General features: G+C 37.6%; 1 protein-coding gene across 5 annotated transcripts; it reads right to left on the bottom strand.

The window, feature by feature from the left end:
* Positions 1 to 4,349: 4,349 nt before the first annotated feature.
* Positions 4,350 to 40,712, bottom strand: ADRA1A (adrenoceptor alpha 1A). 5 transcript variants are annotated; one of them, XM_026714916.2, is made up of 4 exons: positions 40,529 to 40,712; positions 40,349 to 40,435; positions 34,398 to 36,062; positions 4,350 to 6,859 (listed from the first exon to the last, which is right to left on the bottom strand). In XM_026714916.2, exons 3-4 carry the CDS (start codon positions 35,278 to 35,280, stop codon positions 6,342 to 6,344), a joined length of 1,401 nt encoding a protein of 466 aa, XP_026570701.1. In that variant the 5' UTR covers positions 35,281 to 36,062; positions 40,349 to 40,435; positions 40,529 to 40,712; the 3' UTR covers positions 4,350 to 6,341. The 5 variants fall into 5 exon arrangements, with proteins under 5 accessions (XP_026570701.1, XP_087795009.1, XP_026570700.1 ...); XM_087938883.1 differs by having other exon boundaries at positions 40,349 to 40,386; positions 40,529 to 40,707; XM_026714915.2 differs by having other exon boundaries at positions 40,349 to 40,440; positions 40,529 to 40,685.
* Positions 40,713 to 72,089: the final 31,377 nt, after the last annotated feature.

The following is a 72,089-nucleotide window of genomic DNA, read 5'->3' on the forward strand; positions in this document are numbered from 1 at the left end:
AATGTAGCCATAGCACTTATATACTGCTTCACAGTGCTTTACAGTCCCCTCTAAGTGGTTTACAGAGTCAGCCTATTGCCCCAGGAAGGATGGAAGGCCGAGTCAACCTTGAGCCTGGTGAGCATCGAATTCAGAACTGCATGCAGCCGGAAGTTAGCAGAAGTAGCCTGTAGTACTGCATTCTAACCACTGCACCGCCATGGCTTTTGAATGAAAATCTAATTGTAAATGAAAACCTAATTACAACTGAGTCAAATTAATTAATTCAGTCAATAGAGTGAAGTCCTATGAGTGGTGGCATCAGGAACAGGTCTGGTAAAGCTTGGATAAGAGATTATCAAGGAATCTGTGGGCTGTAGGTAGATTGAGAGGGGGGAAAATACAGTGGTAGAAGGCAACAGCAAAACTCTTCCATAAGACTGCCAAGAAACCTATACAAACATATCCATGTAATCACCATGAGTTGAACTTGAGAGCCTCTGTCTTGTAATGTGATGATGCCTGAGCTATTTTATAATTTTTCTCATCTCACGTTACAGCTGAGCTGCAGATGGAGAGTGCCGGGGGGCGCCCTTAAGTGAAAATATAGGTATCCAACATATGGTTTTTACCTAGTGCTTGTCTACTGAACAGAGTAGCAAGGCTGATTGCTACAAGCTCTTCCATTTATCTGCAATTTCTTGGCTGTGACAAGAGAACTGCAATCTCTACTCCTGGGGCTGCCTCTCCCAGAAAGACATATGAAGCTGCCGCATACTGAACCTCCAAGTTATATATTATCTTTTCATCCAGAACTTCTCTCTGCTACTTAGATATATTTATTTTTTTAATCCAGCATCTCTGTGCTTCAGTTTGAGATTTTTTTTGCCTAGTATGCTACAATAATATTATATAATTTTTTTAGGAACTTATGTTTTAATCATCTGGAACCGGTTTTTGCAAACAACATTAGGAGCTTGTTTTTCTCATCTACAATCTTAGGAACTTTTTAAGATTTTCTGCACCAAACTATGTAGTTAATACAGATTTGCGGCTGTATTGTTCACATGGATTGCATGAATGCATATTACTTTTATGGGTTGTTCAAACAGATTAATATGCTGAGATCCAGTGTGGGACATTGGATTTGTATCCAGTTTTCTTTTCTTCCCAGTAGTCACCTGATTGGTGGAAAAGGTGAGATTTTTGGTGAGATGGGTAGCTATGTGAATCTGATTACTGAATAAATACAGTCAGAATTTTGATTGTTAAACAAGGCAGTTATTAAATAAGTCGCACCCAATTTTATGACCTTTTTTGCTGTGGTTGTTAATTAAATCAGATAGTTGTTAAGCAAATGAGGCATCCCCCATTGACTTGGGCTTCAGAATGCAGCTGGGAAAATTGCAAACAGTGATCATGTGACTCCAAGATGTTTCAATAATTATAAACACATGCCAATTGCCAAGCACCTGAATTTTGATCATGTGACCATGTTCTTTAATGTGAGGATCAGTTTTTTTCAGTGCTGTTGTAACTTTGTAATTTTGAACAATCATTAAACAACTGGTTATAAGTCGAGGAATTCCTGCATACAGAAGCAACTGCTTTGATCTCAGAATGCATCGTTAAAATTCCCAGCTCCACATTGTCCTGGGCGTAGTTTGAAAGGACTTGAAAAGAAACTAATTCGTTCTTTATTTTTGCTTTTAGAAATAATCCATCTTTAGGAGAAGCGAGTTCTGGTGGCAAGTGGCAATTTTGATCTTCCACCCCACCCTCACCCTGATGGTGCTATTCTTGCAGTTTTGTTTAATTTAATTTCAATATTTAATCGTATGGACCTTGGACCATTGGAAATGGATATTCCATATGAGTAGCTGACCTTGAACCTCACTGCCTTTCAGTCCCTAATGAAAAACAGTTTGTGTAAGGTCAAACAAGATCAGCATGATAGTGTTTCTGAACACTAAAAATATTGTAGAGATGCTAAATAAAGCCAGAGGGCTGCAAGAGATTCCATGGTATAAAAATAAATAAGCTGATTTATACATGGGAAAGGCACAGGAAATGGACCCATACCCAGTCTGCCACTGGACTATGCTGGCAGGCAGTAGCTCTGTGGGATTTCTGGTAGAAAAATTTTCAGGTTTGGAATTTGGAGGTGCCAAAGGTGAAATTTTAACCCACTTTTCATGCAAAGTTTCAGGCATGCATTAAGCTCATAGCTGCCTCTCTGTTCACTATAGTTATGCTGTCATGAAAAGGTCTACCTAAATGAACTATTTTCTTCTTTTTGAGGATTCCCAAAGTTTTGACATTTTTTTGATAGTGATTTTCTTTGATTTGGTAATGTATCCTTCCAGATATAGTGAAGCTACAGCTAAAAGTAGTCTTCAACAATCGTCACAAAGAATTGACATCCAGTAACATTTTGAGACTATGGGTTTTTTTTCACCCCTGATTTAATCTGAGGGAATAACATATGTTAGGGCTATGATACCTACATTGCAAAAATCTGGATGACCACTAGACAGCTATACAGAGATACTGAAAAATCACACACTGAAAAATCACACACTGAAAAATCACATTAGACCATCATCAACTAGACTTTTTCTCACATAGATGTGATAGCAAGATATATCTTCTCATTGTCCTCTGGTTATTTCGTCTTCAGATCCCATTGAACTCTATCATAATGACTAATGGTAAAGAATTATTTCAAGATATCTGTTAAGTACGGTAATGTATATTCCATCTTTAAATGATGGTGCATGAAATAAGTTTATACTGCACCAAATCACTGGCCCATCTAACATAGCATTAGCTCAACCAGTCCAAGTTTTCTTTCCAATCTTACATATGAGGCTTAAAGCAAGGAATGTCTCCATGAAAAAATGTACTCTATCATTACATCATGACTCCTCCAAAATAAATAGTTCTTAGCACTGAGATTTCTCACAATTTTTTTTTACTGTGCCCACAACATAGTAGTTTCCATCATGAAAATACCAACCAGGAAAAAAATAATACAATTGTTTAACTTGTATTGCAGCATTTTGAGTAGAGATCCATTTCTATTTCCAATGCACTAAGTATTACATACACAGCCAGAGGGCATTTTAAAAACAAGAATGGTAGACTCTGGTTCCCAATTTAGATTCTGGGCAGAAATCAGCATTTTAAATAATCAGTTAAAATGCTGGGCTTGTTGGCTGGACAGCTGGCAGCCTAGGTTTGAGACCTGAGGGCCACATGACTGGGTGAACTCCTATCCTCAGTTCCTGCCCATCTAGAAGTCCCAAAGCATGCAAATACATAAATAGGTACCATTTTGGTGGGAAGGTAACAATGCTCCATAATGTCACGCTGGCCACACAAATGTCTTTGGACAGCGCTGGCTCAATGTCCTTGAAATTGAAATGATTACCAGCCCCTATAATTGGCAGCAATTAGTGACTCTTTTTTTTTTTACTAAATGTTTGCAAATAGAGGTCAGGTACATAGGTTACAGCCATACCTACAGTCAACATTTTGCTCTGCTGTCTTATAAAGTCTAGAAGCATTTCCACCCCACTTGCTAACAAATTAGCACTGCAGGCAAGCAAGAAAGATGTATAAGTAGATTCTATACTAAATCTTTCCAGCATAGTATAGCATAGTAAATAGTAGCATCAGGTAATGACTTGAGTGGAAAAAAATGAAGCAAAAATAAAAAATAAAATAAAATGGAAAATCTAGGATCCAGAAGAAAGCAGCAGTTTTCTACTTAGAAATCTACTTTCTAAGTATTTTCTGCTTGGTTTGCAGGAGATCAGTATAAACAGAAGAACTGTGCAGAAAAAATAAATAATAAAAAAAATAAATTAAAAAAAGGAATGTAATATTTCATGAGTAAGTATCCCATGTGAACATTACCACTCAGTCAATTCCAGTTTGTCCTGGGAAATTTTTACAATAGCTACTTCCTGAGAGACACTTAAAGACATGAACTTCCTTTTTAGTTGATACTTCTGGTGGACAGGATGTCTCCTTTTTTAAAAAAAATTGTACCATTTTGTCTCCTCTTGAGAGTTGGTGTATAACCTAGAGCAGAACTGGAGCATGAGGCTGTAGCAGAAAGGACAGCAAGCTAATTCCTATTACACTTGTGATTATTTTGGGTAAGTTATTTCGTGAAATCCTTTGACACTACAGCAATAGAAAATTGCTGAGAAATGAGAACATTCTTTGACTTCCCTGGATCTTGGATTAACATTAATCGATAATAAATTGATGTCACCACACACACAAAATAATGATTTAGCAATTCCAAATAATAGGACACAACAGCCTCAGTCTTGCATGTACACAGATAACACACATAGGACAATTCATCTATGCTTTATTTTTCCTTGAATAATCCTGGCAGTCTGAATAATTTCATTAAAAATAGTTTGGCTGGATTTAGATTAATTTGGATTGCATTTTGCAATCCTGTGTCATTTGTTATATTGTCCTAAAGTTCTAAGAATCCAGAAATATCCTAATCAAGGAGAGAACCAACCTAGAACAAGGAGAAACCACCTAACAATTGGAACAATTACTATATCTAGTGGAAATGCTTGCCTTTAGAAGTTGGAAGCTTTTAAGAAGAGACTGGACAGTCAGTTGTCTGGAAGGGTATTGGGTCTCTTGCTTGAGTAGGGGGTTGGACTAGAAGATCTCTCATGTTCTTCAAACTCTGTTATCCTGAACTATATATTATTGTTTTAGACTGCTGGTAAGAATTGCTGTGTTATTTTTTGTTTCTTCCCATCAAAACATGTTGCTCCCAAGTTAGTAATGGTTAAAATAAATCCCCCTTTTTATGTATGTATATGTCTAGGCTCATATAATTCCCTAAGCCATGTCTGGGTTTAAGCAACACCTTAAGTTGAAGCCAAAACATCCCACTGCATGGCTTAATGTAGTATCTGAATGTAGTCTGTTATTAAATTTGCCTAGATCCAATTCACTCTGTTTTAGTTACTAATGGTTCCATTACCTGTTCACTCATCACTTGATTTTCCAGGAGACAATGTGTGAAATATAAATACATGAGCCTGCCAAGAGTTTCCCATAAATTGAGGATTTCTCATGAGTGTTGAGGAATATTATACATAACTCTTTATGAATGAGGATAATTTTCCAATGCTGAAATGAGTAGAAGACAATGAGATTTTATTGTACTGGGGTCCATTCATAAACTGAAAACATTCAGAACTTTGCTTTGCCATAATTTCCTGGTTGGTTTAGAACTATAAACCAAATTCAAATAATCTGGATTAACGAGAAAGAAACATTCCTATACTCATGAAGAAAATATCTCATTGAAAATAAGTAACTGACAGATGAATGTTTTCATCCAATTTGTAGAGGATTGATTTATGGTTTGGTAATCTCAAGAAAAGCAATTTAATTTAGCTAAAGTCAATTGAAAGAAAGCTCTGTGCCCTAGCTATACTACAAATATTAAAAAATTTAATAGCAATCCTCTTTTCCCAAAGTTACTTTATTGAGTCTAAGAAATAGACTAGAAAAAGAAAAATTTGAACACTCAAAATGCATTATAATTCTCAGCATTCTTGATGGGAAGGCATAAATTAAATTGGCATTAAGTCAATACAACTTAGCAGTATAGCTAATCCTATTGGGGAAAGACAGTTACCTTCAAATATTAAAAAGTAAAAATTGGAGTCATGGCTTAGATATAAGCTCCCATTGCATCAATTGAGTCTTTATGGTACTCACAATTTCACAGGACCACAATCATTCCATTAATAAAAAGGTAAGGGTCAAGTTAAGAACCTTCATGTCATATCCCTCCCTCTCAAATTTCTCTATTAGCTTACACTGCAGCCTTGTCAAATTTATCTTCACAATGCAGAGTTATTCCACAATAAAAAAGCTGACAACTAAAAAAAAAAGCACTTGCAATGAAAGCTAGAACATATATTAATGGTTCTCTATTGTAGGATATATTACAAGAATGTTTTTACGCCGCTGATAATTACAAAAAGAAAGGCTAGATAATTTTAATTAAAATAACAGGATATAATGAAACCTTTAAAAGAATAAGAAATGAAATCTGGATAATTCAAAGGCATCCAGCCCCACAGGGCCCCCGTTCTACTTCCCATAGAATCCAATGGGATAGCATGGATGGAAGCCTTCTCATGGTTTCCATCTCTACAGAGGTTGACCTGATCTGAACTTCATTTGCTCTCCTGTTGTGACCCATTGAAGATGCAGAGCTTTTGTGTTCAACCCGCCAGCACAGAAAACCATGAAAACACACTGTAAACCTGTAGAACTCCCATCAAAATGATGGAAGGTTTTTAAACATCTTCTCCATTTTCACTGATGGAGACTGTATGTATTTTAATGGTGGGTATTTGCTGGTCCTTTGGGTTTTCTCCTGATGTGTTTGCACAGCAGCACTCTCTCAGAAAACCTTTACTCTTCACTTTGGCTGTAGAACAGCTGGACCTTTCTTTCGGAGCATTGCTCTTGGTTGACATGCTTTGCATGGCTGAAAAAAGTTTCCATTCACACACGCCATCTGATTTGGAAATCTTATAGAAGTGTTCTCCAGAGCCAACAGGTATACGGACAATATCTTTGGGAGCTTCAGCAACATGGTTGCTTGGGTGATTGAGGGTGAAGCTCAGGGAGTATTTGTTGGAGGAATACCTCTTGTGGAGACACTGGGCTCTTAGGACATTTTGGAATGCTTTTTTAAACTCTTGACTCGAACAAGGGTAAATGATGGGGTTGATGCAGCTGTTTAGATACCCAAGCCAAAAGGCAATTTTAAAAATGGTTTCAGAGGGCTTGCTGTCAGGAAAGAAAGAACCTGAAATGGAAACAAAAGCAAAACAGAATTTTAATGGATTTATAAAAAAGCAACTTCAGAGGATCAAGGGGTAAGAAATCAAAGGAAGGGAATACTTTTTTCAAAGTTTTTAATTATGAATCATCGTAATTGAGATAATCTCTGGGCAAGAAAATGTATGTGGAATCCTTGGTGCTCTCTGCGCTTGGTCGTTTGGTTGCAAACATTTCATTACCTGATTATGTAACCTCATCAGCGTGCAATGTGTCTTATTTAGTTGTGTACTGTACAGTGATGTTGTTATTTAGTTAGGTAATGAAACATCTGCCAGAAAATAACTAAGCTCAGAGACCACCAAGGACTCCATGGTTCAACCATGAGTTACAGATATTCTCTTCTATTGGAACTGAAAAACTATTTCAGAACATAATGTAAGAAAAAGTCCAGTTAAATGTTTTAAGTCCCTATTTATTTTGCTGGGAGAGGTTGAAATGCGAAAATCCATAGAATTCTGAAAGGCTGAAATTCAATCTGAATTTTATTCTGTTTTATTTTTATTTGTTTAGATGAGGTGCCAATTATTCATATAGTGGCCCAGGCATAAAAGCAAAATGCACATAGTCTTATTTAATGAGATTACCTAGGATCAGGGAACTAGGTATAGATAATCATTATGCCTTGGTTGCCCATAATTAAGCTTGATCCAAGTGAAGTAGAAACCATCCTCATTGCAAACTTTGGCTGCAGAGCCTGTCATGCCTCACTCATGCTCATTGTACACTACACGTACCAGTATTACAAAGCAAACATCATTCTACTTTAGTAGTCAAGGCATCCTTTAGAAGTCTTAGGCAACAATACTAAAAAGAGCTACCTGATAATAAGCCCTTGAATATATGGGAATCATTTATGAGCAAACCCACATGATATTGTGTTGTAGATACAACCCTTATTTCGGAGGATTATTTCCCTTTAAAATCCACCCAATATGCAGCCTTCCCTGTGCAATGAATCAACACATCTATCAGCAGAACAGCCAAGAGACTTGGAAGAAAAACATGAGTTCAAAAGAAGCTGAATTGGCTGGAGATAATTTTAGATCAAGTATATGGTACACGTCTTGCTTATCTTCTTCCTACCCGTCACAGGCAGGTTGTGCTTTTTCTGAGCTCCTGCCCAATTGCATGAATCATCTGCAATATCTGATCTGTGAAATGGGGATGGCGGTGATGGAAGATCACTTTGTAGGTGACCCATTGGGCTGCTGGTGCAAGGGAGAATATGAAGCAGTATGGCACTAATCAACCTGGCTAAGTTTGCTTATGTTGAGACACTGGTGTGAGGAGACACATGGCCACTAATTCCCAGGTCTTGTCCTGCAATAAATGATTGGTCCTGTTCTGACCCATCTCCCCAAACGCGACAAACCTTCTGATGTGAACTCAAAAGATTCCTTTATTAGGAATGCTGGCAGCCCTGGCAAAAAGTTTCTCTCTCGACGCAAGACCATCTGGCCGGAAGATGAATAGTTGTCTGCCACTGTTATTCATCTCTGCCCCCTGCCTTTTATCCCCAGAGCTAGGGTGGGGCTTCGCTAGTGGCAGTGGCTCTTCCATCCCAAGGATCAGCCCATAGATTTCCACTGCTCTGTCCTCTCCTCTGCTTTCTGTGCATCCATGCGTCAGGCACTGGACCCAGCTATTCCTCTTCTTCTTCATTAACCTCCAGACCTGAGGGCTGTTGATTCTCCATCTGAGGGCTGATAGATGGCTCAGACTCTGCCTCTGTCTTTCTTTGTGCCAGCTCCATTCCCTCTTCCCCTCAGAGCTCTCAGGTTGCCTTGATGCTAATCCTGACTCTCATGCCTCCTCCTCCTCATGGGTGGGGTTCAAAAATTTCAGCATTGGGTTCTCTGCTGGTTGCTGGGTGGGTGAGGCCATGGTGGGTGTAGCCTAGTTTGCTCCTGCACCATGGCGGGGCTGTTTTTGCATTCCGAGGCTCTGGGAGGGTGAAAACTGCCTCCCTGGGCTTTGGAGGCCCTCCAGAGGCTGGAAATGGACCCGTTTCTGGACTTCTGGAACTTCTGGGAGGACCATTTCCCCCCTTTCCTGAGGCTCTGCACTTACCTCGCATCTAAAACAGCCTGTGTGGAGACTCCTAGGAGGTCGCATCTAAAACAGCCTGTGTGGAGACTCCTAGGAGGGGCGGGGTGGGGTGTGGTGTGGTAGGCGGAGCCAGCTCGGGTGGGATTTTGCAGTTTTCCCAACCAACCATAATGTTAGCTACGGGTCCACCTGAACGCGGACGTACCCGTAGCAGCCCATCAGACTGGAGGAAAAGATATTAAAATGGCCTTCTGGATCATTCACAGATGTGTCCTACATTGTGGACTTAGAATAATATTGATCAAACATTATTATATTACAAGCACAGCAATATACTTGCAGAGCACAGCAGAAGATGCCCTATAGATCTAGCATGGTAATGATTTTGCTCAACGCGGAGCTTTAATGGCTCTTCGTATCGCAAATACACAGGACTGATATTGAAATCAGTAGCTGAATTATTAGAGTTTTTGCTAGTTTAAAGTGAATAAAAAGGGGGAGGGGAAAAACAGAATGACTGGGGTTTAGATAGGTCAGCTGGTCTGAAGTTGTTAAAGGTGGAAAGCAACTTCAGGATTCAGAAACTGAGATAATACCTACTTACAGTGGTTTCTTCAAGAAAAGTGGTTAACGTTATAATAATTAAACTAAATGCAAAGTTAAGAGGCCTTCTGTAATGCAGCTTTTAAAGGGTCCTCCCCCCCATGCAGGTTAATTGACTATTCAATTTGAACATTAATGGTAAAATTCAGCATTCCCAAAGCCTCTTTGCATCAAGTTTAAATCAGCATATAGGAGACTTTAGAGAGCTGCTAATGGAATTTAATAATCCTTCCTAATTTCACTTCCCTTTTTAAAAGATTCTAAGGAACATCTGCAGTTACTCAAACCCATTTTCCTCTTTCCATTCTATGCTTTACAAACCGGACTTCTTAATCAGTTTCTTTCTATGAAACTCATGGAAATTGGTTGCTGGTAGCTTGCCAAAATAAACAGAAAAATGGTGTATTAATTTCATCTAGGTCTTAAAATGCTGGATTTCTTTCCCTTATTAAACAGCCAAGAAGTAATATTTCAAGAACTTGGTAAGAGACAGTGGAATTTAAGGAGTTGCTGTTCAGCAACGTCTGGAAAAACTCAGGTGGCTGAATTAGGGATTTAATGAGTAAAATTATCATTCTTAATAGGGTCCAGAAACAGATGGGAAATCAATGAAGACAGTTTGGAGAACAGATCCCCTGCTGTCTTGGAGTCATCAACTGGATGTTACCTTTTGCATCAGAGTAAGTTTTAAATTTTTTTTCAAATCCCACTACTTATTTATTTTGTTATGTATCTGTCCAAGATTTCTTACCCAGCTTTACGCAAAAGCCTTCAGGCAATCTCTTTAATAACTCTGTTAAAACAAGACTATAACAGAAAAATACTATTGTAAAATAGCAGAATCATAACAGAGGTGGTTCACCGTGACCATTCATGGTTTAATGATATGCTTAAATTGGTCAAAATCCTAGTGACTGCATTTAGGCTTGGCAAGTTTTTCTGAGGCTTAGTATGGTGTGTGAGCCTAAAGTGTTTAGTTAATTCATGATTTTATGTTCATAAAGGCAGAGAAAATGTATTAATTCAGTAACCAAGTTAAGTATATTGCATTAATCCAGCAATTTGTCACAAAGCATGGTTTATGTACGAGGAGGACTAACTCCAAAGCATATTATTGTCAAACGTCAGGGAAATCAAGAGACCCAGGCAATTCAAATGAGTTTAAAGATTTAATGCAAGCTTAAGCTCTCTACAAAAATCTGACTTACTAATGGTCAAGAGAAATGAGTGGGAATAAAGGCATTCAAGGTGGCCAGGACATAGATCTCTTTCAGGTGTGCAAGGACTCAAGACTTATGATCATTTGACCCCTCCCTTGGCTCAGACAGTCATCTCCTACAATTATAGGTTTACATGAAATTATGTACTCAGTGGCATATGTGACAAGTATATGTGTGGGTATATCACAGAAAGAGAAATATATGCAGATATGCAGTATTAGAAACTTGAAATGCAATAGAACCACGGACTGGGCCATGGTATGCCACGTGACCAGGCCACGCAAACAAGCGAAGCCCCATCTGTGGGATGCAGGCAGCATGTGAAACACCCTCCCCATTCTGCGGAAAAACTTCCTCTCTCCACGGAAGTTGTCCCTGATACCCAAAAAGTTGGTGGCTGCCACAATAGAAAATAGTTTTATATTTAACCAGCATGTTGCATGAAGGTCAACACCAAGATATTAGATGTTTATTAGCCATGCAATCTGGAAATTTTTACCCTGAATCGTAGGAGCAAAACTTGGGTTTTCACCTGAGCAAAGTATGGTCTTCTATGTGCCAGATCTATCCCCCCGTCAAAAAAACCCTTTTAAAATGCTGTTATATTATCTTAGTTTCTGCCTGGATTTTTGCATTGAGTGCTCAAGGGCAGCTTCTAACTCCAGCACTGAAAGAAGAGGAAGGCATTCTCTTGTGGAAGTAATTATAATGTGGAAAGCAAAATGGCACAGAGCCAAGGCAGTCTTTCAGATTCTCTAGCAGGGATGGGTGGGTGGGGAAGATAGCTAGAGGTAAAGTAACTTTGATCAGGAAAAAAATGGTTTTGGCTTGTTCTTAATGCAAGATTAGCAAGCTGCAATCCCTTCCCTTAATAACAGTGCCATGCTACTTTCCTGTACGTAAAGACTAAGCTGACAGGTGTATCAAACGTTTTGATTACATCTTTGAAAAACAAGGAGAGGACTTTGGATGATTCGCATCTTATAAAACAAGATTAATTCTCCAAAGTGGCATCATTTATGCGCTATGGACTAAAACTCTCACCATCCTTGAATGTTTTCAGCAAGGCAGAGACAAGTACTGTAGAAGAGAATGCTTTATTTGGCCAGGTGTGATTAGACACACAAGGAATTTGTCTCCGATGCACTATGCATACAAAATGACAAAGTAATAGTAATCATAACAGTGATACCGGTAACAGTAGTAGAAAAGATGAGAAGGATAACAGTAATTAATTAAGGTAGGTCTGTAGGGGGCGTGCATAAGCCCACCAAAACGTGCCTACCATCCCTGTCCTATTGTTTCTTCCTTTTTTCTTATTCGTATCCATTTCATGTATTTATCACCATGTTTATACTTATACCTGTTATCTAATAATTGTTTGACAAAATAAGTAAATAAATAAATAAAATAATACAGGCATACTACATGGGTAAATAAACTCTATGTCTTATGTCTAAGTATATTAATATAAATAAATATATTAAGTATATGTCAGTAGTGACATAATATTATCACATAAATGCCATGACTTGCATACCTGTGTCATATCTGCACGTGCAGGATTATGGTGATTATGAAGTCAGCACACATGTGTTATTTTATTTATTAGATTTATATGCCACTCATCTCATCTTGAGGCAACATTTGATATCATTAAAGTTTGTTCCAGAAGCCATTTTCACCACCATCAATAAGAGATAGTGATTATTGTAACCTGGAGGTTACAAACATTAGAGAAAATGCTTATTTCAGATGATCAGCTGTTTAAGTATTGTAATTGGATTATATTTGAGAAATTTCATCCAATCAATATTGTCCTTTTTAACGATCTGTTTAGTTGCTACACCAGTTACACTTTGGACAATTCTTCTGTTTCTCTCTTGGCTTTTTCCTGATGCATTTTTATTAATTGGCCAGATGGTTTCTCTTATTCCAAACTATAAACTAAGATTATAATATTTTAGTCAGAAGTCCTGTGTGAATTATCATCATGCCAAAGATGTCTGATTGAAACCAATTCAGAACATTAACTCAATTTCATTTGGACATTCCAATTGAATAGCTTTATCTTTCCAAAATATTTTGGGAACAGATATTTCTGTACACGTAGACTCTCATCCAAATTGTCTAATTCAATGTAAAAATATTTGATTCAACATTTTGAATCAACTTCATTTTGAGATTGAATCTCAGGATTGTGCATATACATAATTCTAGTGTATCCTTCAACAGGTATTACTTAATATTATATTCATTGAATTAAACTAAACTAGGTTATGCGTATGTGCCAGTGTTAAGTTATTTGTGTTTTTTTTTCAGCATTGTGTACACTGATTGCTAGATAGATTTTGCAAATAAGTCTAAGCCTGCCATTTAGACAGAATATTGAGTGTGTGGAAATGTAAGGGTTAGATGTTATTTAACTGAAATAGCACAAGGTAGTCCTGTTTTCAAAAACTCATATTGTTCAATACGAAAAGAACTTCTGAACATCAGATTAATATGCCAAATCCATGCATAAAATCAAACCCTTTCAAAAAGTTGTTGCATTGTTACCAAGAATATTCAGTTGAGATTGTTGTTCTGCTTCTCTTTTTAAAATTGACACTTTATACATAAAATGGGAGAAACAGGCATATCAAAAAATGGACCACAAACCCCTAATGTTGTCTTCCTTTTAGAAAAATGGTTAGATGTCACATGGAGCATCCTTAGAAAATAAAACAAAAACCATGGGTGGGTATATGCTATTTGATTAGCATTACCCCCTAAAAAAAGCAAGATAAAATTGGAGAGTTGAGGAATTTTGGAAAAATAGGATACAGAAAGTGGTTGGGAGGAAACTCAATGAATTGTCTTCTTAAAAATGGGTCTATTGTGACTAGTAATGCTTACCACAGTAACTATTTTGTGAATCAGTGAATCATTTTATCCTAGGGGATATTTTTTGTCATGCCTCTAATATATTCACACCCCTGCTTTCGATAGTTAGATCAATGTCTTTTTCTCACAGAATACCTGTCAGAACTAAACCTTCCATCTCCCCCACCATCCTACCAGAACCAATGAACCTTCTTAGAGGAGAAGTGAAATGCCTTCAAGGAAAACCAAAGAAAGTCCAGTTGCCTTTTGAAAAAGCATCTTTGAGACAATTATGACCTGGATGACTGAGAATCTCCATAGACATCAATGTTCTTATTTCTAGCAGAAACCTACAAAATAAAATTTAACTTTTCACTAAACAGATGGAGGGAAGGCTCCGAACTATAGATGGTTCCACAAAAACAGATGAACAATTCCTTACACACGGAAAGCAAGAAGGTAGCCTCACTCAACAACAAATGCTGTCCTTATGGATTACTTAAAAAGAATAATGAAAACCAATAGATAATCAAAGACAGAAATAGGTACTACTTTTCTATGTGCAGAAGTATTTTGGACTTTCCCAGGGAGAACATTTTAGGATGTTCATTGCTTCTGCCCCACAATCTGCAGTTTAGGAATGAAATAAACCTAAGAAAGTTTACAATTTGATTTCTGTGGATAGTATCATTTGCACACAGAATTACATAATTCTGTGGATTGTGTAATTTGTAAACCCAGAAAGGGGGAAGGATGAACTAATTCTGTCCTTCAGAGTATAGAAGATCCTTGGTCAGAAAAGACAGATGAATGTGAATTTTATAAACACAATGTAGAATAAATGACACAAATCATTTGGAGCATATCCTAATGGGATTTCTATGAGTTGGCAGAATCTGTTTTGAGGAAACATAATATCATGTTCATTTTCCCTGTTGGTGGGCCAACAGATGGCTTGACTTCTTTAATACAATGACACCTTGCCAGATATTTTGTCTCCTAGGAACTGAGGCCCTTTATCCCTCTTGTAATGAGCCAATATGCAGGCATTCTGACCTCTGAAAAATTATATTCTTCAAACAGTTGGATCTGGCCCAAGGGATCAGTTGGTGAGCAGGTATCAACTTCAAAGCAGTAATTAGGCATTAAAAAGTCAATGCTTCCTGACTTCGCAAAGTGAAATGAAGTTGTAATAACCTTTACTAACCTTATGGCTACCAGATATATTCTGTTTCCACAATCTCTGAATAAGTATGCTCATTGGCTAAGATCATAAGAAACCAGGGCAGTTAAATTTAACCTATGTGAAATGCATTAGGCTGGAGAAAGTTTTATAATTGATGCTTAGTGACACCCTGTTCTATTATGTCCAAGCTTCATTTTCCACTTCATACTTTACTGTTAGAACTATGAGATGAACCAACCTATCCCAGCAAATTTATGAAGTAATGCCTGAGGAAACTAAGTCAGAATAACAGAATAACAGAGTTGGAAGGGACCTTGGAGGTCTTCTAGTCCAACCACCTGCCAAGGCAGGAAACGCTGTACCATTTCAGACAAATGGTTTTCCAGTCTCTTCTTAAAAACTTCCAGTGTTGGAGCATTCACAACCTCTGGCAGGTAATTGTTCTAGCTGTCAAGGTAATTTATCCTTACTTCTAGATTGCTTCTCTCCATGATTAGTTTCCATCCATTGATTCTTGTCCTGTCCTCAGGTGCTTTGGAGAATAGCTTGACTCCCTCCTCTTTCTGACAACCTTGAGATATTGGAACACTGCTATCATGTTACCCCCTCATCCTTTTCATTAAAAGTCTTTCTAGATTTCAAGCAATCTTTTTCACATTCCTACTTGTGGAGATTGGGCCAAGGAGATGACCTTGGAGAAATCATTGAGAAATGGTTACAAAACAGAAGCATGTTTTAAAAGCAGGAAACAGAGAAAGTACTAGAAAAAGGCTCAGATTGTCTCATCCTAATACCCTGGTATATAAGAGGGAGGGTAGTGAAGACACAGCCAAGCTTTCAAGATTGTGTTCTAATTTAATAATCCTGATAATATTGTGAAACTTGTTTCCTAGCAAGGAAGGGTTGATATTATCCATTGCCCATGTTGGCAAAAGTTGTTAGCTAGGTGGTAATTCCAGTATTATCTGGAAGGCCATAAACTCCCCCATTCTTGTTATACCTTTCAACAAGTGACCATATTTGTTATAAAACAGCTGGAGTAATTTCCATGTTATTTTGTTTTCTAAGTGGAAAAAAACCTGTCAACACTTCTCCTTATACTGAAATATATTTACTAAACTGACTTAAACACAAAGTAGGGAACGAAGATTTGGCAAGGATTCAGCAGTGAACTTGTTTTTTTTGTTTTTGTCATGTTGTAATCTAGTAAGAAGAGAGATGGCTGATATAATCGGTGTTCAAAGATTTTAATATCCCAGTGAATTCTGGGGACAGCTGTTTGGTCTATAAAAAACTCAGCCAGATCCTAAGCCTTTGACTGATAATTTATCTTCAGTACTCAGGGTAGCTGACTTTGGATATTTGCCTTTACAAATAACAACATTTACAGATGTTGTTACCTTTAACAGATTCAGGGAATCCATTTTCAATATAGGAAATACAGTTACTAGGTTTCAGTGATAATGCAAAATTTATTTCAGGCTTTTTATTGCAGGTTTGTTATCAAATATTGTCAGACGTTTTCTCCTAAGGTTGCTATCGTACATTGGCAAACTGTCAATTTTGTTTTGGTTGGTTGTTGTTGTTGATTGCATATTCCTTTGTTCTAATTTCCCATCAATTTAGAAAGCCCAGATGAAAATTTGCACAGATTCTTAAATGTCCTTTAAAAAAATGTCTACCACTAATAAAAGAGTTGTATATGTAAGTGATATGGTTTATTTCCACCATGCCTATGGTTTATAGATTAAAGATTTCAGAGTAACTTGACCAAATCTGTTTGGCTGTAGATTTTGCATTTCTGGCTAAGCCCAGATAGATTTGCCTATTATTACTTTCAGTTCTTTATCTGTGCGATAGAAATGATTCATTCTTCATGAACCGAATTCACCAAGGAAAAACATTTTTCTCTTGATTATGAAATAATGAAATTAGTTAATGGATAGCTACCCTAAAAACATAGTCTAACTATTTAAAAGCAGAATAGTTAGGGATTATCTCACTTTATAGTATGGGGTTTCGTATTAATCTCTTGTTAGTAATATGGAATATGTTGCTATAGTTTGATAGGAGTAATTTTAGTTTAAGAACTATGATCCTACATAACTTTGCTTAAATTACTGATTACTAGTGCCATTTTAATTTTAAGATTGTAACTCGCCCAGAGTTACCCTCTGGTAAGATGGACAGCCAATAAATTTTACAAATGAAACAAACAAACAAATATCTATGTTGACTTGACCATATTTGTGTATGTGTGTATGGGAAATAGCAAACAAAAGGATTGTACTTGTTGACACACTGTAATTCTGAATCCATTGGTCTTATATGTGTAGACTGGGTGCAGATCAATATATATTATTGTCTACATCGAGAATCCATTACATTCAATCAATTCAATGGGATTACTTTCATTGCTAATTTTTATTGTACAGGACGTTTTGATGGTCATTGCATGACTGTATAGTTCTTTGATTCCTTCTCTTTCTTCACGATAAGAGTTCACTAGAATTACAGTGTTTCAACTTGAGAGAGGCTATCTTTACTTTTGACTGCAGTAGAGCAGCAGCAATCTAACTCCTGCTGATTAAAATAGTTCTAGTTGAAACATGACTAATGGGACCTAAGCTAACAAAAATAGTAATGACTAAAACGATATATCAATCCCATACAGCATTTGTGTTTGGTGCAAATCAAAGGTTAAGATAACTAGAATGATGATGTTGATGGAAAAACAATAGAAGAAATGGAGAGCTAGATGAGGCCAGTACTAAAAAAAAAAAAGATTTTAACACATCAGGATTAATTCTCTGTAGCAACAAAGTTCAAATATTTTCCTCTTAGCTTTACTTTTTCAACTGTCTTGCATCCGAGGTAAACAAGAGGCAACACGGAAAATGATTTATTAAATCATTCAGAGTTAGGTGTGGGAGAAAATTTCCCCAGTAATTGAACTTTGCTGCAACTTTAGGCAATCATTAAGTGGAATCCTGAGATAATGCCAAGTTTGTTAAAAATAGTGATGGCGTGTTTCCCACTCTATGGGTACTATAGTGAAAGGAAGTTTCAAATGCTTGCATAACAGTATAAGGCCTTGTGCTGTTCACTGAATATTGAATTTTGAGGTGCATACTTTTGGAGGTATGGAAAAGTAGAATTAATGAACATCTAAAGCATTCTATCTTCCATTTATAATCTGTGTTTCCTTTTCCTTTCCTCTGTCTTTTCTTCCTTCCCTTCTCTTCCCTTCCTTTCTTTTCCTTGTCTTTCCCTCGTTTCCTTTCCTTTCTGAAATTTTATAAAATAGTGCAATGATTTTCTGAATTCTGATTCCAGATTTTGTCATTGATTTGAATGTATTAATAAATACATTCAATGGGACTGCTTTCATTGCTATTTTTTTATTGTAGTGGTTTATTAATAAATTACATTTTGTATTGCATTAAATTTTGCATTTACATTTTAAATACATTAAATAAATACAAATAAGTACAGCAAATAGATTTTACATTAATTGGCTTTAACTTATACCTATCATAAATTGTTTTCCAAGAGTGATAATTGATATCCATGTCCAATGAAGGATGAAGGATGCCATGAGATGTAGTTTAACCATATCTTGACAATCACTACTGTCTAACTGCTTTTTAATGTGTTTAACTGAAGGCTTATTTCATACAAACAGCAAACCAATTCTTACCATTGGGTTTGGTCTGCCAATTTGGTGGCAGGAATTCTGCTTGATTTGGTTTATTTCTCTTCGTTTTTGTGAATCAGTATTTTGGATTGCATTTCTCCAAAACCACTAGCAACAATCTACATTTTTTGCAAAAAAATTTCCACAATGCAGTAATTTTGTCCATATTTTAATGAAAGAGGGAATATCTCAACTGATATCAACAATATGGCATCAACCTACTTTGAAGACTATTAGATAAAAATGAAAAGTTTGTCTCCATTATTTTTAGGAGTAGTTTTGTCATTACCGAACTTGGAAGGATGAGTCAACCTTGAGCCCCATCAGAATCGAACTCCAGGCTGTGGGCAAAGTTTGCCTGCAATACTGCATAACTGTTGCACCACCGTGGTTCATTTGCATCTGTGCAATTGAATCCCTGTCCTTGTTTTTGTTTTACATTCAACACATTTTAAAAAGGGTTGGTCTTTGATCACACAGTTGCTACTTCTATCCTGACTTTCTTGAGCCCCACTGGTCACCCCAATTCTTAGAATAAAGGAAAACAGTGTAGTGCACCTGTGGTAAAGCATCTTGAGATTCAGCAGCAACAATATTTTCAGGTGTATTAAACTTTCTACTTTTAAGCAAAACCAGGATAGAAATGGGTGCCTCACTGAAGCACAACACATCAATTTCCATCTTTTATTCCCAACAGGGCTGAAAACATTCAGCCTGATTCAGCTTGTTGATATCTTTGTCATAATACTTAAAGGAGTTTTTATTGTTCCCTCAGGAGCGATTATATTAATAATCAAGTGCATCCTTGGATGCAGAAAAGCTGGCTGCCTTGAGCTACAGGGTCAAAGAAATATTTATCATGACATGTTTTCTGATCCATTTTATCTGGAAAACATAGGTTTGTTCCCAAATCTTTCTGCAAACAAAACACATTTCTGTCATATAATAAAACATTATTATTCCAGTTAATGAGCTTTGAGCACATTGCAATCCCATTTTCAAAGCTAATTTCTTTGTAAGAAAATGTTACATACAAATATATATCTTTTTTCCCGGACACACGGGGCTTCTACCACTCCTACTTTAACATCACAATTGCTTCATTAAGCCAGGAATTCTCCCATTAAGTAACATTGCTAATTTGGTCTGAAATAGAATACAGGTTAAGAAAGGTAATTGGGGGCCAGAATTTCTGTTGCTAAGCAATGCTGTTGTAATCACAATGTCATGTGACCACATTGCTTAGCGACAGTGATCCTGGCATGCCCAGTTGACATTGTTTAAGAGCAGCTCATGCGTCGTTAAGTAAGTCCCAGGTGGCTCAAAAGCAGAACAGCAGGCAGGCAAGGCAGGTTGTGCCATGGGAAACCGGAAGGAAGGTTTGCCAATAGCTATCATGTGACCAGGCAACCATCTTAAGTGCAAGCTGATTGCCAAGTGCTCAGATCACAATCACGTGGCTGCAAAGGTGCTACGATGGTCACAACTTCAAGGACCAATCGTAGGTCTCCTTTTTCAGCACCATCGTAACTTCAAACAAATGATTGTAAGCAAGGATTACCTGTAAGGTAACACACTTTTATTATGTTGATGAGCTAGTAATAACCTTAATTCAAGATGGCAACTTTAATTCAATTCTTGTTATTTTTAATTCAATTCTTATTATTATGAAATTTAATGGCATGATTTCCTGACTTTCTTCTGTAAAAGCCCCCCTCAACCCCCCCACCATTTATTTGATTGCTGTTGCAATGATCTGTTAAGAATTAGTTCTTCCAAAATGAAACAACAATTCCCCAGCTTTTTCTAAACAAAGAAAATTGTATAGGGCAACCCGCCCCCATAAAAGTCTCATCTACCAAAAAGAGTACAATTCTTATAAAAATCATCCGGTTATTTTCAAACAATGATCCTAGAGATCATTCTGAAATTGTTTGCATTTGTAAGGCCCAGATGAAAACTTTGTTGAAAGTTTGTTAATTACTCTCTCGCTCTTTCTTTTTTTTAAATAAAAGATTATTTTTGAACACTGTGCCAATCTAACAAGTAACTGTGTGACTGAGATCATACAAACGTCCCAAAGACTGGTGGCCAGGTGAACCCAACATGGACACACACCATTGCAAGTCATCCTATCTCCAAACAAACAGACATTTTTAGCACTAACATAATTTATTCCCATGCCTATTTGAAATCTGAGAATCAGGCTACATATCTGAAAGGAAAATACAGTTCAGGAAAATAATGACATTGTGCCAAGATCTTCTATGGGTTACTGTAAGTAGTAGTCACTGAATGCCAGATTAAAAGAACCGTGTCTGAACTGCATAAGCTGATTTAACTTCATGCACAACTGGTCTGCCCTGTGGCTTTATCCTTTGGCTGGTTCCACAGGGATGAAGCAAAATGAAGACTAGCTAATGCCAACTGCTCTATCATGGAGTATCATGGCCCATTCCTGCCCTCCAGTTCCACCCTATGTGGGATGAGCTTCCAGTGACAGGTAACCTGACCTGGGGCAAACCAGTTGTTAAATTACCTCCCCCGCAATCAAAGTGGATCCTGGGTGCTGTGCTGCAATGGAGAAAAGAGCAATGGAGTGACTGGCATGAGGGAAGGAGGAGGAGCAGGGAGAAGAAAGAGGGAAAGCGGCTTCTCCTTTCCTCACACCGGCCGCTTTGTTGCCCGTTTCTCCATCACAGCACAGTGCAGCGCCCAGGATCCACTTTGATGGGGTAGATGGGTAATATAACAACTGGTTCGGCTGAATACCACCACTGGTTAAAAGGGATACATGAAGGAAGGCAAAGATACGTGTCCCAGGATAATGTTGCAGGATCCAATCTGGGTCGGTCACTGGGATCAGAGGTTTGAACTTCTGAGCTTTCAGGCTCGTGCTGGAGCCCATCCTGAGGGAGCTTCTCTCTAATCTTCTGCTACAGAGAAGTTCTCTGAGGATGGGCTCCAGAAAAAGTCTGAAAACTTTGGAAGGCTAAACCTCTGTCCCAGTGACTAACCCAGATTGGATCCTGCAGGGATATATGAGATCAGGAGGAGGATTTAGGGAGGATTCCTGCTTGGATTTGGAATCTCCCAGAGCTCTTTAAAAGCCTTTCCCCACAGCTGTAACCTATCATCCCACTGAGCTATACTAAATTTGTATTTGTCTGAAATCTGCTGCCCTTGTGGATGATTCTTACCCTTTCTCTAATGCTTCTGCTTCAAACTACTGAAGTCCCATGATTTCCCTCCAAGGTAATGATTAAGATGCCTGGAGAATTTTGTACACTCTAAGACTCTCCTTAGATGGTGCTAGAATAATGAGAAAATGATGCTTTAACTTTGGTACAGATGAAGATGATCCACCTCACCCACGAGTTTTGGACAAGATAAAGGCAATGTTGTGCAATGGTGAAAAATATACATAACCAGGACATGCTTGTACCATGATTAGATACCAGTGGGGAAAGGTGCTAAATCCACCTTGGGAAGAGAATCCAGATTCATCTATCCTTATATCATTCAGTTATATCCTTAGCTGAAATCCATCTGATTAGTTGAATTAGGTTGACATTTTTTTCCTCACATGTTTAACATCTTGCAAGGGAAACAGATGAAAACATACATAGTGCCTTGTGCGTCAGATCCCTGCCCCAGCAGCCTATTCTCCTTGAGGCCAATTAACTTAGAAGCCCACTAGTTTTCCGGCTGATGACCTTCAGAGGCAATCCAAGCCAACATTGATCTCCCGTGACTTGATCCAACCCTATTTTGAAGTCAGAAAAGCTGGTAGCCAACACCACAGAAAACCCCAAAGTTGAATTATGTGCTGCATAATCAGGTTATACAAGTTGATTGTCTCCAGGCTGGGAAAAGTTTGGGGGAGGGAGAAAATATATTGGGTTAGTGAAGATATGCGAGGTCATTTGATTTGGACTTGGCAAGAGCTTATATTAGCATTTGTAACTCTCTTTTATGAGCAGGATGAGATTTAACAACTTGAGGAATGCAATAAGTTTGGATTGAAATTTAGAAAGAAAAATGCTGAGTAATCTTGTGTTTTGTCTTCTCTGATGATTTCGGTGTTGCAATTAAAGTAGCACAATCTCTTCACTGTGAACTAAAACACATGAAGAACAATTGCAGGAACTGGGTATGGTTAGTCTAAAGAAAAGGAGTAGGAGTCACATGATAGCAGTATTCCAGCATTTGAGTGGCTGCCACAAATAGGAGAAGGTCAATTTATTTTCCAAAGCACCAGAAGGCAAGGCATGAAACAATGGATGGAAAGTAATCAAGAGAGAAGCAACCTGTAACTAAGGAGAAATTTCCTAACAGTGAGGACAATTAACCAGTTGAACAGCTTGCCTTCAGATGTTGTGGGTGCTTTATCACTGGAGGTTTTTAAGAAGTGTCTGAACAGTCAGATGTCTGAAATGGTATAGGGTATCCTGCTTCAGCAGGGGGCTGGACTAGAAGACCTCCAAGGTCCCTTTCCAGCTCTATTCTGGTTGATTGATTGAAAGGAAATGGCGGCAGCACTGGAAGGCTGTTTCTGCCAGACTCCTCTTCCTCCTTTCTAATAAGATAAGCAATCACAGTGCTAAGAGAGGATAATGAAGATCTACTGGGGTAAAAAGAGGTAACATTTGAGTGAAGATGGGGAATATATCATTACATCCTAAAGACAACAATCTGTGTGTGGCAAGACCAATGAAAGGGCATATTCTGGCTTCAAGGTATATTGCAGCCAGAATCATATTGCAGTCCTTCTTTTATAGAAACAAAGTCAAATTCACAATTATTAATAATTTGCAATAGTATAGAAATTTTCTGTCTGTTATTCTGTATTCCTTCAGTTCTGACGCAAGCTGTACAGAATGTGTCTTGGCATTTCCCCTCCCTTAAGCCATGTTCAATGGCTGCTTCACTAATTTCTTCTCCTAAATCTTCTCTTAGCTCACTGCTTACTAAAAATTGTCTTCCCTAATAGAGTTTAGATAAATGGTGTAATTAGTCAAACCAGCAAGATGTTCATGGTATAAAATGAACCATTGCACAATCGTATTCACGAAGCCGGCCAGCTCCTTAGCAGTTGTCTTATATCCTTTGATGAAACAACTGCTGTAATAGATTCCTGGCTTCTTAAAATAGCATTGTTTATGTGGTAGTTGTAGCAAGAAATGGGAACTTTCATGTGTGAATCAGGCATTATAGATAGAACATTCCGACCACAGAGCAACATTTCCCATTAGTCTGGAGTCTTTTCAATCTCTCTAAAGAACAAGGTCTGCATCATAAGATGTTCCCTTGCTTCCACACAATTGCCAGACATCAATGTGGTGGGAACATGAGAGTGGACCTTCTCAGTGGCTACTTATAGGATTTGGAATTCTGTAACGGAAAGTCAAGTGGTTTCCATTTTCTTCTTCTATTAATAAGTAAAGACAGTTTTCTGCATAGCTGATATGTGGGTACATTCAAATATTCTTCCTGACTTCCTGCATCTCATTTCAGTCCTGGTGGGACTCATCTGTGAAGTTTTTTTCAGATCAGGGACAAGGCAATTCACACACACAAATTAAAAGCAAACAAAACTGAGCACAGCATTCTCTACTACCCCGCAAAGGAGCTCAGAATCACTGCAAAATGGTATGTTTTTAAGCATCCAGGGCAGGGTGCACAATGGCTCAGTGGTTAAAGACACTGAGCTTGTCAGTTGGAAAGCTGATAGCCCAAGTTCAAGACCCAAGTGCCACAACAGAGTGAGCTCCCATTACTTGCCTCAGCTTCTGCCCACCTAGCAGTTTGAAAACATGCAAATATGAATAGATAAATACTGGTAGGTATCACCTAGGTGGGAAGGTAATGGCATTCCATGACCTCAGCATATAGTCATGCTGGCCACATGACCTCCTTGACTAAGAAACGGAGATGAGCACCACCCCAAAAAATCAGGCACAAATGGAAATACATTACACAAATATAGTACCTATATTACAAGATGATCTAAAAGAAAAATAATGCTACATTATAAACAATGCATGTGTTTGCATATTGCATTTTAGTTCAATTTGTTAAAATCTCGACCTCAGGAAATATTAACAAAGCTGGAAGGCTATTATGCTATGCCCTAAAATTGTAATGCCATTTCTTTTTTCTACTCTGTTCTGGCCCTTTTTGGTCCACTGTACTCAACAATAGTCAAGATGCTGATGGCATTCAAGTTTATGATGTATCCAAAGTTGGCAAGAATAAGCAAAAAGAAAGAGTGCAATTGAATGATCGCCCCACCGATGTATAGCATTTAAACATGATGTACCATCTGGAACACGTGAATTTCTGCCTAGAATAGTATGTAGCAAATAGTCCTTGTTTTTGGTCTGGAGGTTAAAAAGATCCAGACAGCACACATTGGTTGCAATGGCTCTCAGAAACAAAACCAAAACAAACCAAACCCAAACACAGCATTAGATTACTATGAATCTTGTTCAGATTTATGGTATCCCATTCCACCCCTTTCCCCCACAAAACTGTTTTGGGTTTTGCTATAAGAAAGATGGATTAAATCTGCTTCCAAAGCAAGATATCTTCACTCTTGTGGAGCAGTTCCTCTATTTTTATTTCATTTCAATTTATTTTTGCAAATGAACCTTGCCATAAAACTTCATGAAACTGGATGGAAGAATGATTAGAATCCAGATGCTGCCAAGCATGTCTGCAGAAGTAGAGGATTCCAGAGACAGCATCTTGAGAAGCACGATGAAGCTACATACCAAGAACTCCCTGTCATGACTTCCTCCCATGAAATCTTGGGAAACTCTAAAAGTTGGCAGAAAAAAACCTAAGTGGGATAAAGGGAAGATAACTCAGTTTCTTAAGTCCTGATCTAGATAGAAGAAGTGAGAGAATGCCAGTTCTTTAGAAGCACTGGATAATGCTGGCAGAGACAAAGGTTTCTGGGCCTTTAAAAACATAGGCTATTTATACTTTGGAATCTCTCACTTTCCTGTTGAATCCAGTGGAAGAATGCAATTATGAGGAGAGTACAATTCATTTTGAATTGCTACAAAGAATCAAGCTACTTCAAGTTTACAATTTGTGCCCTTGAATCAAAAAGGTTTGAAGACATAATAAAAGCATGGAGCCTTGTGCTCAGCAACCCACTCAGATCTCCGAACGGATTCAAGGCACCTTATTCAGTCTAGCATGCTAAATGGCCTTGATGATGGAATTGGAAAGGATGATTCAACCAGATTACCTTTAAATTTGAATCTTTGCATAGATCTCTTAATGAATGTGCCTGATGGGACTGATCCAAAATCTTCATGGGAAAATCCTTATAGAGCATTGTGATTGCCACTGTTCTGTGATGGTTAAGCAGTTGGACTAGGATGCAGGACATTCAGGGTCAAATCTAACCTCAGGTGACTCTGAGCCAATTACTTTTCCTTGGCTTTGTCTCTCCCAAAATACTGCTATATGAAGAGAAAAAAGTACATTCCTGTGCATATTATTTTCATCTCCTAGGGGAAAGGTAGGATGAAAGCTGCTGGATATAAATCAATAAACAGATGAACAAATACATTAGTATTTCTATTTTTACAAGAGAGAGAATGGTCTGAAGAACCCACAGACCCCAAATATGGTTTAGTGCTTGGAGTGATAAAATAGATCACTTTCTCTCATTCAAGGTAGTGAAACAAATGAATTCAAGTTGAATGCAATAATTATTTCAGAAGTTTGAATTTCATCCATTATATATTGAATTATATATTCACCCATTATATATTGAATATATTGAATGTTGAACAAAAGGCAATGTAGGGGGGAAATTGACATGGGAAGCAGTGAGAAGAAAGTATCTCTTCAGGAATCTCTGTGAATGTTGGTATCCTCATTTGAATATTCTCCTAAACTAGTCAAAGCTTTGACAATCAGCTTAATGCCTTATTATTTTATAAATTAGGCTACAGTGCTGGGAAATGTGGAGGGAAAGGGGAAAAGAGGATTGACAGATCCATGTATCTGTCATTTCTTCAGTGGAAGAAGAAAAGCGGGGGGAGACTGATAAAGAAATCCTTTCTTAATGTAACCTGAATATATTTAATCTTATATCAAATTTGTATAACCCACACATGGAGGGAGAAAACCCAGAATGTATCACCTCTGAGAGGCACAGCCAGGAGATAAGAAGATCATAAAAATTCCACAGTGAGATGTGTCCTGGGAATCTCTGGAAAAGTTCGTTCTAAAAAGGGGGTGAGGGAAATTAGGTATGCCCTGGGAAACTCTGAAAAAGATTGTTCCTTACAAAAGGAGGGGGGATTAACATACTGGCTTTTGTTTCACTAAATACACATCGAGATAAGGGGAGGGGTTCTAAACTCCCTTATCTATCTCTGTATGCCTGAGGGACCTCAGACTCTGCTTTGAACTCCTACATGAATTGTCTCATCTCAATAAAGGATTCCTTTTGATACGTTTGGTTTTCAGAAGTTCATTCTTGTTCATTGAATGGGAAAAAGTTCTGTAGCCTGACATAAAGCAGCGTCTGCAATAGAGGTCAGCCCGGAGAGGAATTTTTTTTTTTTTAAAAAAAATCCCTTCACTCTACCGAGAGGACCCTGCAAGAAAGGAAAATGTCTGAGTACAGCAAGGACCAAGGGGAAACCAAATGCTGGGGAGAAATGTTGACAGTTACCCAGCCAGATACTGACTTGGTGCACCCCATCGAAGATAGCAAAGCTGCCTACGAAACCACAAAGCCCCGATGGAATATAGGCATCAGAAAGAGAGACATCTGGGATGGAAGAATAGGGGAGTAACCCAGGGTAATTGTAAACCCGGATGGAAATTGGAGCTGGAGGCCCTATCGGATCAGGAAGGATGGGGCGAGGAGCCACCAGCCGATGACTGACTGAGACGTTACATAAATTGCCTCATGAGGGAAGCCCTGGAGAACCTTGAGGTGAGGGATGCACCAGGACGCCAATGCAGGAGAGCGAGGGGACCAGAAAATGAGAGAACCCAAGCCGCCACCCTGGATTCATCTGAGAATGATTGGGCAGCGGGACAAGCTGAAGAACCAGCAGCCATACCGGGTATAGCATATCAGCAGCAAGGTAGAGTAACTTACAATGGCATTGGATACATCATTGGAAAACCAAAAAAAGTAGGTTGGAGACCAGTTTGTCATGTCAATATCTATGTAATTGCTAAGTTGGCAATGACATGATGGCACATGGACATTATTTATAGCTCACCTTTCCTCCAAAGTTATGGGTAGGGCTCTTCCCATCATCTGGTCACTCCAGCTTTATCATTATGAGCCATGGTGGCACAGTGGTTAGACTGTAGTACTGCAGGTATTTCAATTTGACAGTTCAAATCTCACTAGGCTCAAGGTTGGCTCAGCCTTCCATCCTTCTGAAGTGGGAAAAATGAGGACCCAAATTGTTGGGGACAATATGCTGACTCTGTAAACCACTTAGGGATGTAAAGCACTGTGAAGCGGTATATAAGTCTAAGTGCTATTGCTGTTATAACAATCTGCAAGATCAGTTTGGCTGAGAAACCTTCATCCTAACTGTTGGACAAAGCTGATTCTCCATTGCTTGCATTTCTATCCCCCTGTTCTGCCCCTCCTCTTATGCTTCAATTCCATTCATACCTCAGAAGGCAATTCACATCCCAATGACACCAGAGGTTAAAAAATGAATATGCTAATGATTCATTTGTGAAAGCCAGAGCAAATACAGTAGGAGCTATGGAACCGAGTCATCTATGTATTTAGCTTTGGCCAACCTTAGTCTTCTTTAATAGAAAGTAGAATTTTGAATTAACACCTACTAAGAAGCCAGGAAGGAACAAATATTCTTTCTGTGCTAAGTATTCCTTGATTTAAAAAGTTGCAGTCATATTGATATGGCTCTACTGGTATATACAATGTATTTGGGATTGTGTAATGAAATATCCTGATCTCAGACAAAGAGCTGTTAAAAGAGGGGGAAACAAATAGGATCCAGTGTACTAGAGTATGCCATGAAAAATCTGACCGTTGTCTCCAAATTGTACATTTTCCCAAGGAAAAATATTGGAAACAGATTCCTAGCCCTACCAAAATTGGTCAGGAACTGTCTTTTTTTTTTTAAAGTAACTGAGTAGAGAAAATGCTTTAAGACGTGGGAAATGTCTATATTCCCTATATTTATTTATTAATTTAATTTTAACTGTAAATACAATTAAAGCCAATAATGGATGCAATCATATAAAATGCTTAAACTGGCTACTGAATTAACCAATATTCTGAGTTGCACAATACTCTGCATCATAACCATTTCATGCTAAGCCACAAAAAAAATAACCAAGATTACCATGTTATATGAACTGTTAGATCTGTAACTGCCAGGTGCAAGGAATCTGAACCACAGGTTAAGTTTTACTTCAAAAGATCTATTGCTCAAGCCTATACACAAGAATCTAGTCTATCAATGGTCAATACTAAATTGTCTCTAAATAAGAATCAACAGAATTCAAGGGAGGCTGGACTTGGATCACTTGTGGCAACATAAGGATGCCAGACCAATCCCTCTCTTGACTCCACACCCAGGTTCTGACTCCTCATCCTCCAATAACCGACTTGGATTTTTATTTATTTGTTTATATTTCATATTTCTTAACCATCTCTTTTTTGAGATGGAGCTAAGCCTTAACTCTATCCAATTACTGGCCAATACTTTTAAATTTTGGAAGGAAAACCCCCTGGTATTCTACTCCAAAGCTTATGTGGCTCTCATTTAAATAATAATCTTGCACACCATCACAGACAGATCTCAAAGTCGGACGATATATTTCCAAGTAGGGATCTGGAGGAATGCAGTTCATATTTATCTCCCTTGTAAATAACTTTGAATTTTACTTACGGAGAAGCCTACCAGATCTCCTTACAGGAATCTTGCAATTACTGTAATTTGTGTCTCAATCGGATCAGCAGTAGTTTCTAATGAGAGACACTTTCTCCATGGCCTTTGTTAAGGGCCCGATTTGAGAAGAAAGACAAACAATGTGATTCTAAAGTAATGTGGATGATGCAAAGATAGAAATTCTGTAGGCAACTGTCCTTATAAGGGCTCCTAGTTATGAGGGTTTAAATTTCAAAATGAGAAGCATTTCACTTAAGAACTTGAACAGCAAGACTTTTACTCAGGTGCCCTATTCACAGAGGGGGAAAGGGAACACTATGTCTCTAATCTTTTTTTTTTTTTTTTGCATATGCTTATGATTTCTTGGCAACCACATTCCAATATAATGCCAGCTAGGGCCCACAGAATTAGCTGTGTGATGACTTCCCTTTGTTGAAACTTAGCTATGTTACCCTCAGGACATTTGCCAGACTTCACTGATTGCTCTAAAGGGAGAGTGAAATTTAATTATGGCTCTTGAACTGCATGGTTTATATGTAGTCTCTCTGGAACCTTCCTAGAATTTGAAAGAAAGAACAAATCGAAATTGAAGGCTAGCTTTCTTACCAAAAGAAGAGAGTCCCATGTCAAGATTAAGTTATGGAAAACTCTGGATAATGGTTATCTTCTACTTATTTTATTTAATAGCAATAGCACTTAGACTTATATACCACTTCACAGGGCTTTATAGTTCTCTCTAAGTGGTTTACAGAGTCAGCCTCTTGCCCCCAACAATCTGGGTCCTCATTTTACCCACCTCAGAAGGATGGAAGGCTGAGTCAACCTGGTGGGATTTGAACTGCCAAATTGTAGGCAGCTGGCAGTCAGCAGATGTAGCCTGCAGTACTGCTTTCTAACCACTGTGCCATCGTGGCTCATCAACCTGTCCAGTTAGTTAACCTGGTTCGCTGGAAAGAAACTACAGGCAGTCTTTGACTTATGATCAAAATTGGGAGCATTGTGATGTGAGTCACATCTGATTTTACAACCTTTGTGCCATGCTTGTTAAGCAAATCACCTCAGTGGTTAAGGGAATCACATGGTTGTTAAGCAAATACAGCTTTTCCCATTAACCTTGCTTGTCGGAAGCCGGCTGCGAAGGCCACAAATGGTGATCACATGATTCCAGGATGTTGCAACCTTCATAAATATATGTTGGTTGCCAGTTGCCTGAATTTTGATTATGTGACCATGGGGATGGTGTAAGTGCAAGAACCTGTTGTTAGTCACTTCCCCCACCCCCCCAGTGCCGTTGTACCGTTAAGCAATTGCTAAACAAATGGTTGTAAGTGAAGGACTATCTATATATAGAAACATCTCAATAAAGGAGAATATTTGTAGCTCAGGGACATGAGTGTTCCTTGATGCTCTCTGAGCTTGCTTGTTTTCTTGCAAATATTTCATTACACAACCTATGTAATATCACTAGTGCTACTACGGGAGTGGGCTTTGCTCTCTGTTTATATTTTATTGGCTTGTTCTGTTAGTGGTGGTGGAAGTGGTTTTGATGTGATAGGGTGGTTTTATTAGGCAGTTCTTTGATTTGGGTATTGTTCACTTCTTGATTAAACATCTCTAACATGAGCACCACTGAAATGAACTCCAAGGCTGGACATAGTGATGCTTTACTTCAACACAATTTGTTTAATAACAAACTATAGGGTAGATATATATGTGATGCCAAATTCAAAAGCAGAACATGAAAGCAGATTTAGTCAACGTCTTTAAGACTTCAGCCAAATCGAAAAGTCATCAATAAATACATTAACAGTGGATTCCTATCAATTTAGTAACTATAAATATTGCAATTACTTTTTAGAAGTAAATGTATAAGAGGGCTGCTAACACAACAATTGTAAATTTACTAGCAAGCACATCTTATTAAACATAAGAACATAAGAGTCATCTTTTAATGAGATGGGCATCAAATCAATTTAATTAAATAATAATAATTTAAACATGAGCCATGATGGCACCGTGGTTATAATGCAGTACTGCAGGCTACTTCTGCTGACTGACTGCAATCTGGCAGTTCAAATCTCACCAGGCTCAAGGTTGATTCAGCCTTCTATCCTTCCAAGGTGGGAAAAATGAGGACCCAAATTGTTGGGGGCAATATGCTGACTCTGTAAACTGCTTAGAGAGGGCTGTAAAGCACTATGAAGCAGTATATAAGTCTAAGTGCTATTGCTATCACTTTAAAGAACAAACTTTCCATGTTACTATGTTTTTATTTTTGGCAGTATTTCTTAATCATTAACTTTTATTTGTTATTTGCTTTTTATGATGGATAAACAATCATTTTAAAAGAAGAAAATAAATAAACTGAGCACTCAATTGTTTCTAATACTCATACTAATCATAACATTTATTTCTACCAGCTGTTCACACAATCCCAAATTGTGATTATTAAACTGCCACTCTTTGGGTTTAATAATTTCACTGTTTGATGATGTGTACATAAAGGAAGATTTTTAAGATAAGTTAATTGATTTTGTAGGAAGAAAAAAATACAAAAAATACAATTGCAAAAATACATTTACATGCTTTTCAAAGGTGTTTAAGTAAAACATTGATACAAAAACCACTGGTGAACAGATAATCTACAAAAAGGCATTTCCTGAGGTTGCTGAACAATTAAATATTAATTAAAAAAAGAATGATCCTGAAAATTCATTTTGTCCCTTGAAAAGAATAAATGGAATTAATAATTAAAGGACATACCTGAAGTTAAATAACATTTTAATTACTAAGATAGTGAATTTTGTTGAACACAAATCCTTGAAACAAATGAAGGATAGATGAAAGAGAATTTAGCATTTTTATCAAAGCCTGACTTTTTCCAAACCAAGTTTGCTATCTGTAATAAAACAATAAAATGGACTACAAAACTCACTGTTTGTATTAAATGAAATCCTGCCATTCCAGCTAATCCTTTCTCCTAAAAGTATTCCCTTCAGTTATTACCATCTCTCGTATTTCAACCCCAAACTAGGTACAATGTTTTTAATAAAGTTAAGCAAAAGTAGATTAACCTCTCTTTTAAATTAATTGAATCAGTCTGCATCTTATGAACTTTGTTAAATCACTCTTGGCATTTGTACTTCCCAGATAAGATGCCAGCATTTAAAAACTGCTTAATCCATTCACCCCTTCTGGGCATGCTTGACCACACCTCAGGATTTAACATGCTGGCAATTTTAAAGCTCTAAACTAATTTGAACTAGAACTAATTCAATATCCAAAATTTGTAAAAGATGTTTCATTCAAAGTATTTCCAAAATAGGAAGAATTGTTGTATGCAGCTCTTGGCCATTTGTTTTGCTTTGTAGAAATCTATATTATATAGGTCTGTATAATAAGTGATTAAAAGAGAAAAATAATAATTTTCAGAGTTTTGATTAGGAAAAATTAAAACACAAGTGTTAGCTCAAAAGTGCTTTTTTGTTCAAAAGGCAACTGGAATATTTTTTTTTCTTTGAGGAAGAGGTATGATTGCCATTGAAATGTCTAAGTCAGGGGTCTCCAAACTTAAAACTTGTCAACTTTAAAACTTGTGGAATCAATTCCCAGAATTCCCCACCCAGCATGAATGGCTGAGAAATTCTGAGAGTTGATGTCCACGAGTCTTAAAGCTACCAAGTTTGATGTCCCCTACTCTAATTTATGGAAGGCACTTGAGCTGTTTGCAGATCAAGTAGGACACCTCAATATTATCATATCCAGCATTTAAAACAAATATCAACATTCTTTCTTCTAAGTTGGGAATGACATTGATTGAAAGCAGGACTTGAACTGTTTCCAGATCATTTTGCTCTATTTCATATATACAGTATATATACTGTAGATATACCAACATACATAAGAGAAGAATAGAAGATGTCTCCCCTTAGCTAATGTTGTGTTGGATTGGATACAGTTTCCTCCAGCAACAGGTGCTAAAATAATTATAATAAACCCTCATAAATAGGTTTCATACATTTGATAGAAAGATACACTTTTTGAAAATCACAGAAAAGATAATTTCTTACAAATGACAGTAAGACAGGTTCAATGCAATCCAAAGCTCTGTTTCGAGAATAAATCTTTTGAATGTTGGTTCTGTGTATGTTTACCCAAATGTAATCTGGACTTTGTGAAAGATTAACCCCAAACAGATGTGGAGATAGTTCTGGAGATAGAAGTTTGGGTGACCTGCAGAAGACTAGAAGTCAAAAACTCTTGCCACTTATTTAACTATCAAAACAGATGATTTTTTTTATCATTGTCTATAAACTATATTGCTGAAAATAATAAAAAATGTTTGAGGAGAAGCAAGGGGAGATGTTTTGGATAAAAGGAATTGTGAGCTTGGCTCTGGTGTAGGGATCACAAATTCCTAGCCTGATTATGTTCTCAGAGGCATTCTGTTTTTAATTAAGACCATATATATCCTTACAGGTTCTAAATGATTGGGCTCAATATCCTAATTTTAAAAAGTAAATCCCACAAATATGAAGATTTCACTGAATGATGCCCAGTGATTTGTTTGATCATCTCCTGTTTTCATTATGACGCCAACAGGATGTGACATCTGAATTTCTTATCAAAAACAAGAATCATCCTTTGCCTTATCTAGATCCCTATGGCCAGTGCAAAAATCCCATCTTCTTTTAGCCAGTACCAGTCATCACCTAGTTGGTTAACTCTGTATATGTACATCCTCAGCAGTAGAGAAAAAGGACACAGGAGTATAAAAATAACATCACTCATATCCCATAAATTATTTGATCACTACCGGGTATATATGACTCAAGCCAGAGAGACATTCCTCATTTACATCAGATGAAGAACCCATCTAGAATCTCAGTTATTCAAAGAAGTATCCACATCCCACAACCCCACATTCTCATTGACCAGCGTATTTATATTTTACTTACCAATTGGCATGATTAAAAAGAAAGGAAGCCAACACAGGATGAAACATCCCACAACTATTCCCAAGCTTTTGGCTGCTTTCTTCTCCCGAGAGAACTTTAGAAGCCTTACAGAAAAATTGGACTTCTGCTTGGTGGTAGAGGTAGTTCCTGCAGCTTCAGTGTTGTTCTTGCGGTGGATGCGGAGAGTCACTTCTTCTGAATGGGACTTCTCAGTCTTAAGACCACATGACAATCCTTTACTTTCCCTTCTGGCTACCACGTATACCCGGCAATACATCACCAGTATGATGATCAGGGGGAGATAAAAGGACCCAAGAGAAGAAAATAAGACGTAACTTGGGTCAGTGTTGATCTGGCAGTTTTTTTCATCTTCTGGAGCTGGTTGTCTCCAGCCAAAGAGGGGAGCTATGGATATCACAAGTGATAATGTCCACACACACAACAGAGCCAAGAGGCCTCTTTTTTCGGTCACTATGGCTGGGTATCTCAGTGGGTAGCTCACTCCAATATATCGGTCTATAGAGATGACACAAAGGCTCATGATGGAAGCTGTGCAGCACAGAACATCAACAGCTGCCCAGAGGTTGCAGAAGATCCTTCCAAAAGCCCAGTAGCCCAGGATGTCCAAAATAGCAGAAAAGGGGAGAACAGTAGAAGTCAAGAGGAGATCAGCCACAGCCAAGTTGATAATGTAGTAATGGGTTACACTTTGCAGATGTTTGTGACAAGCTACTGAAAGGATCACCACAATGTTGCCCAGGACCCCAAAAACAATCAGCCCTCCAAAGATGATTCCTAATAATATGGCCTTGGAAATATTTACTTGCTCCACAGTCTGGGTGCAGTTGAAGCAGTCAGAGATGTTCTCAGAGGTCAGTCCCATTATCAAAGCTGGTTAATGTTCATCCAGTGTGCTTGTGATTCTCCTTGCCCTTTCTTTGAAAGAGCCAAGAGCAAATATTTGATACTGTTTATTTCCACATTGTAGATATAGAAACTAATTGGAAATATTAGTCTGGCTTTATAAATGCAGAGGAGAAAGCAAAACCCGAGACGAATGAACATATTTGAAAATCCGCATTTCTTCTCTTGCATTTGCTCTGAAGAAAAACATAGGCCTTTCTTGTCCCATAAATAATTCCAAAGCAATTATAATGGAAGTCTCTTTGAAGTTTACCATACCTTGCTGGGTGTTTGAAACCATATTAAACACTGAGCTAAAGAGCTCTTTCTTAGTTGCTGTTTAGTTTTTAAAATAATACCCATAGAGCCAGATGCTTTTTGTTACAAAACAAGGAAAATTGCAGTTGTAGAAAGGCCATCAACTTCCAGACTCTTTAAAAGTTCTTCATGGAAAGATGCAGCACAAATAACAGCAGAGTATTCTTTGCTCTTTGTTATGTCCTCTTCATATTTGACTTTGAAAAATCTTCCCAGGTGAAAGAAGATTGCTGTCTGTCACTCTGGCTGACACTTCTCAATGTTTAGTCTTTTCATCCATGACTAACTTTATGATTCCAAGTTGCCGAAGAAGCTGTAATAAGTGTAAAGGTGTGACACCTTGACCCAGCATATAATCCTTTTAACAAACAGTGCTTATGGGCCTGCTAGGAATGCGGAGGAGATGGTTATCTGTACTCTTCTGCTTGACAGATGAGCTGTTTCCTAAAGAAGTCAAAAGGAGAAAACACATTTCAAATGCCAGGCTTCTTGTTGGGCAAATATCCAATGGTAACATTTCCCCAAAATTAGGAATCAAACTTTACTGAGTTTTTATCATTGCATACAGACGGGGTGGGATTCAAATTTTTTAACAACTGGTTCTGTGGGCATGGCTTAGTTGGTGGGCGTGGCTTGGTGGTCATGTGACTGGGTGGACATGGCTTGGTGGTCATGTTACTGGCTGGGCGTAATATCATTCACATCGAGGCACGCATAAGTCATAAGTCACTTTTTTCAATGCCATTGTAACTTTGAATGGTCACTCCACACAAGCAAAGTACCAGCAAAGGAGGGGAAAAAAACTCCAGAGATGTTCCTGAGACAGGAAGTCTAGTCGTGCTAAGAATGTAATAAGGGTTAACGGAGAGGCAGTTTCTGTAAGCAACACCAGAATGTTTCCTTCCTGTCTTCCTTACAGGATTAGGCCAGTAATTTCTTCTAACAACCAATTCTCCAAACTGCTTAGAATGTTAACAACCGGTTCTAGAGAATAGGTGCGAACTGGTAGAATCTCACCCCTGCATACAGACTGTTGTTGACTGCAACACTGCTTGCTCATCAGTTGATGCTCCTCAATCTGATTGCTTCTTATGTTTTTTTTTTAACCAAACCACAACTCTGAATCCTGGGCAATAAATATGTTGCTCTCTGACAAATTGGCCATTGATTACCCTGCAGCCTCCCTCAGGGAAAAAAAGATAACATTGGGTCTTTTAGAGCAAGCAGGTCTATGCGTGTCTTCTCAGTTAACTCTGGTGCAAACAAAACAGTCTGCAGCTTTGTGTTAAGAAGAAATGGTGGACATTTCCATGCTGGCCTCACGGTAGTTTGCAACATAAAAGAACTGATGTTGCAGTGGTTTCTCTTCCTCTTCCTGCTGTACATTATAAATGAGCCTTACGTTAACTTGAAAGAATAACCAAGAAAGCTCTGCTTGCGCTCTGAGATGCATGGCTGAAGTTTTGATGCATATTATCTATGGAATTCTCCTTGCAGCCTAGTTTTTATTTGGTCTGATCAAAACAGATTGATTGGTATCAGGGAATCATCCATTTGAAATTACCTGAATTTAGCTCTGGGCTCAGTTAAAAAATACCTTCAGCATAGATGATGTCTATTGTAATACACATGCAGGAGATCACAGGGCCAGATTTGGGAATCTCTAATTAAAAGGCACAAGTAACAATGACTATAAAGACCAGTTGCTTATCTAAAACTTCTGAAAGTGAAGAAGAAACACTATTGGACCGTATGTCTGATTTGACAACATCAAGCTTCTCATGTTTCAAGATTAGAATGCTGGGCATTCATATAATAGAATAGAATGGAATAAGATAGGATAGGATAGGATAGGATAGAAATTTCTTGTTTTCAAGCAAGCAACAGCATGTCATTCCTGGTGTCCCAATTAGGCTTGTACATTAGACCACAATAGGAAATGTATCCTTGATGAAATCAGTACATGCATTTCTCTCTACAGAGGACAGATCATATGTCTCCACAGACTCAGTTTTGGGTGCTCCAAATAAGCAAGCACAGGAGTTAGTTGCATAATTTATTCATTTAGTTTCCATAGATTTTAAAATTTCCCTCCCTTCCCACCATGCTAACCCCAAGCACTCATCCCATTGTGTAACCATGAAATATCCCTTTCCTTCACAGATTCTCAGAGTTTTTCTTAGTCTCAGTTTCTTTATCTTGGGTTTGGCTAATCTTTCTTTAGGATTCCAGATTTTGTTGAATTCCAAGTTCCATTAAGGCTAGTCAGAATGGTTAGAGGTGTTGGGAATTATCGATTAAGAGCTCCTGGAAGTCACTAGGTTCTTTCTCTACCTTTTATTTTAGAGACGGGCAACCATGTTTTGGCTGATGGGAGGAAATAACATTCTTATCATTAGATTAAATTTGTTACATGATAGTTTATTATATTATTTTTTTGGCTGTCGAGTCTTCTGGAGTCTGAAGCTGATGCCATCAGAGACATCAGGACTGACATTTTGAAACTCTGGTTTATGGGTTGTGATTTTGGGGAGTTAATTCTTAATAGGTGTGTTAAGCTTATTATGGATTTATTTTTATTTCCCAGAAAAAAAAGAACACAGTTGGAAATCATACCAAGGTAATTGAATTGGTTTGCTGCCAAATTTCAGCGCAGTAATCTGGGGAAATTCCAGAAGCTACAAAAAGTTTAAGGTCCACCGATGAGTCCATCAACAAGAAGGTGTCAACCCCAAATTTATTAGGCAGAGAACAAAAACAATTGGCAATGCAAAGGAGGCTGAATAAGTGTGTTCTAGAAAAGCAAAAGGCATAGGACTATTCTAGACCCTGGATTATTAGCATGGCATTGGCATCCAGAACAACAGCAAGTGTCCTTCCAGCTACATCTGGACAGTCCAAAAACTGCATCCAGGACACAAAACATGTTTTGTATTCCTGATCTACTATTTCTCCAAAGGGCTGTTTCCAATTAAGAATAGCAAATACAATAACATCATACAACTCTTATAGGAATTATTTTCTATAAGACTAATAAAAGCGGAGGGGCGGGGGGCGGAATGAAATTGTGCATGGGTTTAACCAAGTCTCCCTCAAGTAGAGTACAAATACACACTGTGGGAATCAAAAAAATAGCTTATTGATCTATTAGATTCAGTACGTCCTATGGATGATAGCAGGCCCCAGAAGAAAGTTTTCAGCTAGGATGGTTTCAAAATGTATCAGAACTATTTGTAATCCCGCTGAGCCATTGCTAACTGTGGAACATATTTTTGCAAAGTATGAACTTGGATGGATACGTTTAAAACAAGAAGAATGAAACTGTTGAAAATGAGGAACTGAAAGTAATATACATAGGTGTTTACAGAAAGTGACAGTGAAGTTGTGAAGCATGTATGTGATCAGAAGAAAAGTATAAAGGATAGGGTTAGAGATCAGCTCGGCAGTCCTTGCTGGACCTGATACATGTCATTAGATCCCATTGCAGTGGCTTATTTATGTAAGTGTATTACTGGTATTATATCTTTTATATCTATTCATTTCTTATGTTTCAAATTATTAGAAACAATAAACCTCTCTGATCTTAAAGTAAGAATTATTGCTTGTGTTGTTGTCTGTTTCCTGTTGGAACTTTCTTATGACAACATGCATACACACAAATCACAGTGGTGCTGTTTTAAAAATTATATTTTAAACTGAGATTTTGTTCCTTTAGGGCTTGGGGGTTTCTTTCCTACAGCATGGGTCAAACTAACAGCAAAGCTCAGAACATTGTGTTATTGCCAATTGTTTCTAACTTGAAGGGTCATTGCACTTATCTCTCTGGATGCAAGTGGATTTTGCATACAAATAGTATAGAGTACAGATTATTGGGTGCCTTGCATTTTCTGGCCTTTTGGACCCACTGTTTACAACTGTTATCCATGTTTGTGGGCAGAAGCTTGGTCAACTAAGGACAACAATCTATCCATCTCATAAATACTCCATGCAGTAAAAAAAGCAATCTCCTTGTCTTTAATAGGACACACTCTTCCTGCAAATAGAAACTTTGCTGGATAGCCCCAAGATAATAAATGATAATTGAACTAATAATTAATAGAAGATCATTTGATTTTAAATGTGTATTTTTTTTAAACAAAAAACTTCATCCAGCCATTTTTCTTCCCTTTTTTTTTTTAAAAAGGTATTCTTTCTTTAAAAAGCTGACGATGGTTATATTGCAATGGAGAAAATAGGTGAAAATCCAGACATACCTTTAATAAGAGAACATTTCATAGCCAATTGGTAATTGAAACATTAAATGTCGCCCCAACATCACCAAAAATAGGTCTTGGGGGAATGCGACCCAGTATAAAAATGTTAGGAGCTGGTGAATATTAGTAAGCAGACATGCAAATAAAAACATCACAATACATTTCTAGTCAATTTTCCTTTCATCACTTCTTCCCTGTTGATTGTTGTGGACTTGGGGAATTAAATAAATATGAGAAGTCCACAAAACGTAGGATGGAGGCATATCCCAAACAGGGAATAAAAAATATTGTCAACCTTGTCAACCTTACTTGGAAGGAAGAAGGAAGGAAGAAGGGAAGGAAGGAAGGAAGGAAAGAAGGGAAAAGAAAGAGGGAAGGAAGGAAGGAAGGAAAGAAAAAGGAAGGAAAATAGGCAGGTATATCATCTTTAGCTAAGGACTTCTTTTGCATAGATATCAAAGATCTCCCTTCACTTACCTCCTTGAAGCTCCCGAAACCCTCCTGTTGCAGGCTGGCTGAAAGGGAACGAATCATAGGCAGTCATCCGAATGGCACAGTGGGACACTTTACTTGCAAATAACAATAATGAAATAAATAAATCAAAAATAAATCAGCATTCCCCACCTCCCCTCCCAGTGGTATCTTTTGATGACTCACAATTGCATGAATCCCGTCTGTCCCAATGACTAAGGGTGGCTGAGTGCTGGTTTTATGATACCTCCCTCTTTCTGGGTGAATAATGCTCCCCTGCTTGACTGTCAAGGAGAAGCAGTAACTTTACTGCGCTGTAGGAGCTGATGCAGGCAGCACTACGGTCCCTGTTGTGATTTACCGTAATCTCTTGCTGGTTACCGTATTTCAGCACAAGAAAGGGCACTTCTGACAGTTGTCAACATTTTTTTCTGTTGACTCCTCTTTCTTTTTTTTCCCCTCCCTCCCTTTCTCTCCCTCCCTCTTTCTGTGTGAGTCTGCTTGTCAGCTGTGAGCAATTATTGGTTACTCAATCTGCTTTAAAGAAGGGGAAAAAAGAACTAAGTGGTGAGAAGCTAGTTAGCATTTACATACCAGCTATCGTATTTATGCTGGATGTTGGCACATTCTGAATTATAGATAAATACAGTTTGTTAAGGGTGAGGGGGGAGAAAGGAGTAACAAGATTGTGACTATGTGGGTAGGTTTGTAGAATATTGTAGAATATTTGTATTTGTAGAATATCAATTGCCATTGTCTTTGACAGCAAGATTCATACCAAAAGGGAACCCAATTGTTGAAAGAGCAACATGCTTTATCTTAGAAGAGAATATATGTAGCTCAGGGTTGAACGATGAAGTCCTTGGTGGTCTCTGAGAATGGTTGCTTGCTTGAAGGTGATTTATGATTGACTAGGTAACATCATTGGAGCACGGGTCCTGTTAAGTACTCAGGTACTGAAATGTTTGCAAAGCAAAACAACCAATCCCAGAGAGCAGCAAGCAGACCAGATGCTTTATTTTGGCAGAGAACCAAGGTTGTTTGAAACCTGCACCCATCTCCTACCTATCAGAACCTTTTATCCAAGTCTTGTGTCCAGAATGAGACCTCCTTGGGCTAAGAGAGGGCATACTAGAGAAGCTAGGGGCACCTTTTCTGTGATAACTTGTCAAAGAATGGGATAAAGCACCATCCTACGAATATGCACCCCTCTCTCTCAGTCTCTCTAGCAAAATCTTTAGTTATCTTGCTCAGACATCTCTTTTACCAAGAGACAGACTTTTATGGCTTCCTTTAATGTGATTGTTACATTTTTGATCAGCTGTTATGTGATTATTTAAAAATATACATATGCTGCTCTTTTTCAAACACTTATGAAGCAGTTGGCATGGAAGATCACAAAACAGTTTGAAATCAGCACTGGAAAAAAAATCTAGAATGGGTAGGGTTACATTGCAAAGTATGGTGCCTAAGTACTCTTACTCTGCAAAGTTGGAAACCTACAGAAGCATTGAAAAGAGAAAGTGTAAAGTTTCACCTGTTCTTTAAAATTTGCCTTTTTTCAGTGTGTCAAAATAAAAACCCCAAGGATGACTCTTTCCTCCTCTTTTTGATGGTTTATGATTTATTGTCTTTATACCAGCCACCTGTATAACTCTGTGGCAAATGGAGCTTCTCTCCCATCACATTGTTCAGGCAGGGAAGGCATGATAGAAGACCCCGTGAGTCAAACAATTTATGATGGGCAGAGTCCAGGAAGACGGCCTTCTCTGCTGCTGCCCCTGCACTGAGGAACATCTTGCCCTCAGAGCTGAGGAAATCCAACCAATACCTTGGACTTCCTCAAAGAATTCAAAATATGGCTGTGTAGCCTTGCGTGGAGGACACTGGGCCCACACAGCCACCTGTATTAACAACGGCTAACCATGGGACTCTCCATCTTTTGAAATTTTATAATACGTATGTGTGTGTGTGTGTGTTTATGTACACACATACACAATATATATATTTATATATATATGGATCTTTGGTTGTTCGGGTTTTCTCCCGCGTAAGATTCGAAGTATCTAGGCAACGTTTCGATGAAGTCTCATTCATCATCTTCAGGCTTCTGTCTCCGGCTCTGTGCTTCTCAGAGTGATGTGAGATTGCAGCTGCTTTTTCCTTTTAACTGCTAGTGGGGGTGGGATTTGATTGGGTGGGGGCTTGGCTGTGTTCTGATTGGGTGGGGGTGTGTTCTCATTGGTAGGGGTTTTGGCTGTGTTCTGATTGGTTGGGGGGTTGGCCGTGTTCTGATTGGTTGGAGGCGTGTTCTGTTCAGGTGGGGGCTTGGTTGTGCTCGGGTTAGTCTTAGTTGCTGGGGGATTTGAGTTGGTGAGCTGTGATCTTGCTGTTTGGCTTCGAGTTCGTGGTCGTGCTGCATCTTCATAGTGGGTGTCGCTTTGCTTCATGTATGGCTCGGAGGGGTTTGAAGTGGGTAGTGATGCAGCTGCAGTGCAGCTTCTGGTCCATGGTCGTGTCTCATCTTCTGAGTGGGTGTGAATCTGTTTTCTACATGGAGGTGTGGTGGTGGCATCTTGTGTGGCTCTCATGGGTGTGGGTCTGGTATACGTATATATATATGTAAGTATGTATGTATGTATGTATGTATGTATGTATGTATGGCATTCGGCTTTTTTGGGTATTTTCCCACGTCATAGTAGTTGTGCTTTTAAAGTTGTAGCGACGTTCCAGCAGAATCTCATCTGCCATCATCAGGCTTCTGTATATACACACACACACACACACACACACACACACACACACACACACACAATCTTAAATAATTCTTTTTTAATGCTTAATTTTATGGATTAAGTTTTATGGATTAAACCCAACATTCATACGGTGTCTGTCTATCTATCATCTATCTATCTATCTATCTATCTATCTATCTATCTATCTATCTATCTATCTATCTATCTATCTATCTATACACACACACACACACACACATTCAATCAATTAAGTGAACTGTTCCCTCAAATCCCAAGCTGAAGCCCCTATAAAAATCTTATTATTCACACCCAAAGCAGAGATCGCTTAACATTTGGGCCTCAGTGCCTGGTGGAAGAATAAAACAGGTCCCAGGGCCATCTGTATTCCTAGGAGAAGGTAGTTCCATAAGGTGCATACTATATTTATTAGAACCCATCAGAAGACAGTCCTTCACTGAGAATAAGGTAAACGACTTGCACATACATGCTAGTTGTTTCCGGCTCTAGGGGGCGGTGCCCATCTCTGTTACAAAGCCGAAGAGCCAGCACTGTCCAAAGACATCTCCATGGTCATGTGGCTGGCATGATACCACGCATGGAATGCTGTTACCTTCCCACCAAAGTTTTTTCCACTTGCATTTTTACATGCTTTCGAACTGCTAGATTGGCTAGGTCACTGATAATACCTGGGAATAAATCCTTTAAATATGGAGTCTAAAATTCCATAACTGGTTACTGTGGGCAAAATAAATTCAAAATACATTGTGTATCAAATAATTCCAGGAAAGAATACATAATATAAACATTTATTTATATAAAATGTCAGTTTTTAAACATTTTGACATTTAAAGGAATCTTGCTCTGAATCATTTTCTTTTTCGTTTAAAAGCAGCTTGGTAGCAGCTGGTGTTCCCCAAAAGTGAAAGCGCTCCCTGTATCTTCCATCTGATTCTGTCAATTATGCCCACTCAATATTTCCTGTTGTGGCTTGGAAAAAAAACACAGTCTGGTCATTCAGTACAGATATTTAAGTTTTTCTCCCATTTGAACAAGACTGTAAGTGGGGAAGAATGCTTCAAGCAGGTTGAAGATAAAGCAGTCATTATAGACTTAAATGGATTTTTTAAAAAAGAAAACTATAAGTGAATTCCATTGTATTTCTGATGTTTATAAAACTTACCATCAATTGCATTCATTTGCACTCAGAAGGAATTCCTACTGCATTCAAGGTCAATGATGGCTAACCTTTTCTTTTTTTAATAATTTTTTTATTAATTTTCCAAATTTTAAAAAACATAAAACAAAACTTTATACATTGTTATCAACATCAAGACATCTTTTGCATTTCCTCACATTTTTCAGTATATGTATTTACTTATTCCTTTACCATTACATCTTACTCTTACTATAAATCAATATCTTTTGTCTTTACATCTCAATCTTCTCCATGGTATATTTACATATTTACATATTCCCTCCTTCTTTTCCTAATTGCCATTTTATTTTCTTTTTATTTCTAAACCACTCATACCAGGCATACCAGGCCCTGTAATAAATTGAATCTTCTCTGTCTTTTATTTTCATCATTAGCCTGTCCATCTCTATACAATCTATTATTTTTTTTAATAACTATGCCTTCTGGTAGAACCCTTTTTTCCTTCCAGACTTGTGCGTACAAAATCCTTGCAGCTGTTAATATATGTAACATAATATATCTATCTGTTTTATTGCATTTTTGTATTATAATACCTAATAAAAAAGTTTCCGGATTAAATTCATTTTTCTGATTCGTGATTTCTTCTATCCATTGTCTAATTGTATTCCAATATTTTTTCACTTCCTGGCATGTCCACCAGGTATGAAAATAAGTGCCTTTTTCTTTCCACATTTCCAACAATTTGGGTCTGAATTAAACATTTTTGCCAATCTAGCGGGAGGAAGATGCCATCTGTAGAACATTTTATATTGTATGCTGTGGATTTTCCTTGAATGCTGTGGATGTAATTAGTTTGTAATTTGATCCCCACATTCTCTCCCAATTTTCCAGGTCTATATTATGGCCAACATTTTTCACCCATACCACCATCGTCTCTTTGACCATCTCCTCTTCCATTTTAAAATCTAGTAGAAAGTTATATATTCTTGAAATCATTTTCTTTTCCATTTCTTGTAGAATATTATCTAATTGATGCTTTCCCATGCAGAAACAAAATTGTTCTTTGTCCTTCTGATATCTTGCCCGAATTTGCATATATGACCACCAATCTATCTTTATATTTTGTTGCTGTAATTCTTGTCTCGTTTTTAATCTTCCTTGTGGGTCTAATAGGTCTTTATAACTCCTCTTTTTCCCCAGATCCATTGCGTTTGGGTATATTTGTGCTTCCATTGTTGACAACCAGTTTGGTATTTTAGTATAATGATTCTTTTTAATCTTGTTCCATGTCTGAATTAATGAATCTCTAATCATGTGTCTCTGAAAATATGCATGCTGTTTACATTTCCCGTCCCATAGGAAACTATGCCACCCTCTCTGCAACCCTCTATCGACAATACTCTTCTATTTTCCAGGTTGATCCAATATTTAATCCATACCATAGCTGCAGCCTGATAATACATTTCCCAGTCAGGGAAATGCCAAATTCCTCTATTTCCTTTATTAATTTTACTCCCATATCCTCTGGATTTCTACATTTATCATCGGCAAATTCCTCCTTTTTAATTAAAGCCCCTTTGATTTCTACATTTTTCCTAATGTTTTCCAATAAGTTTTCTAAGGTAAGAATAAAGAGAAGGGGTGACAGTGGGCATCCCTGCCTTACTCCCTTGTTGATCTTAAATGTTTCTGTTCTGTCACCATTCATTATTACACTGGCCATCTGTGTCGTATAAATTGTTGAAATCAATTTAATAAATGTATTGCCAAATTGCATGCTTTTTAATTGTTGTATTATGAACTGCCAATTAACATTGTCAAATGCCTTTTGTGCATCGAGGAAGACCATTGCCAATTGTTTTCCTGGGTTTGCTTCATAATATTCTATTATATTCAATACCATTCTAGTATTAATTTTTATTTGTCTATTTGGTAAGAATCCGCTTTGGTTGCTATGAATGATCTGATTAAGGGTTTTTTTCAATCTTTCTGCCATTATGGACATAAATATTTTATGATCAACATTTAAAAGGGATATGGGCCTGTAATTTTGAATTAATTGATGGTCTGAATCTTCTTTTGGGATCAATGTTATGTATGTCTCCCCCATGACTTAGGTAATTTGGCTGTCATCAGTACCTCATTACAGAGTTCTAATAATTGCATTTCTAATTTTCCTTGGAGCGTTTTATACAGTTCCCCAGGGAAACCATCCGGTCCCGGTGTCTTATTGTTTTTCTGTTTCAGGATTGCCTCTTGCAGTTCTCTTAATGTTATTTCCCTGTTTATCTCTTCTTTATCCTCTTCCAGGATCACAGGTAGCCGTTTTCCTTCTAAGTAATGTTGGATATTTCCCTCTGGTACATCTTTCCTACTATATAATTCCTCGAAAAAACTTTTAACAATATGTTTTTTCTTTTCAGTTTAATATTGTAGTGTACCATCAGCATCCTTCAATTGTTGGATTGCTCTTTTTTCTTTTTCTTTCTTAAGTCTATAGGCTAGCCACCTTCCCGGCTTGTTCACGTGTTCAAAATAATTCTGTTTTATCTTTTTCATGTCCTGTAACCATTCATCTTGTGCTAACATGTTCAATTTATGTCTAATCATTATCCTCTCTGTATTTGCTGTCTTATTATGTGGTGTTTTTTCTAGTGTTTTTTCTAACTTCTTAATAGTATCTAGTAGTTTAGATTGTTCTCCTTTTTTTCCCTTATATCTACGTGTATTATATGAAATTACTAGGCCCCTAATATTCAGTCGTGTCTCATAGGTTTGGAATTGATGTTTGTTGTTTTTTGTTTTCCTTCAGAAAGAACTCCGATTCTTTTTCCATCATCTTAACACATTCTTTTTCTTTTAGGAGCTTTTAGCATCCATCTTTTGTTTTTTTATAATCCTTTCAAAATTATTTTAATGGGATTATGGTCTGCCCATGTGTTAGATTCAATTTCTATTTCTTTTATATTACATTCCATTTCCCCATTTGTCCATAACATATCCAATCTTAACTATGATGTGTGAGGTGCTGAATAGTAAGTATACTGTTTTTTGTCTGGATTTCTTTCTCTCCATATATCTTTTAATCCTAATTCTTCTGCCATTTGATAAAATACTTTTGGTAATGTTTTCCTTTTCCTTTTTTCCCTAGATTTTCGTTATTGTAGTCTTTTCCTAAATTTGCTATTGCATTGAAATCACCTGGCAGGCATATGTTCTCATATTCCTGTTCTACTAATTTTCTGTATAGTTTGGTATAAAATGTTCCTTGTTTCCCGTTCGGCACATATATCACTGTCAATAACATTTTTTTATAATTTATATAAACTTCTAACATCAAAATCCTACCCACATCGTCTGCATATACCTGTTTTGCTTGTAAATGGTTCCTAATATATATTGCTACCCCCCTCTTTTTTTGTTGGCTAGAGATACGTATAAATCTCCTAACTTTGGTGCTTCTAACAGTTTACTTTGATGTTTCTAGATACGTGTTTCTTGAAGGCATGTAATATCTATGTTCAATTTCTGTAGTTTAGTTACCGTTTTTTCCCTCTTAATTTACGAATTTAAACCGTTGATATTAATGGAAATCAATTTGATTTCTTCCACCATCTTACTCTGTAGTTGTTTCTTGTTGAAGCTTATTTGCTCTTATTTGGTGTCTCGTTCTTACGCCTTCTCTTTCCACTTCTTCCTGCTCTCTTTCCTCTTGTTCTGTTTCTCTTTCCTCCACCCAATCTTCTTCTTGGCTCCTACTTTCCACTTCCTCTTTGCTGTTCTGGTCTTCTCCTGATACCACATACAATTCAAAGAATTCCCTTGCTTTTTCTATACTGTCTATTTTAAATTTTTTATCCTGCCATGATATTAACATTCCCTCTGGGATGAGCCATTTGAACAGGATGTTATTCTTATTCAGTTGGGTGGCCAGGAATCTGTATTTCTTTCTATGTTCCTTATTCTTCTTGGAACGTTTCAACGTTACAATTTCTGTTCCCTCAAATATCAACAGTTCATCTCTTGTCACTTTGTATATCTCATCTCTCAGTTGTTTCTTTGAGAATCGTATATGGACCCCTCTTGGAAGTCTAAAACATCTTGTGTAGTTGGTATATATTCTATATATCTCATCAATTTCCTTCGAACCTCTTGGCCCTCTTTTTGTAATGTTTCTGTATGAGATCTGCCATTAATTTGGGCAAGTCCTCCCCCTTTTCTTCTGTTACATTCTGAAATCTGAGGAAGAAATCAGCCTTTTCCATTTCCAAATATGCAATTGCCTCTTCTAATTTCTTGTTCTCTCCCATTAATTTCTGTTCTATTGATTCTACTTTCTTATCTGTTTGTTCGACCTTTGCCTCCACTGCTTTCATTTTATGTTCTGTCTTTACTGCTGTTTGTTGGATTGTACTTTTATAATTTTAGAAAGCATATTTTTTTACAGCATAAGGTTATCTAGTGGTTGGTCATTATGACGGAGATGGATATGGAATTTGACTTTAAGGTATTATTTTGTTCCATCTATTAAAAACAAGTTTTGGAGACTTGTAATCAATTGCCTTTTCATAACTTGTCTCCCTTCGGGCACTTTATTCTTTCTCTTCCCCTTCCTCCCAATATACAGGGAATTTGGCTTTAACTAATAAAAAAAGATCAGCTGGAGTGAAGTTTAAGTGAGCCATATAAATGTTAGGGGCGCTTTCCAGGATGGGTTGGAGTGAAGCAGTTAAGGGCACCTTGCTCACTGCATCAGATGCTTGTCTTGGAAAAGTCCTGCAATTTAGCAGAAAAAAGGCTTAAATGGGAGTGAAACAGTTTAATCAGTTGATTATATGATGACAGATGAACCAGCCTGATGAAATGGAATAGCCTGTGCTGCCAAAAATGCCTTCACAAATTTCAGGGGACATGGGTCATTAATAAAGGAGAAGCTAAAACACAGATAGCTAAACTGTTAATTCTCCTCCCACTCCCTCACCTTCCCTCCCTGTTCCCACTGTCCTCTGTCTCCCTCTCCTCCCCCTCCTCCCTCCTGCTCCCCCTCCCGCTCCTCTGTCTTCCTTTTCCTCCTCTTCCTCCCTCCCCTCTCCAACCTCTCCTCCTCCCTCCCTCTCCCTCTTCCCTCTCCCCCTCCCCCTCCCTTCTCCCTCTCCCTCTCCACCCCTCCATTATTGAGTGAAGCAGGGTAGAGTCATATCAACTGAGAATAGAAGAATAGGAAATGATCCAACCCTCTGACCAGGGTGGGAATTTAAGCCTCGCATTTTCTTCTGGGTGAGGTGGGTTTCTAAAAAGGAGGAAACAGCTATATTAATCAGAATTATATAGAAAATCATGCTTAATTAGATCAGTTGATGATTTAGTGACTAATTAGATTGTTCTCCCTTCTCCTGGTCATTTAACAGGTTAAATTTCACTCACTTGGCCATCTCTGAGTATTGAGAAATGGTGTCATTGCTTTCTATGTTCTTGGTCTAAGAATAGACAAATAGACTTAGTCAAATTTGTCTAGGGTGCATATAATTCACTGTGTAGTACAACTTCTCACACTTGCAATAGTAAGTAAAATTGTAATGATTTTCATGCATAGGTTCACACATACACATATCCACCCATTCATTTTTAAGGGTTGTTTAGCCAACATTAAAGCAGAATTGCAATATCTTGGTATTTCATTCAGTAATTTTGGGTTGTATTTATTTAATAGTTAAGTAATGCTATTTTAGCTTTTCTAAGCTTCCATTTTCTCTGCATCCTAGTCTTTCTACCATCTTAGTCCTCCTTCTTTATTCTGAATTTGCCCCCCCCCACCCCCTTTTTAGAAAAATGCTCCATGCTCTGTAATCTTTGTCATGGAAGTGGAGTCAATCTTGGTTCCTGACTTGAATAATTGTAATTCAATCCTTTGTGCAAACTCAGAAACTCAGTGCATGTAATGAAGTTCGTACATACAACCAACCAATTTGTTCCTTCTTGCAAAAAAAAAAAAAAAAAAACCCTAGAAAAATCTTAGTACACATTTTTGGCAGGGTAATCTGAAAGTTAGGATCACTGGATATGGTTTGTTGCTTATATCTAGATGCGAGTTGCTTCCTCTTTCAGTCAATTTTTAATTGCGTATGAGTGAAGTAGAGATGAGCCATTTTAGTGATTATATGGTGGCAGAGGTTGATTTGAGCAGAGGAAAAAAAGTCCACTCATTCTTATTGCAATTGCCACCACAAATATGGCTGAATGTGAAGTGCTTCCATGATGAAAGAATTTGCTGGTGACATCTCCGTTGCCTGGGGGATGTCCAGTTGGGGACTCCTTTCATGTCTCTGTGAAGTTGCCCACCAAAGTGGTACCCACTCATGTACTCATGGTTGCCCGGTTTCAAACTGCTAGGTCAGAGGAGCTGGAGTGTGTGACAGAAGCTCACCCTGCCCTGGGTCTCAAATGGAAGTCTGCTGCTCAGTGGTGGGATTCCATTCTTTTTATTACCAGTTCTGTGGGTGTGGCTCGGTGGGCATGGCAGGGGAAGGTTACTGCAAAATCCCCATTCCCTCCCCACCCCACTAACCTGTTTTCCAGCTTCGTTCTCCTGTGCAGGGCAACAAAAGAAGACCCAGCCAATCACTCGGGAGGCAGAGAATAGATGGGGCGGAGCCAGTCAGGGATGGTATTTGCCGATTCTCCAAACTACTCAAAATTTCTGCTACCAGTTCTTCAGAACTGGTCCTAACCTGCTGAAGCCACCTCTGCTGCTGATCATCATCCCAGAGTTCTAACCTCATGATCCACCGCACTCCTTTCATATGCTAAAAGTACTTATATGCCACTTGATACAGCTGGAAGGTTGCTGGCCTTATCATCATCATTATGAATCCACATGGTTCCACTATAGATCCATATATAAGGGCTTATATTATTGTGCGGTAACTAATCCTGGGACTCTCATTGCTGCTTCAGGAACTCATGGGATCTGGCTCCATTCAAAATGCTGGTTTGGGCTTATGAAGCCCTATCTGGCTCATTCTCATTCAGATCCAAGATGGTATCTGCTGCCCAGATTTAGATCTTCTGATGCCCATTGCCACAGTAGTATCAAAATAAATAAATAATCAAGACAGCAGTTATAGCAACATGACTGAAACATGACTCAAGGGTGTATGCATTTTGCAAAGGGCAAAGCTTCAGCCACATTGCTGTAGTTGGCATGTTTGATCCCTCCTTGTCGATACCAATCCCAAGAGGAGTGAAACCAAGAGGTCTGGTGGCATTCCTTTGTAGCAATGGCCCATTCTTGCACCCTTTCAAAGTGAAGATCATATTGCTCTGATGACTTTGCGGAAATGACGCATTCTTATATGCTGACATTTTTAAGGTTACATTTTGGGGTTCTTTTATGGGACTTGCTTTGTTATGGGCATTTATTGGTTTTTGTTGTCTGCTTTGCAAACGGCCCAATGTCTCTGGAGAAGGTGGGAGATAAATCTGCCTTTAAACAGTTATTTGAATTGGATGCACTGTGTGAGTACGTGACTCAGAAAATGACTCATGTTCCATTTTCAATTGTATGCCATTTGCTATATGCCTCAGGGAAGGAAGTACATAGATGCGGTTGCATCGATCCTGTTTTGTTTTATAAAACTGTGAAAGTCTTGCCTTCCAAAACTACTCTAAGTTTGGAATTGTGGAACCTTAGCTCTGCCAGTTCATACCTTGTGACCTTAAAGTGACCTTTTGACACCCATGTTCATATATAAAATGAAGGTAAATTCACAGTGATGCCAAATGCCAAACTGTAGGAAGAATGGCTAAAGCAAGGTTGGAAGTAATTATGGTTAACAACTCATCTATACATATCTTTCCATCTGCAAAACCACCTAATAATTTAAGGTGAAGGATGAGGAGGAGAGAAAAAGAGAAGGAGGGAGAGAGAGAGGGAGTTTTTGTTTCCTTTTGTTGAATGTTCCTCTGATCAGCCTTCTAACTTACTAAATTTCTTTCTTTCTCTGAATTCACTTTTAGAAGTAATTATAGGAAATTGAAAAACTGCAATATACTATGTTAGAAATTAAATTCATCGGTAAGACAGTAGCAGGGGGGTGGGGAAGCAAAGGCAATGAATGACTTAATATGTTTTATAATCAATTGCTAGAGTGCTGAATGTAGTCTTTACAAGCCAGAACATTTATAATGTAGCTTACTTTTAATTTTCTCAAGAATTGAACTTCATGACAAGAAAGCCAAGGACATGGATAAAGGATGGCTGGATGTTGGATTGAATCCATGCTAAGTAAATTAAGCTTACTCCACAGAAATCACTTTGTCCAGTTAGCCAATATTTAAATCTCAGTGATTTTAGTGGTAACTAAATTCATTTAACTTAGTGGAAACAAATTTCACTTAACTTAGTCCACAGCTAATTTACTAACTCCTTACACTTCTAAGTATATTTTAATAATGAATACATTCAACAATAGCATTGACATTTTAAGCCCTAAACAGCTGAGGTCCAACCATCCAAGAAACCACCTATTTTACACCATCTTTTTACTTCTTCAGTCAGTGGGAAAGTTTGACTTCAGAAGTTGTGAGTGCTTCATCACTGGAGGTTTTTAAGAAGAGACAGGACAGTCACTTGTCTGAAATGGTATAGGGTCTCCTGCTTGAGCAAGGATTTGGACTAGATCACTTCTTGGTCCCTTCCACTTTTATCTATTCTAATGAATCCTCTTCTCTCCCCTCCCCTCCTTCTCCTTCTCCTCCTCCTTTGCTTCTCCTTCTCCTCTCCCCTCTCTTTCTCCTTCTCCTCTCCCCTTCTCCTTCTCCTTCTCTCTCTCCTTCTCCTCTCCTCATCTACCACCTCCTCTTCTCCTCCCCTTCCCCTTCTTCTTACCTCCCTTCCTCTCCCCTCCCCTCTTGAGATAGATATCAAATCATGTATATTTCTCCACTTACTGAATGTATGGTCCCTTATGTATCTTTATGAGGAGATATCCAGAATCTTTTTCTCCTTCCTCTCAGGAAGGTGGAGAGATTGGTCATAAGTGAAGAGTTTCTTAAGGAGCTGCTAGCTGGTTGTCATCTTGGCTCCTCCACTACTTGGAATGCTATGAAAGTGTATTTCATCTCTAGAAAAGACCAAAAAGAGTATACTTAATGTCAGGGTTCTAAGTATTAGACCCATATCAAGCAAAACTCTGAGGCAAGTGGATTCTGCGAAGAATAGCTTTATTGGATATATCATATTGGCACCGATCTGGGGAAAACCAACAGTTTTCACCTAATTAAAAGTAAAAGTTTGTCACTTTCTCAAAACAATCAGTCACATGGTCCAATCACGGTGTTGCCTGGTTGCCTGGTGACATCACTCCACCTTACTCTGACCAGGTATATGAGAATGACCTTGGTTCCTAAGAGAAAGTATTTTGTTTTGGCTACAAAATCCCAACTATCTAAAATCCCCACTCCTCATCCCTCAGCTCCAGTGTGGCAACCCTGAAGCTGTCAAGATAGTTTTGGTCAGGTCAGCTTCAGGGTTGACACTTAACTTTTCCCTGAAGGCGTTTTCCAACAGAGAAATTATCCTGGAGATAGCAGAGTTCTGAGAAGTTTGACCTGAATTTTTCGGCCAATTCAAGGAAAGTAAGATAAGGGAGAGGAAATAATTTCAAAATGTTCCTTCCATCATATTCAGCTGAATGTATCCATTGCTATCGGTTTCCCAGGACTGATATCAATGAAAGAAACAAATACAAGGTTTTTGTGTTCTTCATTTTTCATTTTCCATGAAAGATGGTTGAAAGACTTGAGCAGATTCTCCCCTGAATACTGAAAATGCCGTAACAGAATCCAGAGAAATAAAGACTAGTTGAGAGAAGGTTTTTATTTTAGTTTCAGCAAGGGTTTTGCGCAATGATTTCCCAGAAGGATCAAAGTCCAGCCAATATTTTTCTTTCTTTCTTTTGAAATAAATGCAACAAGTAATGATATATCAGGTTATAGATGGAGGGGAGATATTGGAGATTTATGGCCTTACTGTTCGGTTTATGCAACATTTTCTATCTGAGCTGACATGAAGCTCTTGAGAGAATAATTTGCAGTTGCTCATAGAATTGCTATTTCACAACCTCTGGAGTGTATTGAGATTGACACCTGTCAGAGCTCCATTATGACAATTTTCACTGTTGTTAAAAAGTAACCATTAGCAACCCATATAATAGTTCCAAAAAGGGACATGTTAACCTTTCTAATCTTCAGAAGTTTAACCGTTTTACTGCATTTTCCTTCTGAATCGTAATTCAGTTCTTTTGTTTTAACTTCATTTTTAAAATGTCTCTCTTCAAAACTGAATTTTTCCAGAGCGGTTTGTAATATACTTACAATTTAAACTGGTTTTAAATTGAGAAAATAATTTGGGAGAAAATCTCATGCAAGATTATTTGTAACTTATTTTGTTATGAACTGTGTGAATGCCCCTACAATCCTTTCCAGAGGCATCTGCAACCTCTCTGGGGTTCCCACTTTTTCATTAAATCTAAAGAGAGAAGACTTCAAAGAAAGCTCTTTCCAAGGAACTTTCTTGGTCTCTGTCTACGGGAAGATTCTTACCAAAGTTTGGAAAATTTCTACTGCCCAGTGAGAAACAGAGAGACAGCATGGACACAATTTTTCTGCCCATACATTTGATGAAAAACTGTGAAAGACCACATGTTGAGCTATAGTTATTACTCTTTCTTTTTGCCCTCTTTTCTCAGTTTACATAGAAAAGGCAATCAAACCATCAGCTAGCAAGTTGGAAGAGCAGGAAGGTAAAAAATAGTGAGAATAGCAATAACAGTTAGAATTATATACTACTTCATAGTGCTTTACAGCCCTCTCTAAGCAGTTTACAGAGTTAGCATAATTGCTCCCAGCAATCTGGGTCCTCATTTTACTGACTTCAGAAGGAAGGAAGGCTGAATCAATCTTGAGCTGGTCAGGACCAAACTCCTGGCTGCGGGCAGAGTTGCCTGCAATACTGCTTTCAAACCACTGTGTGTGCACACAGCCTCCTTCTCACTATATAATGCTCACCTTGTAATGCTGACTGTTTTTCATAGATCATACACAACAACTAGTTCTCTTGAACAGATTTACGTGCTCCTTTTACAGGTAATACTGTAAAATGTTCCTTTTACAGGTAATACTGTGCACTACTGAATAATGCATGTGTGATCATGACAAAAGTCTGTCTTAAGTAGTGTTTGCCTTTTCCATATCTGCAGGGTTAGTTAGTTGTGGTGGAAAAATGGCCACAGTTGGCCAAGATTGATGCTTTGTGGATTCATCCTAAAACAGACTTGCTGAAGGTTTTTTGCTTTTTTGTTTAAAGGTATGTGTGAATATATCTGGCTGAAAGGATCTGCTAAGTTCCCTCGGGAAATTACTTAGTCCTTCCACAGAGATAAATGCCATTGTCAACACTTAACTGACAAACCAAACAGTATATTAATTAAGGTAATTAATAGTAAGTGAAATCTGCTTGACTCCAAATGTCTTCAGGGAGACCTTCCCACAGTTTTCTTGGCAAGAATATGGAAGTGGTTTGCTTTTAAATTTCTTCAGGTTGCTTATTTTAACTTTGTCTTACATCCCTTGGATTATCTTGTGGTTTGTCATCTGGCTACTAACCTGGTCCTGCCCTGCTTGACTTTTCAGAACCAGTGAACTTCAGCCAGCTACTGCCTTCTACCTAAACAAGGAAACTTACTTTACTTTACTTTATTGCCATTGCACTTTACATATATTCTAAATTAAGGCATAGAAAAAATTGAGGGACTGTACTTTGAAGAGACAGGAACATGGTAGACATCTGTGAATCCTCATAATTGTATGAGAATGTTGAATGAAAGAATAAATATGAGGTTTTTTTTTAAAAAAACTACATATTTGTCAAATCTGTAGAAATTTTTGTCCATTGAAATCAGCTTTGATTTGGTTAGTATGTTGGTTGATTCATTTTCAAGGTTAGAAACTACCTTTTGAATATGAAAGAGAATATTTGAAGATATATGTTAGGTTGTGCTGCTGGTTCTCTTGAACAAAGTAAGATTTACATCTGAATAAAAAAGCTCCTTTTAGGTAATACTGTGCACTACTGAATAATGTATGCATGATTATGACAAAAGTCTGTCTTAAGTTGTGTTTTGCCTTTTCCAGGACATTGATATTTAGCTCATAAAGTCTGCAAGGAGAATTAATTAACCATAGTACATCACGAATCAAGATTTTAAATGTATCCCTAGCACCTCCCTAAATAGAGATGAATCAGAGAGATATTTTATGAGCATACCGGCAAGAAATGGGACAGTTAAGACAATAAATACAATAATGGGCTCCTGGTAAATGCTTTTTAAAATTTAGTCCCATATTGATCATGAAAGACAACTTCGGCATATTTCCTGACATAATTATTATGATTAAGATCATATGTAATCTAACTTTGCATTGGAAAATGTGATTTTGAGCAGTGAGCTTAGATATTCAAAACAGTTTTATTCTGCAACCATACATATTTATCTTGTGTTGTTTTAATTGTTTTCATGATCTACACTATCCTTATGTTTTTGGAGTCTGGAAGCTATGAAGCAAGTGTCAATGGAAATTCTCAGTCATCCAAGTCATGATTGTCCCAAAAGTGCTTTATCAAAAGGCAACTGGACTTTGTTTTTCCTTGAAGATGTTTAGCTTCTCATTCAAGAAGCTTCTTCAGTTCTGACAGAATGGTGGAGGATGGAAGGATTTATATCAGGGGTGTCAAACTGGCAGCCTGCGGGCCAGATGTGTCACATGAGACCACGCCCACCCCAGCTCCACAAATGGGAAAAATATCGTGAAACATCATGTGATGGACATATGATGAGGTGAGTTTGATACCCGTCATTTATATTCTTGCAGTCCTTTGGTCATTAGCACTGTTTCTGAGAGTCGTTGAGGCTACGGGGGAGGGATATGACACCACCTATTTCCTCTTTGCCACACATTCCTTTCAGCAGTTCTAAAAAGGCTCCACAGCCATTTGCACTATTCAGGTGACCCTAAGGGCACAGATAAACCTCCAAGTGGCCTCAACAACAAGAGTGTTAATGACCAGGTAACTGCAAGGAATATAAATCCTTCCATCCTGCACCATTCAGTCAGAACTGAAGAAGCTTCTTGGATGAGAAGCAAAACATCTTCAAGGAAAAACAAAGCCCAGTTACCTTTTGAAAAAGCACCTTTGGGACAACTATGAAACAAGTATTCCCTACCACTTTAAGTTAAAGTTCATTAACAATTATTGTGTTACTAAGGTTTGTTTAGAGGCCCATGTAACATGCTTTTTAATTTCTAAGCTATCCATGTCTTCTCGAAATTCTCACATAATTTTTTAAATTTTTTTTATTGGTTTTTAAAAACAAACATAAACAAACAAAACATAAAAACATCAAGCTGTCTTCAATATGTGTACATACAGTGTGCCGGTTGGTTTACAAATTGTTTTGTGCTTCCATTTCGTAGCCTTCAATTACAATTGCATTACATATAATCTCATATTTTCAATCAAAAATTAAATACCTTAGTATCATTATTAATCAATCATTTGACAATACTTTAATTCATTCATGTTTTACAAGATAATCATAGTTTACTTAGTATATTTTATAAGTTCATATTATCATCCCAAATCTATCCTAAAATCATTTTGTAGATATAATAAGAAAGAAGTACATCTTTATATATTTATTATATTCTAAAAGCCTACATATTTCATTACTGTATTTTATTATCTAACCATTGATAGAATAGATCCCAAATTTTATAAAATTGTTTATCCTCTTGTTCTCTAATTTCAAATGTCAATCTACTCATTTCAGCACATTCCAATATTTTCTTAATAATTTCCTCCTGTAATGGTATTTTCTCATTTTTCCAGTTTTTAGCAAATACAATCCTAGCCGCTGTCAACACATTTACAGTCAGGTATTTCAAGTCTTTACTATATATTTCAGGTAAAATTCCCAATAAAAATATCTCTGGTTTCAAAGCATAGAATCACTCATTCACTCAATAGAAGAACGCTTAGCAACACGTTTTGAAACAACTATACAAGCAAGCCTAATCTCTCTTGAAAAAAAAATACAGCATATAGATAAGTGAGTACCTATCAGCTCAAAATCAAATCCCACAACAACCACAACCACTACCTCAACTACAATCACAACTGCAACCAAAAATAACCGCCAAACCACAGCCACAAACAATTACTATTCCTTCAAATAATTTCACAAATAATATCTCCTTACTCATCAGAGACACCATGGAACATGAACAGAAATGTCCAAATGCCATCTTATTTGCTCTCGAAGACACCAATGAATCAGATGACATCACCAAAGTTTGCGATATCATAAGCAACTCAAATACAACAAACATCTCTCCTGAAGATATCATTGAAATAACCAGAGATGGCCCTGGGTGCAAATACAATGACAGCTCTGTGGCCCCAAGATTTTGTAGAGTTATATGCAAAAATGAGTCCAGCAAACGCATATTCATTCATACAATAAATGCCATTGCAAAAACCAATCCCAACCACAAAAAACTTCGCTCAAGACCAGACTTATCCATACTGCAAAGAATCCACTCCGGTGAACTCCGCACAGAACTCAAAACCCATCTAGACAATGGAGAAAAGGATCTATACATCAACTACCACGCTGATTGTATCAAAAGAAAGTCACATAACCCACAGCTCCACATCCAACCCCACCCCATCCAATCCAACATCACTCAAAACTAGGCATGCATGCCCCTAACTACCTCTATTCCAACCACAACTGGCCTTAAATGCAAGCTACTCAATGCAAGAAGCCTTGTAAATAAGATAAAATAAAATAAAACCTAAATTTCTCCTCTTACTAAATATGGCTAAATTCGACATTATATTTGTCTGTGAAACATGGCTCAATGCATCTCTCCCTGACTCCATTACCACAGTAAGAGACGATCATGTTTACCAATCAGATTGTGAAATCCATAGAGGAGGTGGTGTTGCTATCTTCTATAAAAAGTCCCTACATCTAAAAAACATCCAAGTTACCCAGGAGCTTGCTATTCCTGAGGCCATTGAACTGTCCTTAAATATCACATTTCGGTTCTTACTATGTTACAGAGCACCTGATTATGACATTGAACATGAAAACAAGCTAAATACGCTACTAAGATGGGCAGCATGCTGCCCAGACACTTTTATCTTTCTTGGTGACTTCAATCTACCTTATATTAACTGGACCCTTAACGAATGTAGAACTAAACCCACACATGCAACCTTCTACAATTCAGTAACAAATCTGAGACTAGAACAACTAGCAACCAACAACACTAGACTTAACAACTGCCTCGATCTCATCTTCTGCAATAGTTTGAATTCAATTTACGGAATACAAATTAAAGAACTCTTTTCCAACAGTGACCACAACATGATTGACTTTTGTCTCAACATACGTCCACACAAAAATCATCACAATGATGGAATCCCCAATTATAACATCAAAAAAGGCAACTATGATCTTATAAACAACGATCTCTCATCCCTTGATTGGCAATTTCTATTCTCTGGATGCAATACTGTAGAAGACTATTACAACATATTTTTACTTGAAGTCAAAAGAGTCATCAAACTATATATACCATTAACAACTCCCCAAACCAGAAAAAAACAAATTACCCACAACAATGAGGAAGCTTCAATCCAAAAATAAATCACTTTGGCGGAAAAACAAATCTGGTCAAATCTGTTGCCGACTTCAAAAGCCGATACAAAAATTTATGCCACCAGATAAAAACTAAATGCACCAATTATAACATTAAATAAGAAGAAAAACTTCTACGCACCAATTCCACCAGCGCTTTCTACAATTTTGTAAACAAACTAAAAGACTCAAGGTCCATCCCACTCCTGAAAGGACCTAATGGTAAAGATTGCAACGATGACACTATTAAAACCAACCTGTTTAACACATTCTTTGGCTCAGTATTTGTACATGGCAATAGATCAGGCCCAGTATTTCCTAGTTGAAGCACAGACAACTACAATGATCTAATACATATCGATTTTACAGAAGACAATGTTGAAAAAGCACTACGCAATCTAAAGCCATCTCTATCTATTGGACTGGACAGAATATATGCATACTTCTTAAAAAAGCTATCCACTGCCATAGCTGAACTTCTAAGCATAATTTTTGAAAAATCTTTCAGGACCAGCTCCTTACCAAAACTATGGTCACAAGCCATGGTCATCCCCATCTTCAAAAAGGGAGACCCCAGCCTACTTGAAAATTACAGACCAATCTCCTTATGCTGCGTCACCTGTAAAGTCATGGAATCAATTATTAACCAATCCATCATCCTCCACTTAGAAACAAACAACCTACTCTCTAATAAACAATTTGGTTTCAGGAAAAAACTATCATGTAATCTGCAACTCTTACACTGCAAAAACATATGGACTACATAACTCGATCAGGGCAAAGCAATAGACGCAATCTACATAGACTTCTGTAAAACCTTTGATTCAGTGGTACACGACAAACTACTCCTAAAACTAAAATCTTATGGTATCTCTGGACACCTGCATAACTGGATAGAAGCATTCCTGTCAAACAGACAACAAATGGTCAAAATTGGGAGCGTCCTATCAAATTCTGTACCTGTCAACAGTGGTGTCCCCCAAGGCAGTGTTTTAGGACCAATTCTCTTCATACTCTACATAAATGACCTTGGTGATCATATTAAGAGCAACTGTGTCCTTTTTGTTGATGATGTAAAGCTATTCAACACCACAGACAATACTGCTACCCTTCAAAAAGACCTCGACTATGTATCAGAATGGTCAAACTAATTGCAACTTCAAATCTCAACAAATAAATGCTCTGTCCTACATATTGGCAAAAAAATCAGAAAATAAAATACAGGCTGAATAGTCAAGACCTTGTTGATGATCCAAACTCTGTCAAGGATCTTGGAGTACTCATCTCTAATGACCTAAGTGCTAGAGCCCACTGTAACTACATAGCCAAAAAGGTGTTAAGAGTTGTTAACCTAATTCTATGTAGCTTGTTCTCTGGTAATATCACACTACTAACTAGAGCATACAAAACATTTGCTAGACCTATACTAGAATACAGCTCATCAGTCTGGAACCCACATTATATATCTGATATTAACACAGTTGAGAAAGTCCAGAAATATTTCACAAGAAGAGTTCTCCACTCCTCTATTTGTTGCAGAATACCTTATGCCATCAGATTTCAAAATTCTAGACCTAGAAAACCTAGAACTATGCCGCCTTCAGTCCGATTTAAGTATAGTATGTAAAATCATACATTGCAATGTCTTACCTGTCAATGAATACTTCAGCTTCAATCATAACAACACAAGAGCAAACAATAGATACAAACTCAAGGTTAATCACACCAAACTTGATTGCAGGAAATACGACTTCAGCAACAGAGTGGTCAACACCTGGAATACTCTACCTGACTCTGTGGTTTCTTCCCCAAACCCCAAAAACTTTAACCTTAGACTGTCTACTATTGACCTCATCCCTTTCCTAAAAGGTCTGTAGGGGGCGTGCATAAGAGCACCAATGTGCCTACCGTCCCTGTCCTATTCTTTCTTTTATTTTTTTATTTTTCTTATATGTATCCATGTATTCATAACTATGTTTTTACTTATACCTATTATCTTGTAAGCAATTGACAAAATAAATAAATAAAATAAATAAATGTTGCTACAGCAGCAAAATTTATTGTTTTTTTTTACTTGCCATTTCATAACTTTGCCATCCAGTGTGGATGAACAGCATAAAGGATCATCTTGCCATTTTTCTAACTGTTCAACTCCCAGTTGGGTCTGTGTAGTCATTTTGGACCACCCATTTTGGTCTCTAAATTGCTTCTCTCCTAAATCATAGCTCATTTTTCATGTATTCTTGCTGCATTTGAATGAGTAATGACCAAGTTCCTTTTAACTCCTTTTCAAATCTCTGAGTCAGCGATTTTGTACTATATAACATTTTAAAGGAGGAACAAGAAAAAAGTTTTATGAGCCTAGACAATTTATTGGATTTGGTCAAGAGATATCATTTCCCATTACTTACTGATTATATATGTTGCTTAAATCATTCTAAAGCAGTGACATCTATAAGATCTGTGGCCCAGTCCTTGAAATGCTTGAGAAGAGGGATCTCCTGCCTTAGCATAAAAGAGATAACCTTGTGTCAGTCAAGCTTCCTTAAGGAGGGTATTCAATAGATAGATACAGATACAGATTAACAGAGTTGGAAAGTACCTTGTAGGTACCAGCAGACCCTACACCATTTTTGATAGATGGCAGTCCAGTCTCTTCTTGAAAACTTCCAGCAATGAAGTTCCCACAACTTCTGATGACAACGTCTGTTCCATTGGTTGATTGTTCTCCCTCTCAGAAAATTCCTCCTTATTTCCAGGTTGAATCTCTCCTTGTTCAGTTTCCATCCATTATTCCTTGTCTGGCCTTCAGGTATGTTGGAAAATAGCTTGACCTCCTCTCTGTGGCAGCTCCTCAGATATTGGAAGACTGCTATCCTGCCTCCCCTGGCCCTTCTCTTCACTAGACTAGCCAGGCCCAGTTCCTGTAACTGTTCTTCGTATGTTTTAGCCTCTAGTCCCCTAATCATCTTTGTTGTTCTTCTATGCACACTTTCTAGAGTCTTGTTTATAATGTGGTGAGCAAAACTGGATGCAATACTCTAGGTGTGGTCTTACTAAGGCTTTATAGAGTGGTATTATTATCTCCCTTGATCTTGAGTGTATCCCTATGTTAGTGCAACTTAGGATTGCATTGGCTTTTTTGGCTGTCATTGCACACTGTTGGCTCATATTTAATTGGTTGTCATGGTATAATTAAGAATGTCCTTATTTTTGTGACCAGTTCACTGGATGACCAGTCATTCAGCAGGAATACATGGGAAATGTCACAGATACAGACCTAAGGCAGGTGTGTCCAACTCATGGCCCATGGACTGCATTCAGCCCTGGACAGCTAATAAATGTGGACCAACAAGATCGTAAACTTATTTTATGTGATTTATATGCATTAACTATCATGGTGCAGTCCTAGAATTATGACCACAATTGAGCCCAAAAGTGAAATATTTGTTAAGTGAATTTTGCCCCATTTTATGACCTTTATGGCCACAGTTGTCAAGTGAATCACCATAGTTAGTAATATGGTTAACTGAATCCAGTTTCCCCATTGATTTTGCTTGTTGCAAAAAGGGATCACTTGACCTTCATTCACAGCAACGGTCACAAGTATGAACCAGTTGCCAAGCATCTGAATTTTGATCACATGATCATGGGGATGCTACAAAGGTCGTAAGTGTAAAACATGGTCATGTCACTTTTTTCAGTGCCATTGTAACTTTGAACGGTCACTGAATGAACTGTTGTAAGTTGAACCCAAGCAAGGGAAAATATTGGACACCCATGACCTAAGGAATATAGCATTAATGGTCCCCGAGATACCCTGATCCCAGTCTGTTTGAAGTAAGGGTGCATAACTTGACTTTCTAAGCATAGCTGGATGATGCCTTCTATTAACAGCCATGCTAAATGGGGGCTCCTGATTATTGCACTACAACAAGCCTAATCCTGTCATTGATTTAGGATTTTTGAAGGGAAGCATTTAATAGGACCTAGAAATGGATTGGGCCCATAATGGTATAGGGAATAAACTTGCAAATTCTACTTTATTATACATAGGAATGCTCAGCTAAACCTGATTTAGGGTCAATTCAATTTTCTCTCAACGTCTGAGAATTGCCCATGTGGTAAATCTGGGTTGTTGGGAGTGTTTTGTTTTTTTTGCAAATCAAAAGTTGAGATCAAATAATTATATTTTTCCAATTTTTTGACATTTCTACTGTTATCATTCATAATGCTCCAAAATTAAATGGACGAAATGTGCAAGTTAATGCCACAATCTTGTATTTTAATTGTTAAGTCTTGATATTTTACAATAGTTCCAAATAATGATAATGGTTCCTTCCTTTCTCCCTCTATAAATGTTTCCAAGACTGCTTTGTCTCTGGCCATTAGACCAAGCATTAGTCTCTCTCTATGCTGGACCCCTTCTGAAAATTAGAGGAATAGGATGAAGAAACAGGATTTATTGCAATAATCCATATTTATTGGACAGTTTGTTATCCACAATTTAGATTGCAGCTTTGCTTCTTGCCTTTAGACAGAGAAGATAATATTTTTTTGGTCATATCTGTAGGACTTTTTTTGTACTTTTCATTCCTTTAATTTTTTTTTATGGTAAATACTACAGCAACAACTTATTTACTGTAAGTAGTTGTAAGTAAGTAAGTTGTACTACTTACAATGACTGTTGTAAGTTGAGGACTACTTGTATAAGTATGTTTGAATTATTATATTTGACAGGTTTTAGTGTCTTGAAAGACCTTGGGTATAGATTTCCACTGATGTCTTGTCCTCTCAATCTGCCATTTATAATATGACTGTGTCTAATAAAAGGATAAGCTCTGATCAGTTGGTTGACCATACTTAAATTTTCTCTGCAGATGAAATGTTAGAATTTTGGGTTCATTCATTAACTCACTTGGGTGATTCATGTTAGCTTTTTTTTGCTGATGAGTTGGAATAGTATTTCTATTATAGCATTGTAGTAAGACTTCCTCAAAAATGATTCTGATGATCTATCACCAATATGATCAATAATCATGCTGATTTGGTTGTTTCTCAGGGGTCTATACAAATTAATGCAGTTTAAATAAATAAATAAACTCTTACCTACTCCTTTGATTCTTCTTCTTCTTCTTCTTCTTCTTCTTCTTCTTCTTCTTCTTCTTCTTCTTCTTCTTCTTCTTCTTCTTCTTCTTCTTCTTCTTCTTCTTCTTCTTCTTCTTCTTCTTCTTCTTCTTCTCCTCCTCCTCCTCCTCCTCCTCCTCCTCCTCCTCCTCCTCCTCCTCCTCCTCCTGTAGAAAAAACTCCATCCAGTTCCAAACTGAAAAAAAAAATCAAAGATCCCACCTGCATGTTCATAATGGAATAGGTATAATATCCTCTCTTCTATCCCTCACTCTAATCCAATAATAGCTTTGTGGAAAATATGGATGGTTAAGGGATATTATGACATTTCAGCCAAGCAGAGGCCTGGTGTGTGTGTTTAAATGGGACATTTCATTCAATAGAAAGTGGCTGGATGAATCATTGGCTTTTTTTTCACAAAAAGTGCTTTGCAAAATATCCTTTTGATTTAATGACAGAAACAGCAAAATTAATTTTCTTATTTCTTCACTGTCAAAATTTAAATCAGCCAGCAGATCAATGATGTTGCATTCTGGCATAGCTGATGGTAAATTACTCTGTGGAATTATGGTTCACTCTTTCAACAAGGAGATTGCCCTGTATATCAACCCTGTCAATAAAATTATCTGTTATTTGTTCCTGCACCTGGAAGTGGATTATTGTTCAATAGAAATAAGACAGATTTTAAAGTTCAGACATTTAACTGAAAAATATCCAACAGGAAAAGATTTTTTTAAAAAAACACACGATGAAGAGAAATTTAAATTTAAATTAGTGCAGTTTAAATAAATAAATCAACACACACACACAATATACATACATACATATATTAAGAAAACAAATACATATATTCCTACCTACTCCTTTGAGTCTTCTTCTTCTTCTTCTTCTTCTTCTTCTTCTTCTTCTTCTTCTTCTTCTTCTTCTTCTTCTTCTTCTTCTTCTTCTTCTTCTTCTTCTTCTTCTTCTTCTTCTTCTTCTTCTTCTTCTTCTCCTTCTTCTCCTCCTCCTCCTCCTCCTCCTCCTCCTCCTCCTCCTGAAAAAAACAAGCCAATTTTTAAATAAAAAATTGGGCTGAAAGCAATGTAACCCCTACTTAGTACTATTTTTTTTTTAAAAAAAGCTTGTGTGTTAAATCAGAAATGTATATCATTGTGATACAGATGGTTATAAAATATAAGAACAAAAGAGATCTGGATTTAATTAATAGCCTGCCAAGTCCACCATTCTGTTTCACACCATGGTCAATCAAGAAGTCTACAAACATGGACATGCTCCTTTTCACTATAGTTCCCTGGCAGATGGTATTTATGAGGCAAAAATTTTAATTTTGTATTCCTTCAAGTCATTTTTTGACTTCTGGTGAGTGCCTAAACAAATCCCTGCAGTTTTCTTGGCACTTTTTTTTCAGAAATGGTTTCCTTCTGCCTTCTTCCTAATTTACAATATACTGCCCATTATTCCAAGATAATATTATTCCTAAAAACAAATAACCACTGATTGGCTGGTTCCCCACTGTTTTCAGATTCCTTTTTTCCAAGTGGCTATAATGGTGACCATAAACATCTCTGATGATTGCGAATTCTATCACCTAACTGAGAGTTGGATAAATAATTACTTCAGCTTTAATCGTGACCTCAAATTCCAAATTGTGAACTCCCACACCGTTTCTTCTATATTTTCTACTGTATGCAAAATGCACCCTGGAGGCTCTCTCATGGACATGAATCAGATCCTCAGCTCAATTCCAAACACATTTATTCAGATGGATTAATTGGAGAATAATGGGATTCTTCTCCCCATCCCCATCACACTTTTTAAGCATTGGGAATTTCAGACTTAAAAGGGAAATTCCTTTTTTAGTGTGACTCATTATAGCAACATGTTTGTGTAGTCTGGGCAAAAGTGATGGCTGATACTTCATTTTTATTCATTTCTCTGGTCTAGCTTAAAACACTGGGATTTCCTCATTTGCAAACATAGGTGTTTATAAAGTGATGTCATTGGTAAATCTTGGAATAATATTTTACTACAGGAGAAATTATGTGGCAGTATGATTTTCTTTTAAAAAAATTTGCAGACAACATACAGTTACAGATTTCATACTTGGAAGAGGAGTGTTTAGCTTGAATACTGAATATAAAATGGACATATTAGGAGATGTTGCAAATTCTTTTGCACATATTTTCAGGGGTGGGATTCAAATTTTTTAACAACTAGTCCTGTGGGTGTGGCTTAGTTGGTGGATGTGGCTTGGTGGTCATGTGACTGGCTTAGTGTGGCCAACTCAACATCACTCACATCAAGGCATGCATCTCCTCGCCTGTCCTCTCATGACTGTGGGGATTCTGCAACAGTCGTAAGTGTGAAAAATGGTCATTAGTCACTTTTTTCAGTGCCATTGTAACTTTTAATGTAGTAGCAAAGGAGGGGGAAAAAACAGCAGAGAAGTTCCTGAGATGGGAAGTTTAGTCCTGCCAAGAATGTAATAAGAGTTAACGGAGAGGCAGTTTCTGTAAGGAACACCAGAATGTTTCCTTCCTGCCTTCCTTACAGGATTAGGCCAGGAATTTCTTCTAACAACCGGTTCTTCAAACTGCTTAGAATGTTAACAACCTGTTCTAGTGAATAGGTGCGAACTTGTAGAATTCCACCTCTGCATATTTGGGTAGATTCATAGAAAAAAGGATGCACATACTGTATTTTCTTCTTAATTTCATGGACAGATGGAATACATTTAGGACTGAACACAATCAAAATTGACATAGACAGGATTTTTTTATAACTTGGGCTGTGTTGTGTTGTTAGAGCCATGCTGTTCTCTTTTGATTGCATAGTACCAATGAAAAACATTGGTATAAATGCATCAAAGATGAAACTGATGCCATGCTAGAATTTTTCAATTTTTTATCCCCTATGATGGAAGGCTCTTTTTTTCTTTTTAGTTTTAGGGTGCTTAAAATTGTCTGTTGTTTTTGAGGTTACTTTGTTGGCAAAAAGTGGTAGAGGATCTTAGTGTTGAACTTCTCTATTGCACATCTTTCCACCATTTTGTCACTTTTTAAAATTTAAAAATCATATAAGAGAAGTTCAATCATGATACCAATGTTAGGATTTTCTTGAAGTGTGAGGTCCCAAACTGGGAAAAAAACCCTTATGTTTTAAAAAGAATGAAAATCTTATATGGACTTTTTGATGAAAGAGGAAAAGACTGAAATTTATAGATTGTGGATAAGAATGGTTAAAGGGGAAGAGAGGGAGAGAGTAAGAATCTAATTACTTAATAAAAAGAAAGATGGAAATGATCTTCCCTTCCTTTCCCTTCCCTTTCCTTGTGGCTTATAGTCTTTCTGGTTTTTCTCCAATATGCAAACACACACAGGTGCTTTAATTTAGAGAAACACCACTTCTGTTTATCTCACAACCACAGGTTTTGGCTATGACACATGAATTTTCCCTGGTCCTTACAGCCAAGTATGGTGACATCCTCATGAAGATTTGGGCTTTGTAGTGACTGGTTCTTTTGTCTCTTTTTCTTCCCTTTCCTCCTCTATTTATTTGTTTAGTTGATTTTTTTTCTAATCATCCTGGGCCACCCTTTCTCTTCTTTAATAATTGCACATTATTATTTCATGAAAAACAAAATAACAGAAATAGGCTTTCCTACCTGAGTAGCATTCAAATTCTCCTCTAAAAATGCCATCAGGGAGAGAAAATGCTCATTAAATTCACAATAGCAACATATTTTGACTTATTAAGAGTTTCAGTGTTACTATATGAGGCATTTCAGATAATTCCCCCCAAGAGGCATACAAAGTAGAAATACGTTCTCCATTAAATCACATAGGCAACTGCACTTTTGGATTAGACAAAGAAAATCACCTTAATCCAGATGAGAAAAAAAAACATTAACTACTTCTACAATTTTGGTCTGACCTCTGCCACTTGCTTCTTTACCAGAGTAGCCATTTTTTTTTTAGAACACTCCATTAAATCTGCCAGATTACCTCAGAGAAAGTCCCATTGGATGTAATGAGTCTTACTTGTGAATAAAGATACATGGGAGAAGACATTGTAGAAAGGAAAAGAGATGAATGCTTACAGTTTCTCCATTCCACATTGGCATGTATGCATTAATATTTCTTAACTCTCTGCTTAGAAGGTTAAGAACAGTTTTATGTAACAATTTACAGCAAGAAAGAGAATAAAAATCAGCAGAGAGAAAGCTACTTTTGCACAGTGGCTCAAGTGAAAAGAACACTGGGTGAGAAGTTAGCGAGCCCATGTTTGAGACCCAAGAGCTACCGTGGGGCAGGGCTGAGCTCTCATCCTTTATTTCAGCCCCTGTCAGAGACATAAAAGGATCTCAAACTTGGGCTCGCTAACTTCCTGCCCAGTGATACATAAAAGCATTCTGCCCAAACTGGCCATCCTCAGGGCAATGGTGATGTCATTGGCTATTGCCCCGATACTTGTGACATGAGTACAAATAAGCAGGTGAAGGTTTTATTTTCAGTACAGGTGGTGTTTGACTTATGACTGGTCACTTAATGACTGCTTGAAGTTATAATGGGCCTACCAAGAATTACACATGACCCATTTTCAGAGCTACACTGTCCACATCCCATTTTATGTAATTGCATTTTTGGTACTTGGCAACTGGTTTCCCTGTATGACTTTTTGCAGAATCCCATGAGATCTGCAATGGTTATTACTTTTTTTTGCCAGTTTTTGGCATTTATTTATTTATTTATTTATTTAGTCAAGTATAAACATGCAGGCCCCTTATAGACCTCTTAAGAATGGGATGAAGTCAACAGTCTGAGGTTAAAGGGTTTGGGTTTAGTGGAAGAAACCACAGTGTATTCCAGGCGTTGACTACACTGTTGCTGAAGTTGTATTTCCTGCAATCGAATTTGCTGATGTTTACCCTGAGTTTGTATCTATTGGGTGCTCGTGTATTGTTGAGGTTGAAGCTGAAGTAGTCATTGATGGGTAAGATATTGTAATGGATAATTTTATGTAGTATGCTTAAGTCAGACTGAAAACGGCGTAGTTCTAAGTTATCTAAGCCTAAAATTTCAAGTCTGGAGGCATAGGATATTCTGTTGCGAGTAGAGGAATGGAGGACTCTTCTCGTGAAATATTTCTGGACTCTCTCAGTTGTATTACTACTTATTATTACATTTACTGCGGGAAAAGAAATTTTCATTCGAGGAAAATGCTTTCATTTGATGACCATGATAATTGCTTAACAATATAAAAAAAACTAGGTAATTTCAAATCTGGTCACATGATGCCTTGACTTAGAACTCAATTATGGTCATAAGTCGAGAACTCCCTGTATTCTTCTGTCACCTGTATGTCTGTTGAGGAAGGCCCAAGATGATCAAATATCTTCTGCATGAGGTTGTTCAAATTGAAACATTTATCAATCATACATTAGGATAATTTCATCTATCAAACAAGATATCGAAGTTTAAAAAAGTGTTAAGCTTTCCTTCTTTAAAAAATGATGCACTGTTAGATTAAAAATCATATAATCCTGAAGCATGCTCATCACTCCTACCGGCTCTCCAGAACCGGGCAGAACCAGTCAAATATCACCACTGCTCTGTGGGATGATAAGGTTTAATTAACAATATTTTAGAAATGGAGAGAGTTAATGTTGGGCAATCAGTCTTAGCTTTCTTCAACTCTATGTCCTAAAAAACTCCAGAATGTTGTTTTCTTCTTCCAAGAACTCTTAATTTTTTTCAGACTTGATTTTAAAGTGTTGTGGAAGTTTCCCAGAAAATTCTTGGAATCACAATTATTAGCTATAAAGCTGCCATATCTGGATCCACATGCATTCCTGAAACACATTTTTAATATAATAATAACTTGTGAAATCCTCTGATAATAAATTGGAATAGGACAGGAGATTGTGAAATAAATTCCATTGGAAATATATTGACTTGGGAATCATATACATTTGCAGTCCTAGGCTGTATTAACAGAGGGATAGAAACATGATCACGTGAAGTGCTAGTTCCACTTTATAACGCCTTGTTAAGACTACACCTGGAATATTGCATCCAGTTTTGAATGCCACAATACAAAAAAGACTTCGATATTCTAAAAAGAGTACAGAGAAAAGCAACAAAGATGATTGGGGACTGGAAGTTAAAACATATAAAGAACAGTTGCAGGAATTGGGTGTGTTTAGTTTAACGAAAAGAAGGACTAGGGGTGACATGATAGCAGTCTTCCAATATTTGAGGGGCTGTCACAAAGAATAGGGGGTCAACTTATTTTCCAAAGCACATGAAGGCAGAACAAGAAGCAATTGATGGAAACTCAAGGATAGAAGCAACCTAGAACTAATGAGAAATTTCCTGACAGAACAATTAGTTAGTGGAATGACTTGACCCTGGGGTGGGATTCTACCGGTTCTGCCTGGCTCTGTAGAACCGGTAGCTCTGAAGAGCAGCAGACATAGAACCGTTTCTATGTCTGCTGCTGTTTTGGCCCACCTGCCCGCATGGGCTCTTACCTGACCTTTATTTCCTGCTTTTTCAACCTCAGCTGTTGTGCAAGGCACAGCTGCGGTTGAAAAAGCAGGAAAAAAGTGCTTTTTCAAATGCTGCTTCCCTGCACGCAGCACTGCTCAGCTTCCAGGCAGCAAGCTGACTTACAGGTGCAGGGAAATACATTGTAAATTACCGAACCAGTAGTTAACCCTGTTGGATCCCAGCCTTGCTTGACTCCTGAAGTTGTGGGTGCTCCAATATTCAAAGTTTTTAAAAAAGAGATTGGACAGTCATTTGTCTGAAATGGTATGGGATTTCCTACCTGAGTTGACCAGGGGGCTGGACTAGAAGACCTCCAAGGTCCCTTCCAATCTGCTATGTTATTCTTTTATTCATAGACACAACCTCTTAATCACAAACTTACATATA

This window comes from Pseudonaja textilis, chromosome 9 (genome assembly GCF_049901715.1).
Source record: "Pseudonaja textilis isolate UNSWEBS1 chromosome 9, rPseTex1.2, whole genome shotgun sequence".
NCBI classification, from domain to species: Eukaryota; Metazoa; Chordata; class Lepidosauria; order Squamata; family Elapidae; genus Pseudonaja; species Pseudonaja textilis.

Excerpts from the sequence above, each read along its gene's own strand:
- ADRA1A (XM_026714916.2), bottom strand. The coding sequence starts at position 35,280 with ATGGGACTGACCTCTGAGAACATCTCTGACTGCTTCAACTGCACCCAG. Across the intron at positions 6,860-34,397 it reads CTTTTTAATCATGCCAATTG|GTTCTTTCTTTCCTGACAGC; the intron begins GTAAGTAAAATA and ends TTTCCATTTCAG.